Source organism: Apodemus sylvaticus, chromosome 1 (genome assembly GCF_947179515.1).
Source record: "Apodemus sylvaticus chromosome 1, mApoSyl1.1, whole genome shotgun sequence".
Classification (NCBI taxonomy): Eukaryota; Metazoa; Chordata; class Mammalia; order Rodentia; family Muridae; genus Apodemus; species Apodemus sylvaticus.
In genome coordinates, this window is record NC_067472.1 from 206334376 (window position 1) to 206406464 (window position 72089).

Consider the following 72089-nt stretch of genomic DNA (forward strand, 5'->3'; position numbering starts at 1 on the left):
CATATGATCTCCATATGACAGCATTGTTTCTAATATCCAATATTTAAAGACAATACCTGAGAGAATTATTTCTCTGAAGAGCACAATTTGGTATGATGGGAGAAAAGATTCTGAAGCTCTTTGAAATCAAGGACTCTCTGAGCAGAGAGAGCCCTGTGTTAGAAGTAGGTTCTATTAAAGTGGAGGATGAAGAAAAACAGGGTTATTTTACCTTCCAGATTAGTGACAGTGGCATATCAGATAATATTATTTCCTATCTAGCATGTGAAATTCTGCAAAACTTCTCCAGAGAGAGGTGCCTTAGTTCTGAAATCAAATCTTAATGCCCATTTTGTTTTTACTTCCTGAACAAGATGTTCCCTTAAGCTATGGATGACAAAGATGAACATCAGCTCATCCCTGCTCCGCAAGCAGCCAAGAAAGCCTCGAGGGTGGAGACAGTAGACGTGTGAGTATGAGTGCACACAGATGACTCATGCCTCATGTCTGCTTCCATGGTTTCCGTGAGCCAATGCAGACAGACACAGATGTGGGGAGAGAGAGACAGAGACAGAGACAGAGACAGAGACAGAGACAGAGACAGAGAGAGAGACCTGTATCAGACTCAGGATTTATTAGAAGGGATACACAAAGCCCTCTCCTTGACATTCCAGGAGAAGTGACAGAGGCACTCTAGAAAATATGATTTCACCTGTAGAACATAGGAAGTCCTAGAATTCTGCAAAAATTAGAAAAGACTTCTTCATATCACTGTCTGAGATACTCATGGTTAGTGAATTTTACAATATCTAAAGGTTGAAATATGAACAACACCTAACCTGGTGACAAGACATCTGTACAGATGAGCAGCATCTGTTCTTATTTGCCTGAAGGAGAGACCGCACTAGCCTTAATCCCTGATGACACTGAGATGTCAGGAGGATCTATGTCCTCTGATCCTCCCCTTGGTAGACCTTATTATTCTTGGAAGTCTCTTAAGTACATAAGAACAGTTTCCTGATGAACTGGGCACCTGTGCAGCTATGATCTCTGTGCAGATCAGAAGAAGATCCCCAGTGAGTGATGGAGACTAACTCTGTCTCTCACAGCAGTGCACAGGCTGTTATCATGAGCTAGGAGGCTCAGAATGGTAATAAGTAAGTCAGCTCCATTAGCTCTAAGAGGTCATGTTCCAAGCCTGCCCTGACTCTCCCAATGTGACTTGAAGTCAAAGGTCTGGAAAACTTACCTACAGCCAGAATTTCCTAGTGTTCTCCCTTCTAATAATATTTGATTGTTCCCTTAGACAGAGCATACCTGAAGCACAAATACCTTTCGTAGAGCTAAATTTTTTAATATTTTTATTTTCTAGAATCTTTGTTTACATTCCAAATGATTTCCCCTTTCCCGGATCCCCCCTCCCCATATGTCCCACAAACCTTCTTCTCTCCATCCATTCTCCAATCACCTCCCTCCTTTTTTCTCTGTCTTTATATTCCCCTCCAACGCTAGATCAATCCTTTCCAGGATCAGGACCTTCTCCATACTTCTTCATGGGAGTCATTTGTTATGCAATTTGTGCCTTGGGTATTCAGGGCTTCTGGGCTAATTAATATCCACTTATCAGAGATTGCATTCCATGTGTATTCTTTTGTGACTGGGTCACCTCACTTAGGATGATATTTTCCAAATCAAATCATTTGCCTAAAAATTTTGTGAATTCATTGTTTCTAATTGCTGAGTAGTATTCCATTGTGTAAATATACCACATTTTCTGTATCCATTCCTCCTTTGAGGGGCATCTGGGTTCTTTCCAGCTTCGGGCTATTATAAATAAGGCTGATATGAACATAATGGAGCATGTGTCTTTATTGCATGCCAGGGAATCCTTTGGGTATATGCCCAGGAGAGGTATAGCAGGGTCCTCTGGAAGTGTCATGTACAGTTTTCTGAGGAACTGCCAGACTGATTTCCAAAGTGGTTGTACCATCTTACAGCCCCACCAGCAGTGGAGGAGTGTTCCTCTTTCTCCACATCTCACCAACACCTGCTGTCTCCTGAGTTTTTGACCTTAGCCATTCTGACTGGTGTAAGGTGAAATCTCAGGGTTGTTTTGTTCTGCACTTCCCTAATGACTAATGATGTTGAGCACTTCTTAAGGTGCCTCTCAGCCATCCGAATTTCTTCAGGTAAATATTCTTTGTTTAGATCTGTACCCCATTTTTAATAGGGTTATTTGGTTCCCTGGGTCTAACTTCTTGAGTTCTTTGTATATATTGGATATTAGCCCTCTATCAGAGGTACGGTTGGTAAATATCCTTTCCCAATTTAATGGTTGCCTTTTTGTCATTTTAACAGTGTGCTTTGCCTTACAGAAACTTTGTAATTTTATGAGGTCCCATTTGTCAATTCTTGATCTTAGAGCATAAGCTATTGGTACAGGAAGTTTTCCCCCGTGCCCATGTCCTCACGGGTCTTCACCAGTTTCTTTTCTATTAGTTTCAGTGTGTCTGGTTTTACATGGAGGTTCTTGATCCACTTGGAGTAAAGTTTAGTACAGGGAGATAAGAATGGATCAATTTGCATTCTTCTGCATGCTGACCTCCAATTGAACCAGCACCATTTGTTGAAAAGGCTATCTTTTTTCCACTGGATGTTTTTGGCTCCTTTGTCGAAGATCAAGTGACCATAGGTGTGTGGGTTCATTTCTGGAACTTCAATTCTATTCCATTGGTCAACTTGTCTGTCACTGTGCCAATACCATGCAGTTTTTAACACTATTGCTCTGTAGTATTGCCTGAAGTCAGGGATAGTGATTCCCCCAGAATTTCTTTTGTTGTTGAGAATAGTTTTAGCTATCCTGGGTTTTTTGTTATTCCAGATGAATTTGAGAATTTCTTTTTCTAACTCTGTGAAGAACTGAGTTGGGATTTTGGTGGGGATTGCATTGGATCTGTAGATTGCTTTTGGCAAGATGGCCATTTTAACTATATTAATCCTGCCGATCCATGAGCATGGCAGATTTTTCCATTTTCTGAGGTCTTTTTCAATTTCCTTCTTTAGAGACCTGAAGTTCTTGTCATATAGATCTTTCACTTGTTTGGTTAGAGTCACACCAAGATACTTTATATTGTTTGTGGCTATTGTGAAGGGTGTCATTTCTCTAACTTCTTTCTCAGCCTGCTTATCCTTTGAGTATAGGAAGGCAACTGATTTGCTTGAGTTGATTTTATAACCAGCCACTTTGCTGAAGTTGTTTATCAACTGTAAGAGTTCTCTGGTAGAGGTTTTTGGGTCACTTAAGTAGACTATCATGTCATGTGCAAATAGTGATAATTTGACTTCTTCCTTTCCAATTTGTGTCGCCTTGACCTCCTTATGTTGTCTAATTGCTCTAGCTAGAACTTCAAGTACTATATTGAAAAGATATGGAGAGAGAGGACAGCCTTGTCTAGTCCCTGATTTTAGTGGGATTGCTTCAAGTTTCTCTCTGTTTAGTTTGATGTTGGCTACCAGTTTGCTGTATATTGCTTTAATGATGTTTAGGTATGGGCCTTGAATTCCTGTTCTTTCCAAGACTTTTAGCATAAAAGGATGCTGGATTTTGTAAAATGCTTTTTCTGTATCTAATGAGATGATCATATGGTTTTTTTTCTTTGAGTTTGTTTATGTAGTGGATAGCATTGATGGATTTCCTTATATTGAACCATCCCTGCATCCCTGGGATGAATCCTACTTGATCATGGTGGATGATCGTTTTGATGTGTTCTTGGATTCGGTTGGCAAGAATTTTATTAAGTATTTTTGCATCAATATTCATAAGAGAAATTGGCCTGAAGTTCCCTTTCTTTGTTGGATCTTTGTGTGGTTTTGGTATCAGCGTAATTGTGGCTTCATAGAACGAGTTGGGTAGAGTTCCTTCTGTTTCTATTTTGTGGAATAGTTTGAAGAGGATTGGTGTTAGGTCTTCTATGAAGGTCTGATAGAATTCTGCACTGAAGCCATCTGGTCCCGTGCTTTTTTTTGGTTGGGAGACTTTCTATCACCCTTTTTATTTCTTCAGGTGTTATGGGTCTGTTTATTTGATCTATTTGACCCTGATTTAATTTTGGTGTCGGATATCTGTCTAGGAAACTGTCCATTTCCTCAAGATTCTCTAGTTGTGTTGAGTATAGGCTTTTGTAGTAGGATCTAATGATTTTTTGAATTTCCTAAGTTTCTGATGCTATATCTCTCTTTTCCTTTCTAAGTTTGTTAATCTGGATACTGTCTCTGTGCCCTTTGGTTAGTCTGGCTAAGGGTTTATCTATCTTGTTGATTTTCTTAAAGAATACAAGGAGGGAAACGTCACCCTGGAAAAAGCAAGATAGTAACCTTCTCTCATCAAACCCAAAAGAAGTTAACCAATCAAATTTAAAAAATAACATCAAAAATGACAGGAAGTAACAATCACTATTCCTTAATATCTCTTAACATCAATGGACTCAATGCCCCAATAAAAAGACATAGACTAACTGACTGGATACGTAAACAGGACCCTACATTTTGCTGCATACAGGAAACACACCTCAGGGTCAAAGACAAATACTACCTTAGAGTAAAAGGCTGGAAGACAATTTTACAAGCAAATGGTCTCAGGAAACAAGCTGGAGTAGCCATTCTAATATCAGATAAAATTGACTTTCAACCCAAAGTAATCAAAAGAGACTCTGAGGGACACTTCTTGCTGGTTAAAGGAAAAATACAACAAGAAGCACTCTCAATCCTGAACATCTATGCTCCAAATGCAAGGGCACCCTCATTCATAAAAGAAACTTTATTAAAGTTCAAAGCACACATTGCACCTAACACAATAATTGTGGGTGACTTCAACACTGCACTTTCCTCAATGGACCGATCAGGAAAACAGAAACTGAACAGGGACACAATGAAACTAATTGAAGTTTTGGATGAATTAGATTTAACAGATATATATAGAACATTCTATCCTAAAGCAAAAGAATATACCTTTTTCTCAGCACCTCATGGTACCTTCTCCAAAATCGAACATATACTTGGTCACAAGACAGACCTCAACAAATATAAGAAGATCGAACCAATCCCATGCCTCCTATCAGATCACTATGGAGTAAAAGTGGTATTCAATAGCAACAAAAACAACAGAAAACCCACATACACGTGGAAACTAAACAATATTCCACTCAATGATACCTTGGTCAAGGAAGAAATAAAGAAAGAAATTAAAGACTTTTTAGAACTTAATGAAAATGAATACACAACATATCCAAATCTATGAGACACAATGAAAGCAGTGCTAAGAGGAAAACTCCTAGCCGTGAGTGCCTCCAAAAAGAAAATGGAGAGAGCATACACCAACAGCTTAATGACACACCTGAAAGTCCTGGAACAAATAGAAGCTATTTAATCCAGGAGGAGTAGAAGGCAGGAAATCATCAAACTCAGGGCAGAAATCAATCAAGTAGAAACAAAGAGAACCATACAAAGAATCAACAAAACCAGGAGCTGGTTCTTTGAGAAAATCAACAAGATAGATAAACCCTTAGCCAGACTAACCAAAGGGCACAGGGACAGTATCCAGATTAACAAACTTAGAAATGAAAAGGGAGATATAACAACAGAAACTGAGGAAATTCAAAAATCATTAGATCCTACTACAAAAGCCTATACTCAACAAAACTGGAGAATCTGGAGGAAATGGACAGTTTCCTAGACAGATATCCGACACCAAAACTAAATCAGGATCAAATAGATCATCTAAGCAGTCCTATAACACCTGAAGAAATAAAAAAGGGTGATAGAGAGTCTCCCAACCAAAAAAAAGCACGGGACCAGATGGCTTCAGTGCAGAATTCTATCAGACCTTCATAGAAGACCTAACACCAATCCTCTTCAAACTATTCCACAAAATAGAAACAGAAGGAACTCTACCCAACTCGTTCTATGAAGCCACAATTACACTGATACCAAAACCACACAAAGATCCAACAAAGAAAAGGAACTTCAGGCCAATTTCTCTTATGAATATTGATGCAAAAATACTTAATAAAATTCTTGCCAACCGAATCCAAGAACACATCAAAACGATCATCCACCATGATCAAGTAGGATTCATCCCAGGGATGCAGGGATGGTTCAATATAAGGAAATCCATCAATGCTATCCACTACATAAACAAACTCAAAGAAAAAAACCATATGATCATCTCATTAGATGCAGAAAAAGCATTTTACAAAATCCAGCATCCTTTCATGCTAAAAGTCTTGGAAAGAACAGGAATTCAAGGCCCATACCTAAACATCATTAAAGCAATATACAGCAAACTGGTAGCCAACATCAAACTAAACAGAGAGAAACTTGAAGCAATCCCACTAAAATCAGGGACTAGACAAGGCTGTCCTCTCTCTCCATATCTTTTCAATATAGTACTTGAAGTTCTAGCTAGAGCAATTAGACAACATAAGAAGGTCAATTGGATACAAATAGGAATGGAAGAAGTGAAATTATCTCTATTTGCAGATGACATGATAGTCTACTTAAGTGACCTGAAAACCTCCACCAGAGAACTCCTACAGCTGATAAACAACTTCAGCAAAGTGGCTGGTTATAAAATCAACTCAAGCAAATAAGTTGCCTTCCTATACTCAAAGGATAAGCAGGCTGAGAAAGAAGTTAGGGAAATGACACCCTTCACAATAGCCATAAACAATATAAAGTATCTTGGTGTGACTCTAACCAAACAAGTGAAAGATCTATATGACAAGAACTTCAGGTCTCTAAAGAATAAAATCGAAGAAGACCTCAGAAAATGGAAAAATCTGCCATGCTCATGGATCGGCAGGATTAATATAGTTAAAATGGCCATCTTGCCAAAAGCAATCTACAGATCCAATGCAATCCCCACCAAAATCCCAACTCAGTTCTTCACAGAGTTAGAAAAAGAAATTCTCGGGAGGAGGCGGCGGCGGCGGCGGCGGCGGCGGCGGTAGCAGTGGCTGCTCCAGCTGAAGGGCCATCAGCGGTGGAACCAAGGCGACACAGGGTCCAGTTAGGCCCTGCGCCCACGACCACTGACCTTCGCTGACCAGCCGGGCGGCAAGCAACTGCGGTTCTGCGGAGCCTTTCGCTGCACGGAAGCCACTTCAGAACTCGGCTGCCCGCCAGTCAGGAGAGACTCACCGCCATCTTGATCCCGGGCTCCAGAGATCGGTCAGACCGAGGTACACAAACATAATCCTAGGCCCAACACTGCAGGGGTCGGAGCCAGACGGGCGTTGGCCTGCACCCAGGCCCTGGGCTGTTCGAGTGGCCATCGGGGCGCCAACCCAGCCAGGAGTTTTTTTTTTGCCCCGGCCGGTGCACGCGCCGCCACTTTGCCTACAGGAGCCAGAGTGCTCGGGAGGGCAGAGACTGCTAACAAGCGTAGCCTGAGGCTAACAAAACGGGGGTCTAGGCCCCAAAAGGCACAGGACTGACCCCAAGAACTGGGCGGCTTGGTGGGCCATCTGTGTGTCAACCAGCCCAGGAGGTTATTAGCACAACAGACTCTCCCGGTGCTTTCGCGGAGCGCGGACGCGCACGCCCGCCATCCGGGTCACCTGGCGGACCCAAATAACAGACATAGCCCTAGGGGAACTTTGCTCGGACCTTGGCCTCCCAGGCGTTTGCCTGGACTCAGGGCCCAGGCGACAAGGCTAACCTAGTGTGCGCCAGCCCGGTTGGGGAAATCGGCTGCCCAGCGGAGTGAGCGGAGCACAGGGGAGGTCACAGCAACATTCACCTTCGGAGCTCCCTGGGGGTGCACACGGGTTCCACCTGGTCCACAGACACAATCTGGGGCAAGGCCTCAGGCAGAAGCCCCCAGCCCAACTCTCTCCGCTTCAGATCAGCCTGGGTGGCCGCCACATCTCCAGGTCCCTCAAGAGGCTAGTGGGGGCTTCCGGGCGGCCAGCTGGGAGAAGTCGGTGTGCTCCAATAAATCCTGCGGGCCCCAGCGGGAGCCTTCAGGTGCCTGCTTCGGGATCTGAACAGCCTGGACAACAGCACCCTGTCTATAGGCAGTGCAGAGTGTAAGCTGTGCACCAGAGGCCAACGGGGAAGGGGCAGCTTGCACTGGTGAGTCCAGCACTGACAAGACCAAGTAACACCAGTGAGAGCTAGATGGCAAAAGGCAAACGCAGAAACGTCACTAACAGAAATCAAGGCAATATGGCAACATCTGAACCAAATTCTCCTCTACCAGCAAGTCCTGGATACCCCATCACACCAGTAAAACAAGATTTGGATTTAAAATCACTGGTCATGATGCTGGTACAGGAACACATGAAGGCCATTGAGGAGAAAATGGATCAAAAGTTAGAAGCCCTTGCAAGGGAAACACAAAAATCATTGAAAGAAATCCAGGAGAATACAAAAGCCAACAAGGAGGAAATGCAAAAAACACTTAAAGAAATACAGGAGAACTTTGCTCAACAGGCTGAGGTCATGAAAGACGAAACACAAAAATCTCTTAAAGAAATACAGGAGAACTTTGGTCAACAGGCTGAGCTCATGAAAGAGGAAACACAAAAATCTCTTAAAGAATTACAGGAAAACACAAACATGCAAGGGAAGGAGCTAAGCAAAACCATCCAGGATCTAAAATCAGAAGTAGAAACAACTAAGAAAACTCAAAGGGAGACAACTTTGGAGATAGAAAGCCTTGGGAAGAAATCAGGGGACAGAGATGCAAATATCAACAACAGAATACAAGAGATAGAAGAAAGAATCTCAGATGCTGAAGATTCCATAGAAACCATGGACTCAACAGTTAAAGAAAATGCAAAGTGCAAAAAGCTTGTAACCCAAAATATCCAGGAAATCCAGGACACAATGAGAAGACCAAACCTAAGGATTATAGGCATAGATGAGAGTGAAGATTTACAACTTAAAGGGCCAGCAAATATCTTCAATAAAATTATGGAAGAAAACTTCCCTAACCTAAAGAGAGAGATGCCCATGAATATACAAGAAGCCTACAGAACTCCAAACAGACTGGACCAGAACAGAAATACTTCCCGTCACATAATAATCAAAACACCAAATGTTCTAAACAAAGAAAGAATACTAAAGGCAGTAAGAGAAAAAGGCCAAGTAACATATAAAGGAAGACCTATCAGAATCACAGCAGACTTTTCACCTGAGACTATGAAGGCTAGAAGGTCCTGGGCAGATCTCATGCAGACTCTAAGAGAACACAAATGCCAACCAAAACTACTATATCCAGCAAAACTCTCAATCACCATAGATGGAGAAACTAAGATATTTCACGACAAAACCAAGTTCACCCAATATCTATCCACAAACCCAGCCCTAAAAAGGATAATAGGAGGACAACACCAATACAAGGAGGGAAACTCCACCCTGAAAAAAGCAAGATAGTAACCTTTCATCAAACCCAAAAGAAGTTAAGCAATCAAATTTAAAAAATAACGTCAAAAATGATAGGAAGTAACAATCACTATTCCTTAATATCTCTTAACATCAATGGACTCAATGCCCCAATAAAAAGACACAGACTAACTGACTGGATACGTAAACAGGACCCTACATTTTGCTGCTTACAGGAAACACACCTCAGGGTCAAAGACAAACACTACCTTAGAGTAAAAGGCTGGAAGACAATTTTACAAGCAAATGGTCTCAGGAAACAAGCTGGAGTAGCCATTTTAATATCAGATAAAATTGACTTTCAACCCAAAGTCATCAAAAGAGACTCTGAGGGACACTTCTTGCTGGTCAAAGGAAAAATACAACAAGAAGAACTCTCAATCCTGAACATCTATGCTCCAAATGCAAGGGCACCCTCTTTCATAAAAGAAACTCTATTAAAACTCAAAGCACACATTACACCTAACACAATAATTGTGGGTGACTTCAACACTGCACTTTCCTCAATGGACCGATCAGGAAAACAGAAACTAAACAAGGACACAATGAAACTAATTGAAGCTTTGGACCAATTAGACTTAACTGATATATATAGAACATTCTATCCTAAAACAAAAGAATATACCTTTTTTTCAGCACCTCATGGTACCTTCTCCAAAATCGACCATATAATTGGTCACAAGACAGACCTCAACAAATATAAAAAGATAGAACTAATCCCATGCCTCCTATCTGATCACTATGGAATAAAAGTGGTCTTCAATAGCAACAGAAACAACAGAAAACCCACATACACGTGGAAATTGAACAATATTCTACTCAATGACACCTTGGTCAAGGAAGAAATAAAGAAAGAAATTAAAGACTTTTTAGAACACAATGAAAATGAAAACACAACATACCCAAATCTATGGGACACAATGAAAGCAGTGCTAAGAGGAAAACTCATAGCCCTGAGTGCCTCCAAAAAGAAAATGGAGAGAGCATACATTACCAACTTAATGACACACCTGAAAGCCCTAGAACAAAAAGAAGCTATTTCACCCAGGAGGAGTAGAAGGCAGGAAATCATCAAACTCAGGGCCGAAATCAATCAAGTAGAAACAAAGAGAACCATACAAAAAATCAACAAAACTAGGAGCTGGTTCTTTGAGAAAATCAACAAGATAGATAAACCCTTAGCCAGACTGACCAAAGGGCACAGAGAAAGTATCCAAATTAACAAACTTAGAAATGAAAAGGGAGACATAACAACGGAAACTGAGGAAATCCAAAAAATCATCAGATCCTACTACAAGAGCCTGTACTCAACACAACTGGAGAATCTGGAGGAAATGGACAATTTCCTTGACAGATACCAAATACCAAAATTAAATCAGGACCAACTAGACCATCTAAACAGTCCCATAAAGCCTAAAGAAATAGAAGGAGTCATAGAAAGTCTTCCAACCAAAAAAAGCACAGGACCAGATGGTTTCAGTGCAGAATTCTACCAGACCTTCAAAGAAGAGTTAACACCAATACTCTTCAAACTATTCCACAAAATAGAAACAGAAGGAACACTACCCAATTCCTTCTACGAAGCCACAATTACGCTGATACCAAAGCCACACAAAGATCCAACAAAGAAAGAGAACTTCAGACCAATTTCCCTTATGAACATCGATGCAAAAATACTCAACAAAATTCTTGCCAACCGAATCCAAGAACACATCAAAACGATCATCCACCATGATCAAGTAGGCTTTATCCCGGGAATGCAGGGTTGGTTCAATATACGGAAATCCATCAATACAATCCACTACATAAACAAACTCAAAGAACAAAACCACATGGTCATTTCATTGGATGCTGAAAAAGCATTTGACAAAATTCAGCATCCTTTCATGCTTAAAGTCTTGGAGAGAACAGGAATTCAAGGCCCATACCTAAACATAGTAAAAGCAATATACAGCAAACCGGTAGCCAGCATCAAACTAAATGGAGAGAAACTTGAAGCAATCCCACTGAAATCAGGGACCAGACAAGGCTGCCCCCTTTCTCCTTATCTTTTCAATATTGTACTTGAGGTACTAGCTCGGGCAATTCGACAACATAAGGAGGTCAAAGGGATACAAATTGGAAAGGAGGAAGTCAAACTATCATTATTTGCAGACGACATGATCGTCTACCTAAGTGACCCAAAGAACTCCACTAGAGAGCTCCTACAGCTGATAAACAACTTCAGCAAAGTGGCAGGTTACAAAATCAACTCAAGCAAATCAGTGGCCTTCCTATACTCAAAGGATAAACAGGCTGAGAAAGAAATTAGGGAAATGACCCCCTTCACAATAGCCACAAACAGTATAAAGTATCTTGGGGTGACTCTTACCAAACATGCGAAAGATCTGTATGGCAAGAACTTCAAGACTCTGAAGAAGGAAATGGAAGAAGACCTCAAAAAATGGGAAAACCTCCCATGCTCATGGATCGGTAGAATCAATATAGTTAAAATGGCCATTTTGCCTAAAGCACTATACAGATTCAATGCAATACCCATCAAAATCCCAACTCAATTCTTCACAGAGTTAGAAAGAGCAATTATCAAATTCATCTGGAACAACAAAAAACCCAGGATAGCTAAAACTATTCTCAGCAACAAAAGAAAATCTGGGGGAATCAGTATCCCTGACCTCAAGCAATACTACAGAGCAATAGTGTTAAAAACTGCATGGTATTGGTACAGTGACAGGCAGGAGGATCAATGGAACAGGATTGAAGATCCAGAAATGAACCCACACACCTATGGCCACTTGATCCTCGACAAAGAGGCTGAAAACATCCAATGGAAAAAAGATAGCCTTTTCAACAAATGGTGCTGGTTCAACTGGAGGTCAGCATGCAGAAGAATGCGAATTGATCCATCCTTGTCTCCTTGTACTAAGCTCAAATCCAAATGGATCAAGGACCTCCACATAAAGCCAGACACTCTGAAGCTAATAGAAAAGAAACTGGGGAAGACCCTTGAGGACATCGGTACAGGGAGAAAGTTTCTGAACAGAACACCAATAGCGTATGCTCTAAGAGCAAGAATTGACAAATGGGACCTCATAAGGTTACAGAGTTTCTGTAAGGCAAAGGACACCATCAAGAGGACAGATCGGCAACCAACAAATTGGGAAAAGATCTTCACCAATCCTTCATCAGATAGAGGGCTAATATCCAATATATATAAAGAACTCAAGAAGTTAGACTCCAGAAAACCGAACAACCCTATTAAAAAATGGGGTACAGAGTTAAACAAAGAATTCTCACCTGAAGAACTTCGGATGGCGGAGAAGCATCTTAAAAAATGCTCCACTTCATTAGTCATTAGGGAAATGCAAATCAAAACAACCCTAAGATTTCATCTTACACCAGTCAGAATGGCTAAGATTAAAAATTCAGGAGACAGCAGGTGTTGGAGAGGGTGCGGAGAAAGAGGAACACTCCTCCACTGCTGGTGGGGTTGCAAATTGGTACAACCACTCTGGAAAGCAGTCTGGCGGTTCCTCCGAAAACTGGGCACCTCACTTCCAGAAGATCCTGCTATACCACTCCTGGGCATATACCCAGAGGATTCCCCACCATGTAATAAGGATACATGCTCTACTATGTTCATAGCAGCCCTATTTATAATTGCCAGATGCTGGAAAGAACCCAGGTATCCCTCAACAGAAGAGTGGATACAAAAAATGTGGTATATCTACACAATGGAGTACTATTCAGCCATTAGAAACAATGAATTCATGAAATTCTTAGGCAAATGGATGGAGCTAGAGAACATCATACTAAGTGAGGTAACCCAGACTCAAAAGGTGAATCATGGTATGCACTCACTAATAAGTGGTTATTAACCTAGAAAACTGGAATACCCAAAACATAATCCACACATCAAATGAGATACAAGAAGAAAGCAGGAGTGGTCCCTGGTTCTGGAAAGACTCAGTGAAACAGTATTTGGCAAAACCAGAACGGGGAACTGGGAAGGGGTGGGAGGGAGGACAGGGGAAGAGAAGGGGGCTTACGGGACTTTCGGGGAGTGGGGGGGGGCTAGAAAAGGGGAAATCATTTGAAATGTAAATAAATTATATCAAATAAAATAAAATAAAAAAAAAAAAAAAAAAAAAAAAAAAGAAAAAGAAATTCTCAAATTCATCTGGAATAACAAAAAACCCAGGATAGCTAAAACTATTCTCAACAACAAAAGAAATTCTGGGGGAATCACTATCCCTGACTTCAAGCAATACTACAGAGCAATAGTGTTAAAAACTGCATGGTATGGGTACAGTGACAGACCAGTGGACCAATGGAATAGAATTGAAGATCCAGAAATGAACTCACACACCTATGGTCACTTGATCTTCGACAAAGGAACCAAAAACATCCAGTGGAAAAAAGATAGCCTTTTCAACAAATGGTGCTGGTTCAATTGGAGGTCAGTATGCAGAAGAATGCAAATTGATCCATTCTTATCTCCATGTACTAAACTTTACTCCAAGTGGATCAAGGACCTCCATGTAAAACCAGACACACTGAAACTAATAGAAAAGAAACTGGGGAAGACCCTAGAGGACATGGGCACGGGGGGGGGGGGGGAGTTCCTGAACAGATCACCAATAGCTTATGCTCTAAGATCAAGAATTGACAAATGGGACCTCATAAAATTACAAAGTTTCTGTAAGGCAAAGGACACTGACAAAAGGACAAAACGGCAACCATCAAATTGGGAAAGGATATTCGCCAACCCTACATCTGATAGAGGGCTAATATCCAATATATACAAAGAACTCTAGAAGTTAGACCCCAGGGAACCAAATAACCCTATTAAAAATTGGGGTACAGATCTAAACAAAGAATTTTCACCTTAAGAAGTGCTCAACATCATTAGTCATTAGGGAAATGCAAATCAAAACAACCCTGAGATTTCACCTTACACCAGTCAGAATGGCTAAGGTCAAAAACTCAGGAGACAGCAGGTGTTGGCGAAGATGTGGAGAAAGAGGAACACTCCTCCACTGCTGGTGGGGCTGTAAGATTGTACAACCACTTTGGAAATCAGTCTGGTGGTTCCTCAGAAAACTGGACATGACACTTCCAGAGGACCCTGCTATACCTCTCCTGGGCATATACCCAAAGGATTCCCCAGCATGCAATAAAGACACATGCTCCATTATGTTCATAGCAGCCTTATTTATAATAGCCCGAAACTGGAAAGAACCCAGATGCCCCTCAAAGGAGGAATGGATTCAGAAAATGTAGTATATTTACACAATGGAATACTACTCAGCAATTAGAAACAATGAATTCACAAAATTTTTAGGCAAATGGTTTGATCTGGAAAATATCATCCTCAGTGAAGTGACCCAGTCACAAAAGAATACACATGGAATGCAATCTCTGATAAGTGGATATTAATTAGCCCAGAAGCCCTGAATACCCAAGGCACAAATCGCATAACAAATGACTCCCATGAAGAAGTATGAGAAGGTCCTGATCCTGGAAAGGATTGATCTAGCATTGGAGGGGAATATAAGGACAGAGAAAAAAAGGAGGGAGGTGATTGGAGAATGGATGGAGAAAAGAAGGTTTGTGGGACATATGGGGAGGGGGGATCCGGGAAAGGGGAAATCATTTGGAATGTAAACAAAGAATATAAAAAATAAAAATTAAAAAAAAAAAGAAACCTAACTTTATCCAGGGAAATGGCCTGAGAGAGTGGATTTATACCTTCCACTTTGTAAAAGTGCAATAGTATCTGCGAAGAGCAGGCCCTCACTAGACCTTGAATCTGCTCTCAATTTGACCTTGAACTTCTCAGCCTCAAATACATTTTAGAAGAAAAAAAAACATACTGGAGATAGACATTTTGGAGAGTTTGGATGTGGCTCCCTTTTGATAAGGGAAGAATAGTTGCAAGTAAGCTAGAAGCTTCATAGGAAATGGTGTTCCTTATGATGGTTTCAATGAGAAATGTCCCTCGGTGGTCTTAAGCTGTTTGGTTTGTTTTCAGAACCTCAACCTCTGCAGTCAGATCATCCTTGGGGCAAGTTTTGAGACTAGTAAGCCCTGAACCATTGCCTCTTCTATCTCTTAGATTTGTGCTTGTGGTTCAAGATGTTAGTTCTCAGTTTCTTGCTCCTGCCACAATACTGGAATATCAATGTCACACTTCACTACCATGAAGGACCATAAACCCAAATAAATTGTTTTCTCTATAAGTTGTGATAGTTGTGGTGTTTTATTACAGCAACAAAGAAGGAACTAAACATTGTCCAGATGAGGATTGGAAGCTGTGGTTTCCCAGCCTTTAGAAGGGCACAGTTGTTCTGAGAGTCACGTGGGCCTCCACTAATTACTACCTAATTGAAACTAGAAGTAAACTGAGTTAGTAAGGTACCTGTGTACCAAACCCAATGCCAGCATATCATATGTTGTGAAAACTTCTAAGTAAACTCACATGTGTTAACTGAGCCTGAGTCTGAGATGACATTCATCTCAGACTTCATCACAAGTATTATAGATTGTAGACATACCTGAGAGAAGGAGAAGGCCCTCTATGCCATTCTTGGCTCCCAGCTGTGTCTGACAAGGTATGCTGGGGCTAACATAGGAAAATATGGCCAACCTGTATGTTTTGACATGTGGTTCTATGTTGTAAACCAAAAGGAACTAAGTAGTCTTTCTCTGGACATTATGGAATACAAGTTACTCACATGTAACACTCAGATTGGCTGTATCACATTGTTTTTCCCTCACAAGGTTCCATATTCTACATTAAATTGATCCTGTGTGAACTCTCATAACACTGATTAAGGGAGATTCCTGTTCCTTTCACACAACCTCAGCCTGACACTTTCTGAAAAGCTCTAAGCTAACCACTTATCCCCCATAGAGTAGATTATATCCTGAGTCTTGGGTTGATGCTTTAAAGCTACAAATCCTCACCCACTACAGACCTGGATTTATTGCCTCTGGTTGTATGTAACAGAGCTGTGCAGACAACACAAAGGGTGTTTCCCTATGTTGAACCTTTGATCCTTGCAAGTGACTTTCCACTAGTGTTGGCATCTCACCTCCATGTTGACCAGACTTCAAGGGGAATGGCTAAGAGGATGAAACTCTGGCAGATGCAGGAGCATCTGAATGGCCAGAGGTGATGTGGCCTCCTGTGCTATGTCAAAAAACAGAAGCCTTATATGTGAGTAGAGCTACAGGCCATGATTGTAGACATACCTAGGGTGGCCATGCTGCCCCAAAGTTCTGTGTTTCTCTAGATGTACTGACCTCTTCTGCTCAGCATGGGCCAGTTCCCTCCAAGGTTTTGCTGTCTAAGGCCACCCTATAGATAGGTGGTGATGCAAGTTCCAATTGTGCTTCTCCAAGAAGACTCATAGATGGTCCTCAAGATTCAATGTATGGACAGAAACAGAAACACATGGAACCATGGCTCAGTGGTCCAGTTAAACCACAACTTGAGCATTGTGCTTAGATGGTTCATGATAAACCACTGGATACCTAAGGATGAAGCATGAATCTTAGAACAAAGTAGCAAACTGACAGGCTTTGCAACACACACATGCACATGTGTGTGTGTGTGTGTGTGTGTGTGTGTGTGTGTGTGTGTGTGTGTTTATGTACCATATATATAATATATGTAAGATGTGAGATATGAGATGATATATGATTGATATATGTGATACAGAATGTGTGATATGTGATATGATATATAATACATAATATGTAATATAATCCCATACATCTCAAAACATATATAAACAGGAAAACGTATCATTATGAGATCTGAGAGTGAAAGTCAGTCTCAGGATAGAAACAGTGAGTGAAGCATTACACCAAGGATTTTATATCTGGACATCAAACAGTTTGTGGGTCGAAACTATTTGGAAACCACTGATATGCACAGTGAGCCATGAGCAGTCCCTTCTGGTAGAACTGTCTTTAGATGAAACTATTTGAGCATATGAGGGGATGTTTGTCTCCGTGAAAACAGTGAACAATTTAAAAGGGGAATCAGAACATTTGGAAACTCGAGGCTCCTAAAATTAGTCTTCATGGGTTCCAAAAAAAGCTATATATCTGATTCACAACCTATTATATTAGTGTCTTTATTTTGCTTTGGAAAACAGGTTTCACATTAAAACATGGCCTGCCCTTTTACACATGGTTATATGAGGGCTACAGGTATGAATAACCATGAAAGCAGTCCATGATTGGAAACTGACCATTTTTACCACATGACTCATCTCCATTTTGCGTCCCATCAATAAGGAAAAGACCCCACTCTGCTGTAGGAAGAATGGAGAGAGGTCACTCTTCCATCACAGCCAGGCTGACTGGACGACTGCTCTTTGAACTGACTGCGTTGGAGACCTCACACTGATACTCTCCAGCATCCTCACTCCAGACAGGATCTATGCTGAGTTGGCACTTTGATGGGGAAAGTGTCATCCTCTCTGTGAGCTGCACACTCTGCTTATTGAAGAGCCAACGGATGGAGATTCCAGGGTCAGCTGAGAAACAAGTGAAGACCACTGAGCTCTGTACTCTGACTGTGGTGTTACTCACTCTCATGAAGGGCCAGGAAACAGGGTCTGTAAAGAAACAAAGGAGGGAACAAAATGAGAGCAGTTCTTCAGAGAACTCGATAATTCCCGCTATAGTTCACACTTAATAAAGCTCCCAGGAGGAGAAATTGGAGATGATACTATAGACATATCTTGTGTTGTGAATTTATCGTCCAGGGGCTGTGTGCCCCTGATTTACCCACTGGGCTTACTGTGTCTTGGTTTCTCTATAATATGACACATGGTACATGATCATTGATGGGTCTATGAGTTAATATTAGTAATGATCAGACTATACTAGGACTAGATCTAGGTATGAGGTAACTGCTCAAATCAGAAATATATACCTGCAGAAGAATATTCCCTTTGTGCAACCCCTGAGGCTAAGTAGTAGGGTGGAATAACTGTCCCCATTGCTTCTCCCCTTGGGGACACTGACCTTCCTGTCAAGTCTCATAAACCCAAAACAGTAGTTGGTTAATGCTCCAGAAACATGTGCAGTGTGATTCAGAAGGTGATGGCCCAGATGACCTACAGAACTTCAGTTTTCATGGCACTGTAGAACTGGTTCTACAGTCTATAGGACTTGCGCAATCTTTATAAACATGTAAACTCTAACAGAAAAGCAAACAAAGAATTGACAAAAGGGTCCTCAGTGCACATGGAGATGACGCACAAACAGAGTTTGGAGCCAGAGCATCCTGGTGGGCTTTGTGAGGAGTTTGTGTGTCTGTCTTGGAGCCAGGTATATGGTGAGAACCCTACAAGCCTATGTGTGTCTTATGTGCTAGTACTGAGTAATCCAGCACATGTTCTCCTCTCTGCAGGGAGATACTGGTGAGGGACTCTGACCTACCGCAGGTTGTCTAAGGAATGTGTTCCCTGCAGTAAGGGCCCAGATCCCACTGTGGGGAGAAAATGTTATGGAAGAGTGAATAGGTCCAGACAGTGCAGCAGATAAAGCGGGATGAGGCACACGAAGCAGCAAGAGGCCAATGAGAGTCACTTACTATTTACATGGACTTGCACATATGTTCTCTCAGCTTTGAAGTCCTCATGCAAAATTTCTAACATATACAGGCCTGCATCATTCTCAGTGACATTCTGTATCAGCAGGGATCCATTTGTGTGCATCATCTCTCTTCCGCTGTGTGCAAGTCCCCAGATAGTGTATTCCTTGGCTCTGCTATATTCTGCAATTTTAAAAATATCTGCCCTGTACACCGATTTGTACCAGAAAAATGTCTGAATGTCTTCTGGCACATTAAAAACACGGAGAAGAACACTTTTCCCTACAGCAACATTCCAAGGCACTGGTTCAATCCTGAGTTGGTCAGAGGTGAGGTTACAGCACATAGAGGCTACAAGAAAAGAGAAAAAGTTATCAATTGAGGAATATTGGGTTGGAGGTAAAGGTAGAGAGTTTTGTCTGGAGCAGATGAATTGATCCTACAGACTAAACATGAAGGCATAGGTGTGTCTCTCCTACCTGATGGGGTTGAGCAATATAATATCAATTCTCTCAGGGGCGCTGAATGTATCATTTCCTATAAAAGGATCTCTCTGTCTCTGTCTCTCCCTGTCTGTCTCTCTGACTCTCTGTCTCTCTATCTTTGTGTGTGTGTATGTGTATGTGTGTGTGTGTGTGTATGTGTCTGTGTGTGTCTGTGTGTGTGTCTGTGTGTGTCTGTGTGTGTGTCTATGTGTGTCTGTGTGTGTGTGTCTGTGTGTGTCTGTGTGTGTGTGTGTGTGTGTGTGTGTGTGTGTGTGTGTGTGTGTGTGTCATTCTCTCTCTTGTTTTATCCATGGCTGCCTCCTCACTGCATGCAGTCAGACACTGGGCACACTCATGACCCATGAAATTTGAAATGATGTCTCCCCTGAACTCTTTGTAACATTTGTTCCAATCTGCTTTATTGCTAAAGCCACTGAATTTCCCTACTACACATGCTTGCTGCTGTGTCCTGCAGCCCATGGAACTGGGGCTGAATGAGGGCCAGGAGAAGTCCGATTTTCTTGGCAGGCTGAGGTATTAGAAAAGGCTCAGAGACTAGAGTGGCTGGCTTTATATCAACTTGAAACAACCTAGAGTCTTTTGGAAAATGGAAGCCCCAATTTAATATGCCACAATGGGATGGGCTGTAGGAAAGCCTGCAATACATAATGTTTAAATAGGATATTGATAGTGCTAGTGCAGGGTCCAGATGACTGCAAGACAATCAGTTCTGGGGAACAGAAAGAAACTGAACAAGTCGTAAGGAGTAATCCAGTAAGCATCTCAATTCCTTTTATCTTCATGAGATCCTAGATTATATTTACAGACTTCTGATGCTTGGAGCAAATAAATACCCTCATTTGACATGATTGGTCTAAAACCCTGGTTCACTGGTTCAGAGTGGACCCTGGTTCACTGAGAAAGGTAAGGGTAAGGTTATGGCACAGGATCCTCAGGGTCTGTGGCTAAGCCTGGGTCAGATGCTTTCTATAAAGGCTTCCTGGTACTCAATTCCCTGTGAGAATGCAATGGTTTACTCCTATGCATGGCTACAACTCTGATTCTTGGCAGACTCAGACACCTTAAGATGAGTTGCTTTCCTTCAATGACTTCTTTGGTACAGGGCAGAGTGAGACAATATGGCTGCTTGGCTCTACCCTGTGTGCCCTACACTACAAAGTACTCAGGCCCCAACATGGGGACACAGTGCAGTGAGGGAAGAAGGCACAGGACAGGCATGACAATCCTGCGCGTCGAAGCCCCATCCATCAATGAACAATCATAGAGAACTACTTACTGTCCAGTTGGAGCTGCACATGTGCTTCTTCCTCTTGCAAATCTGTACTGATAGTTCTTAGAGTATAGAATCCAGTATCATTCTTTCTGAATTTCTGGAGCAGCAGGGATCCATTGCTGTACACTGTTTCTTGACCACTGTGTGCAGGCCCTGGCACACTTGAACTTGTGCCTATTATGTGTTGGACGAGCTCAGATTTCTTATCTACAATCACCCCTTTGTACCAGTAAAGGGACAGAAGATTTTGGGGGAGATTGTGAACCAGTAGAAGAACACTTTCCCCTTCAGTAATGCTGCGTGGCACTGATTCTATACTGAGCCCTGCAGTAGAGAAAGAGTCCTTGGCGTTTGAAGCAAAGCCTAAAGGCAAAGAGAGAGAATTGTATTAATTGTGACCATTGGGTTTGTATGAGATGTGGCCTTGTGTCCTGAGGAGTGCTCTGTGGAGGGAGTGTCTCCCTGTTCTACTTTGTGCCCCTCGACTTGTGATAGTCTCTGCCTGGTGCTCCCTACTCGGGTGCCAACATGGTTCTGTCTCCCTGTCCTCAGATTCCTGATATCATTCAGCATAGAGTGGAGTTGGGGTGATGCACCCCTAATCTTTGTCCCTACACAGCCTGCATCTTAACTCCCTGACTCTTTGTTATTGTTTTCCTTGTTGTTGTTATTGTTGTTGTTATTGTCCTTTTCTGTACTTGTTGGGTTTCCAATCTCCTGAATTCAGGAGATGAAACAATGAATGAATGAAATTCCTCTCTCTGCATGTATACATATATAAATGTTGATACATATGTAAACAGAGGTCAGAAGCTGTGCTGGAACTGAAGTTTCACAAAAGGTGGACACCCTTGTATTCTGGAAGCACAGCAGCTTCACGAAAGGCTGACGCCTACTATGCCCCAGATTTGGTCTGTCAGCACCAAAGAGAGGGCTTCTGTACTTCCTGTCTGAAGCACAAACTCAGCTACTGACACCATCTACCCCCTGGTCTCAAAGTTCTAGAAAGCTGGAATTTTAATCTCAGATAGAAGTAGACAGAGATACTTGTGAGTTCTCCAAATGGGACGACCTGAGTGATGCACGAGGAAAGGGGCAGAACTCTTCTGAGTTCGGCCACCAGGCAGCATTCAGACACAAGACAAAGGACCAGGAGCAGATTTATGGAGTTTTACACCTTGGGTTTGTGAGTGTGGGTCACCTGAGTCCTGGAAAGGCAGGTTGGACTCCATTGTTCCTTGAAGAGCTTCAAGATAATGCTCCTAGCTCTGCTCGATGAGTTGTGTGCCGGGGCTGCCTGTGTGCTCCATGGGCTCTCTGGCATTCCCTGGCTGGCTTTAAGTTGTCATTATCTTCTGTCTAGATAATGTCCCTCAGATGTAATATCTTTCCCAAAGAAAAGGTATAAAAGAGGTGAATGAACATGATTCACCTGCAGTGTAGCATACATGGGAACCATTCCTTAGGTTTAAAGGCTGTGTTCTTGACTTCCTGATCTGTAGGGGAAGAAGTAGAAGCCAGGCTAAAAGGTAAGTTCCTGGTTCAGACAAACACTATTCTGAATAGGGATTCTGTGTCACTATAGTGCACAAATTGACAGCTGGGGGAACTGCAGCTCATGCCTGAGGAAATATCCAGATGAGCATAGCCTGCTTCCATGTGCCTAGAGAAAAGAATCTCTGAGCTAGACCCAAGAGAACAAGCATTTCTTAGAAGGACTAATGTTCTTTTCCCTCTCCCTGGCAACTAAGGCTTTCCTATAAGTCCCATAAGACCATCAGGACAGTTAGTTAATAGGCTGGGATCATGTCCAGCTATGCTATCCTTGCTCAGTATCTAGGGAGTATCCCATTATTTTCTCAACCTGGTGCTCTCTTTGTCTCTCAGGAGCTTTCTCAAGGACACGCTCCAGGACAGAATCCCAAGAGTGTGACAGGGACGTGATATCCTTAGGATATCATCTTGATATCCTTAGGATGAGTTAGCCACCATGAATTAAGGTACCTGCATGGTAAAGTCTAATGAAGCATTCTGATCAATTGTAGTTATTCTGTACCATGTGAGTCCTGTACTAAATGCCCAAGCACCAATATAAAGAAACAACAAAGATGGAATTTGGCTACTCAATGTGTATCCTGAAGTAAGTGTAAAAACACCAACATGAAGAAAAAATGCAATGGGAGATTTGGTAGGTGCATCTCCTTCTAGACAGTTCAGTGTATAAAGTAGGATAGGCCATGTACAGCACCTGCAGGCCATCAAAGTCACTTACTATTTACATGGAGTTGAACGTGAAATGCTTCTATTTTGAAGCCTTTGCTTAAAATTTCTAGCATGAAAAACCCTGCATCATTCTCAGTGACATCAAGTATCGCCATGGATCCATTGGTGTATATCAACTCTCTTCCACTGTATGCAGCCCCCATGATGGTGACATCCATGGACCTTCTGTATTCTGCAATTTTGAATGCATCTCTTCTATATGCTGATTTGTACCAGAAAAATTCTTGAAAGTCTTCTGGCAAATTATGAACTAGGAGAAGAACACTTTTCCCCACAGCAATATTCTGAGGAACTGATTCAATCTTGACTTGCAAAAGGTGACAGCAACTAGAAAAGGAGGCTAGACAAAAAGAGAAAGAAAAATTATCATTGTGAATATTGGGTTGTTAAGAAGGTGCTGATATTTGTCATGTGCAAATAGATTTATCATTCAGCCATATAGATGCAGGTGTGAGTATGCCTATCCTACTTGGTCACAGTCAGCAGCTTAACTTCCATTCTCCCATGGATACTGAGGGTATCCTCTCTCTCTCTCTCTCTCTCTCTCTCTCTCTCTCTCTCTCTCTCTCTCTCTCTCTCTCTCTCTCTCTTCTCTCTCTCTCTCTTTGTCTCTCTCTCACACTATCTCTCTCACTCTCTCTCACTGTATCTCTCTCTCACTCTCTCACTGTCTCTCTCTCACTCTCTCTCTCTCTCTCTCTCTCTCTCTCTCTCTCTCTCTCTCTCTCTCTCTCTCTCTCTCTCTCTCCTGCCTCCTCACTGCCCTCAGTCAGATACTGTGCACTCTCAAGCCCACTGAAGTTTGAGAAGATGCCTCCCCTGAAAAAAATCATTATGACTTTTGTTCCAATTTCATTTCTAGCCAGAGCCAACCACTAACTCCACCTAACAGATGTGCTTGCTGCTCTGCCCTACAGTCTTCATGATTGGGGCAAATGAGGGCAAGGAGATGTCTGATATTTTCAGGCTCAGGTATTAGAAAAAGTTCAGACAATAGAATGGCTGGCTTTAAGTTAACATGACACATGCTAGATCCTTTATAAAATGGAGGCCTCGGTTTAATATGCCACTACAAGATTAATCTCTAGTATATAATGTTTAATAGGATATTGATATTGCAGGGTCCAGACCACTGCAGGACAATCCACCCCTGGGTGGACAATAAAAGGCAACAGAGCACACCGAGTAAGCCATAAGGGGCGAGCCAGTATGCAGCACAACTCATTTTATCTGCATGAGATTGTAGATTATATCACAGATTTCTGGTGCTCCGAGGTAATAAATACCCCAGTTTGACACGATTCCCTGGTTCCCTCTAAGCACTGAGAAAGGTAAGGGTAATGTCACAGCAAATGATCCCCAGGGTCATCTGTGGTTAAGCCTGTGTCAGAAGACTATGGTCAGGGCTTCCTAGTACCCTCTTCCTGTGAGAAAGCAATAGTTTCCTCCTATACATGGCTAAAACTCTGATTCTTGCAGACTCCGACATCGTAAGCTAAGTTGCCTCCCACCAATGACTTTTTTGGTATAGGGATGAGTCAGACAATAACATCTAACTGCGGCTGTTTGGCTCAAGCATGTGTGTCTTTCACTAAGTGCTTAAAGCCCAACATGGGGACACAGTGCAGTGGGGGAAGGAGGCACAGGACAGGCGTGACAACCCTGTGTGTTTAAGTCTCACCCTTCACTAAACAATCACAGAGAACTACTTACTTTCCACATACAGTTGCACGTGTGCTACTTCGTCTTTCAGATCTGTACTCATAGTTCGTAGAGTATAGAATCCAGTATCATTCTGTGTGACTTGCTGGAGCAGCAGGGATCCATTGCTGTATACTGTCTCTCGGCCAGTGTGCGCAGGCCCAGGGACACTTGAATTTGTGGCTTTGATGTATTTGGCAACCTCAAATTTCTTCACTGCAATCACTCCTTTGTACCAGTAAAGGGATAGAAGATTTTTGGGGAGATTTTGAACCAGTAGAAGAACACTTCCCCCTTCAGCAATGCTGGGTGGCACTGATTCAATGGTGAGCTTGGCATAGGGAGAAGGGTGCTCACATATCCAAAGAGAAGCTAGAAGCAAAGAGATCCATGTAATTTAGAATGCTTTTTGGTAATATGAGGCCCTGTATCCTGTACAGGTGCATTCTTTGTTAAGTTTAACTATGTGGATGAATGTCACTCTGTCCTACTTTGTGTTCCTGCACTTCTAGTTTCCTCTGCATGGCACTCCCTGCTCGGGTGTCAGCATGGCTCTGACTCACTGCCCTTGATGTACCTGGCATTGGGTTGATGCCTGCCATAACTTTCTCCCTACACACCCTGTAGCTTAACTCTTTGTTGTTATTATTCTCTTTCCTCTTCTGGTTCCAGGCAATACCTGACTTCAACTTCAAGCTTTTCTTTTTAATCTGCCAGTCTTCTAGTGAACTAGGGCAGTGGGCATCATGAGAACTGTGATTAGTCTTATAATTTTTAAGAAAATGCATCCTGGAAAACAAACAGATACCTATGGATGAATCTGTTTTGTTATAGGACTCTGTCTACCCCTAGATTTAAAATAGTAGTAAATTTGGGCATGCCATGCTACATTTCTTCAGTTTTTTTTTTTACATTTTACACTTCTTTACAAATTACATTGTGTGAGTTCATGTGCAAAGGTGTGTCACAGTGTGTGTAGGTAGGTGTAGGACATAATACCTATGTTGAGGTCAGAGGACACTTTGAGTTCATTGGTTCTCACCTTATCAGGCAATGATGCAAATGCCCATGTCCACTGAACTATGACACTGATCCATACCTGATTCAACCAGCAGTTAATGGAAACAAATGTGTAGATCTACAGCCAAACATCAGGCAGTGCTCAGAGAGTTGTGTAGAAGAGTTGGGGATAGAATTGGGGGAGGCAGAAGGGTCAAGGACTCTACAAAAGACATGCAGAGTCAACTAACTTGGGCCCATGGAAGCTTACAGAGACTGAGCTACCAACCAAAGAGTTGTACCTAAGACCCTACACATTTGTAGATGTGCAGCATGGTCTTCGTATGGATAACCTAACAATTGGATTAGGGGATGTCTCTGACTCTGCTGTCTATCATTGGATCCCCTTCCTCTAGCTAGACCTCCTGGTTGGGCCTCAATGGAAGAGGATGCATTTATTCCTGCATGGACTGGATGTCCCAGAGTAGAGTTGGACCCAAGTGGGGATTCCCCTCTCAGAGAAGAAGGAAAGGGGATAATGAGGAGATGGATATGTAAGGGTGACACTGAGAGGAGAGAAGGGACAAGGCCAAACATCAGGATATGAAGTAAAAGAATGGATAAGGAATGGAATGGAATGGAATGGAATGGAATGGAATGGAATGGAATGGAATGGAATGGAATGGAATGGAATGGAATGGAATGGAATGGAATGGAATGGAATGGAATAGAATAGAATAGAATAGAATAGAATAGAATAGAATAGAATAGAATAGAATAGAATAGAATAGAATAGAATAGAATAGAATAGAATAGAATAGAATAGAATAGAATAGAATTAAATAGGAGTATGTCTCTCTTGTCAGCCTTTGGACCACTTCCCCCTTACTGAGCTGTTTTATCTAACATCAATAAAAGAAAATGCACCTATTCCTACACTAATTTGATATGCCAAGGTGGTTGTTGATATCCATAGGTGCCCCCCTTCTCTGAGGAGAAAGGGAGGTGTGGGGGAAGACAGGGGAAAGGAATGGGCTGGGAGGAGAAAAAAGAGAAGGTGTGATCATGTTAAAAAGTAAGTTAACTAATTAATGGTTAAGGGGCTAAGTAATTTATTTAAAATCTTACAAAGTGATAAGGACTTAAATATTCCAAGAAAATTATCAGCTAAGACTGAGAGGGAATTGGTTCTGGTAGAAAAGAAATCGCAGGATATACACCTTGGTAGTTTGGATCTGAAGCAGAATAGTATTTTCGTTATTTTACTTCTACTCATCTCCCACAGGAATTCTTATGCAGAGAGAAGATAATATCTTAGAATGAATACTTTTAGCACACAAAATGTAATAACTTAAAGACCTATATAGAAAAGATTTCTGAATTAATTCTGAAAGGAAAAATAAAACTTCATCAATTAGCAGAAATAGACCCAGCAGTACCTTCTACTACAGCTGAAATCACCTCACTGTGGGCAGAAAATGAACATTGGCAAAGATCTTGCAGAGGTAACAAATTACCCAAAAGCAAAAGACATCACTTTATAAATAGTACAATTTGGATTCTCCCTCATGTAGTAAAACGAACACCAATTTTTATGCCTCTACATTCTACACAGATGCAAATAAATCAGGAAAGGCAGGTTATAAGTCAAGAAAAATGAGTAAAGTGGATCAGAGGTCTTGTTATCAGTTAAAAAGTCAAAGCTATATGCTTATGGTATTTTTAGATTTTCCTGACTCTCTTAATATATGTATTGACTCAATATGCAGAGTTGCCTTACAAATTAAGCTCCCTGAACTTGTTCCAGTTGATTCAGTATGTCCAACTATTTATCCAACTACAAGTAATCAGAAATAGAATTCATCCATTGTATATAACACATCAGATCCCATATGGGTCTACCAGGCCCACTTAGCACAAAATAATGATGGAATTAAGCAGATATTAATAGGAAATGTGCTAGAACCTTAATAATTCCATAAGTGTGGTAAATTAAAGTCTATATACCATACCATAGATACATACTCAAGATTTCAATGGGAAATGATTCAAGTTCCAAAAAGTCTGATTCAGTCATTACACATTTATTTGAACATATGGCTATTATGAAATATCTGTACAAATTTATACTAACAATATTCCAGCATCTAGTAAAATGAAACATTTTTGCATGTTATGGTATAAAATATATTACAGCTATACCACATAACTTTGCAGGACAGGCAGTTGTAGAGAGATCTAAATGTACTTTGAAAGAGATGCTTAACAAACAGAAAGGAATAATAAAGACCACCAAAATAGATTACACTGTGCTTAACAGACAGTGGTCCTCAAAACTTTCTGAGATCTGCTGAATATTCCATTTAAAATATTTAAGTTTTCTACCATTCCTACCAGTAACTTTGGAGGTCTGAGAGAAGATGGTGGCACCCTTCACTGATGAATGCACCTAGATTGTGGGAACACTAGCCACTGGACAAAACTGCCCCCATGCATCTTCTACCAGCAGGTTCTTCACAAACAGGTGACACCTTTGGGTTGCCTGCTATGTCCTGCCTAGCTAAGATTGACACAAAGTTGACAATCATCCAAAGATCAGCTTTGGACTAAAAACAGCTCAGGACATTTAAATTGCTGATATCATAGGAGACTGACAAGAAAATTTTACAGAAGTTTGAACTGAAAAATACTTCATCCTAAAACTATTAAATACAACAAAGCTGGACATTATGGAAAGCTTGGGGAAAAAATACTTCGTTACTGTAAATTTTGAGGCCTGCTCCTTTTAACATAACTGTAGTCATTTTGGATTCAGTCTCCATTTTCCTCATAAGCTGAAATTAAGTTCAGATTCTCAGACTCTAATTCCCAAAATAAGTATCCATAGCTGGCACTAAAGAATGCTACTAATAAGCCAAAAAGTTATGGTTGAATCACTTGTACCCTGTTGTCGCTATGCTCTGAAATTCTCCTGTTGACAACCTGTCTTCCATCCTTCTTACCTCACTCAGGACTAAAGGTTAAAGTTTACCTCACTCAGTTTAAAGGTTAGCTGATATTACTTTGCCTAGTTAGCCAAAAATGCTGTACCACTTCACTGCTTGCCTTCAAACTTTTGAACCTGGTTTTTCATATTAAAAAAAAAAAACTACCTTGAGGACAGACTGGTGCCACAATTATGTTTTTCCTTCTTGTGGTCCTGGACAACTAGTATGCTATGCATTCCGTAAGCTATTCTTGTTTAACAGAGATTGGTGTATGTGTGATTCGTGTGGCAAATCCCAGGCCACCACAGTGAATAATTTTACTGTACTAGAGCTAAAATCTTTTCTTTTTAGTTAGAGAAAAGGGGAGAAATGTTGGAGGATTTTTAATCACACTGTGAATCCTGAGTTTGTGTTATTTACTCAAAAACCTGTTTCTAGTTGTGGTCTGGCTCAGACACAGCACATACCTTTAATCCACGAGATTTCTGTTTACTGTAAACAGGATTTTTAAAAGTCAACCATAGGCCAAAAGACAGAGCAAGCAAGCACCTCACTTCCAGAAGATCCCGCTATACCACTCCTGAGCATATATCCAGAGGATTCCCCACCATGTAATAAGGATACATGCTCTACTATGTTCATAGCAGCCCTATTTATAATTGCCAGATGCTGGAAAGAACCCAGGTATCCCTCAACAGAAGAGTGGATGCAAAAAATGTGGTATATCTACACAATGGAGTACTATTCAGCCATTAGAAACAATGAATTCATGAAATTCTTAGGCAAATGGATGGAGCTAGAGAACATCATACTAAGTGAGGTAACCCAGACTCAAAAGGTGAATCATGGTATGCACTCACTAATAAGTGGTTATTAACCTAGAAAACTTGAATACCCAAAACATAATCCACACATCAAATGAGATACAAGAAGAAAGGAGGAGTGGCCCCTGGTTCTGGAAAGACTCAGTGAAACAGTATTCGGCAAAACCAGAACGGGGAAGTGGGAAGGGGTGGGAGGGAGGACAGGGGAAGAGAAGGGGGCTTACGGGACTTTCGGGGAGTGGGGGGGGGGCTAGAAAAGGGGAAATCATTTGAAATGTAAATAAATTATATCGAATAAAAAAAAAAAAAGTCAACCATAGGCCAAAAGGCAGAGCAAGCAGGCAACCAGTTCACAGGGGCGGAACATAGGAAAAAACAGAAAGTAAAGGGAGTCTAGATGGATAAAGAGATGCACAGGGAGGGACATTCAGTTTATGGGGTTTCTGAGATGATGTAGAGAAGGAGATGTTTCTTCTGGGATATTGACTGTCCAGGAAGGTAAGCTGGATGCTTTCTCTGCCTCTCTGAGCTAGCAGAGTTTTATCCCAGGATCTGGTTCCTGCGTTATATTGAATGTTTGAGATTTTGCTTAAAACAGAAAGAAAGAAAGAAGAAGGAAAGAAAGAAAGAAAGAAAGAAAGAAAGAAAGAAAGAAAGAAAGAAAGAAAGAAAGAAAGGAAGGAAGGAAGGAAGGAAGGAAGGAAGGAAGGAAGGAAGGAAGGAAGGAAGGAAGGAAGGAAGGAAGGAAGAAAGAAAGAAAGAAAGAAAGAAAGAAAGAAAGAAAGAAAGAAAGAAAGAAAGAAAGAAAGAAAGAAAGAAAGAAAGAAAGAAAGAAAGAAAGTGAAGCCGTTGCAAAGGCATACAACGTGTCTCCCTCGTCTCTGAGGCCTGATCAGTCCTTTTACTGTGAAACTTCTGCTACATAACATCTCCCAAGCTCTGTTGTCCTTCCTCCCTTCAGGGCTGAGCCTCCTCAGATGTCTCAGAGTCTCATGAGCTATGAGTGGGTCTGCGTTCAAAACACTGCTCAGCCTGTTCCACTCTCGGTACTGCCTGGTGTCTCTCTCATCTTTCTCTCTTTAAATTTTAGTTCTCCAACTACAGTGCAATCGAAAAGACTTAGAAGCATTCCTGTGTCCTGATAAGACATCAGATTATCTCAACTTTTGCTGTGACCTGGATTTGGTCTGTCCACACCAAAGAAAGTCTCTGTCCTTCCTGTCTGAAGCACACACTTAATGGCACACAGACAGCTTACGCTGTGATCTCAACGTTCTTTAAAGATGGAATTTCTTTCAGCTGGAAGGGAACAGAGATTCCTGAAAAGGCCCTAAAGGGACAAGCTGAGTATATAAGGAAAGAGACAGATCTATTCTCAATGGAGTATTCTGACCCAAGACAAAGGGCCAGGACCAGATTTATGGAGTTTCACACTTTCGGTTTATGGGAGTAAGTAACCTGATTCCTGGAAACAGGGGATGGGCTCCACCCTCCCATGAAGAGTTTCAAGATGATGCTCCCATTGCCTCTGTTTGGTGATCTGTGTGATGGGTCTGCCCTAGGCTTTTGTGGATGGTGTGGGCATTTGTCTAGGTGATTCCCTTGGCTACCATATTGTTCTTAAATAAACCACATAAGGGGAAGAATTGAATATGATCTGTGGCAATGTAGGTTTTTTTTCTCTGATGCTCATCTTTTTCAGGGGCCCCCTTTGCTTTCTTAACCAGGCTGAATCCTTGTCCCTTTGGGTTTTTCTCAAGGACATATTCCTGCTGGGAAGCCTAGGAATTCCTCAAACAGACCCAACATTTTTTGATTAGGGGATTTTTCTCAACTATACTTTCTTGAAGAGATGATGATATCCTTGGCTGATTTAACCACCATGTGCTTACCTGTCTGTAATAGGAAGTCAAATGAATGACTCTGATCTATTGCCTTTATTCTATACCATGTGTGTCCTGCAATAAACGTTGCAAGCCCAACATAAAAATACAATGAAGAAGAAGGCTGACACAGGCAGGCCTGATATTCTTTTGAGTGTCTAGTGAAATGAACCCCACCCAGAACCCAGAGTCTGCAAAGAGTTACTTACAGTACACGTTGAGGTATATGGATGTTATTGACACAATTTCTTCTTGTCTATTTATCATTCGTAGGCTGTAGTATCCTGTATCCTCCTGGGTGACATTGTAGATCTGCAGGGATCCATCGCTGTACAAAATCTCTCTACCACTGTGACCAGGCCCCAGCACAGTAGCATCAGTGGCCAATGTATATTGTCCAATTTGAGGGCTCTTAATCCTCATTCCTCTGAACCAGGCTAAGGTCATGAGATTCTCTGGCAGATTGTTGATACGTATGAGAACATTTTCTCCCTCAATCACTTGGGGTGGCACTAATTCAATGGTTATTTGGGCAGTGGTAGGGAGGTGCCAACAGGTTAAAAAGGAGGCTAGACAGGAATAGAGGAAAACAATTAAGATTGAACAGGTGTATTTATCACTTAGCTTAGGTGTGTGGGTAGAGATGTGCCCATCCTCCTTGCTGAAGGTCAACAACATAACCTTTACTCCCTCAGATCATCTATGTTCTTTCCTCTCTATGGGACTGATTGCTCCAAAGTGGTGCCTGATTCAGTGCTTAGTAGCCCCACATCCCTCCTCATTACAAGAGTATTTTGTGTAGGGGTAAATGCTTCTCTCACCTACTCCTCTAGAGGGCCCTCACCTTCTGACCTTTTTTCTATGTTCCCATTGTGGTTCTGAGGAAACTGTGACCTCATCTCTAAGACAGTCTGATTTCTGATCCACTATATACAGAGTTTTGTGAGGAGCTGCATTGATCTATTAGTCTGATATCTTTGGAAGCTTCCGTGCATATAAAAGACTCAAACAAAAGTCAAGAACCAAATAAAGGGAGGGAGAAAGGGATGGAAGGAAAAAAAGGAAGGAAGGGTATGAGGGAGGACTGGATGGTGGGAGGGAGAAAAATCTAAGTAAGAAAGGAGGGAAGGAAGGAAGCAAGGAGGGGGAAGGAAGGAACTGCCCGTGGGTTTATCTACATAGTTCCCAATTTTGCTATTATCAAAAATAATTTTATTATACTTTGATTTGATTTTCTTATTTTCTTATGTTTTGTATATGTGTTTTGTGATGGTACCTGTCTTACTGTGCACATGTGCCAGTTTATGTAACAGTACTATGTGGAAGAACATTTCACATGGTAGGAGCATGTATGGGAACATTAGTCAGTTTTGAGGAGTGTGTTCTTTCCATTTACCATGTAGGAGTTAAGGAATAAACTCAGATTGTCCATGTAATAAGGACACATGCTCCCCTATGTTCATAGCATCCTTATTTATAATATCTAGAAACTGGAAAGAACGCGAATGTACCTCAACAGAGGAATGGATGCAGAAAATGGGGTACATTTACACAATGGAGTACTACTCAGCTATTAAAAACAATGAATTCATGAAATTTGTAAGCAAATAGATGGAACTATAAAATATCATCCTGAGTGAGGTAACTAATCACAAAAGAACACACATGATATGCACTCACTAATAAATGGATAATAGCTCAGAAGCTCGGAATACCCAAAATATAATTCACAGACCACATAAAACTCAAGAAGAAGGAAGAACAAAGTGTGGATACTTTGGAACTTCTTAGAAGAGAGAGCAAAACACTGATGGGAGGAGATACAAAGTATGGAGCAGAGACTGAAGGAAAGGCCATCCAGAGACTGCCCCCACGTGGGGATCCTTCCCATATACAGTCACCAAATGCAAAAACTATTGTGGATGCCAAAAAGTGCTTCCTGAAAGGACCTTAATATAACTGTCACCTGAGAGGTTCTGTCAGTGCCTGACAAATTCAGAGGTGGTTGCTCTCAACCAACCATGGAACTGAGCACAGGGTCCTCAGTGGAGGGGCTAGAGAAAAGCCCAAGGAGCTGAAGGGGCTTGCAGCCTCATAGGAGGAACAACAATATCAATCAATCAATAACCACAGAGCTTGCAGGGATTTAACCACCAACCAAAGAGTACACATGAAGGGACCCATGGCTCCAGCCACATGTGTAGAAGAGGATGGCCTTGTCAGACATCAATGAGAAGAGAGTCCCTAGGACCTAGAAGGCTCCTTGCCTCACTGTAGGGGAATGCCAGGACAGGGAAGCAGGAGTGGGTGGGTTAGTGAGCAGGGGGACTGGGAGGGGATAGGAAGGTTTTAGAGGGACAAGGAGGATGGGGATAACATTTGAAATGTAAATAAAGAAAATATCTAATAAAAATTCAGGTTGTCACAGATAAAGACACTGAGCCATCTCATTGCCCCATCCTTTTTTATTTCTATTTACAGAGTCCCACTGTCATGATGGGGAACATCAGTCTTCAGAATATGGCAGCCATTATGACTGACTTGTGACTTATGAATACTGGGTGCTTGGGGCTTTTTGCTTTCCTCATCACCTCCTGTCTCCTGAGAGCTTCTGACTGCTGAGCCTCTGTCCCTCGCTCTATCTTCTACCCATTGGCTGCAAACAAAAGAACCTGAGTCTCACCTTGGGCTCCTGCTCTCTTTAAGAGATCCCAGATGGCTTCTGAGTTTCTCTACCCCCACACTAAGAGAGTGGGTACACTTACCTGTGAGCAGAAGCCCCTGCAAGTGGATACACCACTTGCATGGAAGAACAGAGGATGCTTCCATCTCTCTTCTAGCTATGCCGTCCTCCCTCTGTGGAGAAGAGCTTCTGCTCCAACACGGGATTCGGGTTCTTCTGTCTTTCGTTCTTCTTATCTCAGTGTCTCCCAAAAAGAGGACCACTTCCCAGAATCCAATTGGCTATGGGTGGTGGGAGGGTCTGTGCCCAAGGCACTGCTCTGTTCCTTCCACCCTCAGTGCTGTCTTGAATCTGTCTCAACTTTTCTCTCTTTATGTTTCACCTCCAAGAAATGCAGTGAGCAACAATGCTGATAACCATCCCCGTGCCCTCAGAGAATAACAGTTCATCCCAGGGCGAGCATCTGTTGAATCCTGACCTTGAGTCTTCAGCATCAAAGAGGGAGTCTCGATCCTACCTAGGTGTCCTTTGGACACAAGGACTCAGCTGAGCACCCAGTCTGCCCTGTGTCCTCAGTTCTCTAGGAAGGTGAGATTCACTCCCAGCAGGAAGGTGACAAAGACATCTCTGAGGTCCAGAAAGGGACCAGCTGAGTGGTGACTGAGAATGAATAGCAATCATTTATCACCAGTCAAATTCTCGATCCAGGAGAAATGTCCTACAGCAGTTGTGTGGGGAGTTTCATGTCTTCAGTGCTGGAGAAGAGGTGACGCATGTCCTAGAAAGAACTTTTTCCTACAGAGGGTTTCAATGAAACATTCCAGCCTCATGTGCTGTATGAGCTGTGTGTTGGATGAACTCATGTCCTCTCTGATCTTCTTTGGTCACCTATGCCTGTTGCCTAGGCGATTTCTCAGTAATGATAATGTTATTAGAGATGCCAGGATGAAGAGATATTCTAGGTTACTCAGATAGAGAGATGTTCTCAGATACAGGAAGCAGCCTGTAGGTCAGAGCAGGGTCTAGAATGGGATCTGGGGATTAGTAGACTTAAGGATGAAAACCAGTCTACAAAGGAAAGATGTGACTGAAGCACTGTTCTGAGTATTGATTATGTGTCCTGATATTTTCCCCTGGAGATCACTGGGAAAACTGCAATCTCATGTCTAGGTATATATCAGGCATGGTCAACAAATGAAATGTGACCTGCCCTGATCCTTTCAGCACAGGTAGGATACAGGGCCTCTCATTCTGCTCTGCAGATCTTCTAATTCCATCTAGCATAGGGCATGACTAGATCAGCTTCCATAACCCTGGAAAGATCTGGACTAAAGTTGAAAGTAGTGGTGCTCCAAAGGATAGGCATTCTCTCAAGGAGAGGTTTGTCTGCAAATTTTCAAAGGTAAATCCTTAGACATTTTTCTTGGTATTCAAAGAAAAAGAAATAGGTGTAGGGGCTCCCCTGCATTTTCTGGCCCTTGTCTGCTGTTTAAATTCTTCTCTTTTTGCCCAGAGGGTGCAGAGTGTTCTGTTGCTGAGTGCAGAGAGCACTATATGTGTTCAAATGCATGTATCATGCACTCTTGCCTATACAGAGTTCCAGGTCTCCTTCTCTTGCTGTTTAGACAACAGTGGGGCTTCTGAAAAGGCCTCTTTGAACCAGTATTGGCTTCTCTAATCCTCATCTCCAATCCATGTTCTTAGAAGTCCAGGAATAAGATGACTCACAGGCAGATATAGGAGGACCTGAGTAGTCAGAGTTCATGGGTCTCCTGTGCTTTGTAAGAGCATCAGTCTTTGTCATACGGGAGTTGAGATGCATAGCTTTAAGGTTCAGACCAAGAACCTGGAGTCAAAGACCCATTCTTTATTCTGGTTCTTGCAACCCTCTGCCTACCTGGCAATATGGAGTTCTGTGCCCCTACAGATTCACTGATCTCTAGTTCTAAGCCAGGTTTAGTACCTTCCAAGGCTTTGCTGTTCAAGAATATTCACTGCATAAGACATGAATGTTTCACATTGAATAATCACCCACAATATGTCCTCAGGATTTGACTTTTATACAGAAATTTCACACATGCTACCAAGAGCAGACTTGTCATTAAACTAAATACTCAAGCTAGATAATGACCTGGACCAACCTTCCTAGGTGTTTTAGGGTGACTGATATGAGGCACAGAACACCAAATAGTAAAGGATCAGTTTCATAATAATCTAGAAAAGTGAAGGTATGGTTCAGGGGACCATTGAATTTGCTTTGCCTACCTGGTTTGAGAAGTATGCATCATAGGATTTTAAGAATAGAGTCCGTGACTTGTGGGGCACTGTGTGCCTTTCAGTTATTTAGAAACCTAGTCACTCCCTCAGAAAGTGAATCATTCAATACACTTTGTTTCTCTATGTTCCCTTAAAAGAAAAGGAAGCACAGAATTTGATAAAGGAATTGGTCTTAAACATTAATCTTGTGTATCCAGCATGGTTTGGAGATACCGTTGTATCCTGGCAACCACAACTTCATTGATTATAGAAACTGCCACTATATTCTGTTTCTGATAAGGTTATACAAAAGTCTGATTGTTCTCAATAAAATTGTGACAACCTCAGTCTTACTTTGGTTCCTCCATCCTGAGCCTGATTATTTCCTTGACCAGCCATAACAGGCAAACTTAAAATTGTAAACATGGGTGCTTATAGTATGGAGAAAGGCAGACTTGAAGCAGGATCGTTGCTTTGTCACTTGCCTCTAATAGCATGTCTCACAATGATACACTTCAAGCAGAGATATTTTGTGAACTGCAGGTGGCTGTTTTCTTTCGTTTAGTTTTTTGTATGTGTATACTTATTTTGGCTGCATGTATATCTGTGAAACAAAAGCATGTCTGGTTCCCAAAGAGGCAAGAAGAAGACATTGGACTCCATGTAACTAGAGTTATAAGATGGTTATAAGGTGCCATATATGTGCTGGGAACTGAACTTGGATCCTTTATAAGAGCATCCAGTCAGTCCTCTTAGCCACTCAGATATCCTTCCAGCTTTTCTAGGTGGATATTTTCAGAAGCAGAACTGACAGGTAGAAGTTGGAGAGCAAGAACTTTCTAGAACTCTGGCTAGAAGAATGAGGTATGTTTGGCAGACCTGGGATAAGAATACAGAACACTACTTTTCTCTGTATAAGACCATTGTTATTAATACCCGTGATCTAAGGCCAAGTCCTGGAATGATTATTTCTTTAATAAGCATAATGAAGTAAGACAAGAGGCAGATGCTATTGTTTGAACATAACAAGGTAAAATAAGAGGCGGATGATATAAAACAGTGACTCTCTGAGCAGTCAGAGCCATGTATTTGATACAGGATCTACTGGGAGAAACAAAGCAAAGCCCTGTTCATTATGTTACAGGAAGAGTGGCAGTGGCATGCCAGATAATCCATGATTTCTTGTCCAGTAAGTGGGTGGGAGTCCTGGAAGAAATTCAACATAGGCCAGTGACTTAGTTAGTCAACCTTAACTGTACGTTTGTTTTCAGTTCCTGGATTAGACGTTCTCTCAAGCTGCCAAAGGCTGAAATTAATATCTCTCAAAAACAGCTCCACCCTTCTAAACAGTCATCAGAGATGGCTTCCAGGTTGTAGACACTGAATACATGGCTAAGACGGATAGCTTGTGCTTCAGATCTGCCTGTGTGAGCCTGATGTGGCCATTGTGTCTCTCAGTTTCCCTGTGATGGGACACATGGTTAATGAATATTGCAAGGTCTATAAAGCAGTGTCAAATGTGAACAGGGACACAACATTTGAACAGTTCATCTGTCTAGACCAGCAGTGTCTGTTACTATTTGCCCGTAGGAAAGACTTTTATGGACTTATTCCCTGAGGATGTGGAGTCATAAGACCTCTGTTCTTCTCATCAGGACCCAGACCCAGAAGTCTTGTAAGTCTGCCAGAACCGTTGGCTAATTTGTGCAACTGTGCCCTTGTGCAGATACTCAGGAGAAAGAGATGCCCAGTGACCAATCCTACCCATGGTTCTATAAACTATGAGAATCAGACAACTAATAAATCATTCTTCTCTATTACTCTAAAAGGGATGTTCCAACCCTACCGATACTTCTCCAGCTCACCTAAAGCCAGGAGACAAGGGACGATGAACTGGAACCAGAACTTTCTAGTGGTCCTCCTTTTAACAAGACTTCACAGTTTCCTCAGCCAGACACTTCCTAAAGCCCAAAGATCTTTCTAAGGCGAAATTTATATTGACTTCTGTAGTAAAAACTTTGATTTTTCTTTAAAAACAAAGACATTTTATAGGAACATATTTTTATTTTAATCCCAGGTATAGGATATGGGGCTGCTTCAGATTGTCCACAGCAGGTTCATACTCTAGCCGGTGTATGATTTTGCCAGCTCCAGCGAGTTTTGGTAAGTGTATGACGTTTGAAATTCAAGAGACTTTTCAGAGAATATACAAATACTAGAGGACTGATAGAAGGACTGGATGGCTGGATGGTGGGTGGGTGTGATTTTTAGTAGTTTATGAAGTGGTCATGTTCAAAGAAATAATAAGAAGAAATTGTATAAACTGACAGTCAACATCAAAATTGCCCCCAAGAATTTTGACACCCATAATATATAAAAAGTAGTCTAACAGTATCAATACTCTCGTTCCCCTCTAGCCATCATTTTTCTCTCCTGCCTATTGCTGAGGGGTTGAAAGGGATAAGACCAAAGAAGAAATAAAGTAGCCAAAAGTTGAGTACCAATGGCTTATCCTAATCCTTTGGTTGAGTCACCCTATGCAAGTCCTCCTCTCAGCAGGGTGAATTCAGATAAAAGATTCTGATATTGTAGTTTGTCTACACTCCGTGTGCCCTATGCTAAATGCTAAAACCTAATTTAGGTACAAATTAGGTACAGGGAGTAGGCACAGTCCAAATGTGATGCATTTGTTTGTGCAAAGTAGAAACAGCACACTGAGCACACAGAACTATAGAATCACCGTGGACTGTTTATATGATGATTCACGTGTGTTTCTTCCATTTCAACCTCAACATTTCAGATTTGTAGAGTAAAAACCCTGTGTCCATCTGGATGGTGTTCTGAAACAAAAGAGATTCATTGATGTACACTTTGCCTCTGACACTGTGTTGAATACCAAGCACAGTTTTATTTCTGGCAATTACAATTTGTGTGAGCCTGTGGCTGTCAACCACACTTACCCCTTTGTATCAGTAAAAGGTTTGAACATTCACTGGCACACTGAGAACAAATAGAACATTCCCCATTAATCTACTTTGTACAACAGTGATCCAGTAGTGAGTTGAGCAGTATGTGGAGGGTACCATTGAAAATGAGGCTAGGAGCTGGAGGGAGAGCTTAGTGGTTGAGAGCACTGGTTGCTCTTTTAGAGGACTTGGGTTCAATTTGCACCACACGCAGGACAGCTTACCACTGAATATAACTCCAGTTTGAGGAATCTGAGCCCTCTTCCAGGCTCTGCTGGCAACATATATAGTTAGTACACAAAAAGATATGCATACAAACTTGAATATAAATAAATGAATGAATGAATGAATAAATAAATAAATAAATAAATAAATAAATAAATAAATAAATAAATAAATAAATAAAAACTACTTAAATGCTCCTTAAAATTAAATTTAAAGTGAAGCTACAAGAAAGAGAGGGGCTCGCTTCTCGGCCTTTTGGCTAAGATCAAGTAAAGAAAGAGAGGGGAGCACTGGGACCTGTTTATTTGGTGAATGGCTGTGCCCTGTGTTCTACAAAGCAGCTGTGTTCATCCCTCAGTCTCCATGTGTGTATCTGGGCATGTCTGCAAAACTTGATGGTCAGAAGCTAGGTGAGATGGCTTGCTTTCAATCAGTGCTCTTGGGTCTCCTTTGCCCTTTACAGAACTCTCTTCTGAAGTTTCTGAGTGGATCACACCTGACTGCCAATAGATTTCTGCTTACCCTAAAGAGCATTTGCGTGGTAGGGAATTCCTTCCTTAACCTCTTCCTCTAGATTCTTTGTGTTGCATTCTTTATCATTTTATTTTTCTAAGATGTGTGGGAAGCACACACAGACATGGTTCTGTACCATGTGAGCTCAAGAGCACTCTGAGGCTAGGGGTTTGTGTGGAATCCCCTGGATTTCAAGATAGGTGAGTTTGTGGAGTCTTGTAAGATGGTTTCTAGGAACTGAACGAGAGGCAGGGTCAGCAGTTGTCGGTCATTTAGGGAGGTTGGCTGTGGTTTGTTAGTAGCAGTGGTCAAAGCAAAAACAAAAAGAGAGAAATCAAATTCAGGGATTTTTCTAATTCCTATTTCACCTCTATCCTTGTTTCTCTCTTATCTACTGTTAAGGGTGAGCCTGGGGAGATAAAGGGTGGGGGGAAAAGAACCCACAAAGTAACAAAGGATGACTTAAGGAGTCTTGTGAGATTTCCCCATGTAAACCCCACTGTGTAAACCCCATATGGTTGGGAACCCCATATCCTTCGCATGTGTAGAATATACAAACTCATACTAAGAATCATGTTTCTTTAACTTTTACAGTCTTTCTACCTCCTCTTCCGAGATGACCCCTGAGCTTCAAACATGGAAAAAATGAGCTGATAGTTCAAGAGGGACCAAAAACCCTGTGGTGTATGTTGTTCTATACATTTTCAAAAGTTTTGAATTTATTAGTAGTCACCATCTGTGCAAATGAAAGATTCTTTTATAACATTGAGTACTACACTTATCTATGGATACAAAGATGTGTATATGGAATGAGTGGAAATTCTACTGGTTTAGGAAATTGCCAATTATAGGTTATTTTCTGGAATCTGTGACCTTACTAATCTTATATAGTTGTCTAAAATTCTAATATCAGATATGAGACTTAGTATAAGTACTTAGTATGAGACTAGGTATGACTAGTTAATCCAATTGTGTGTATTAACCAATTTGTATCTCCCAACAAAATTTGAAAACCATTAAGTATTCTTAATTGTTCTCTCCTGATTTGTACTTTCTGTGGCAGACTCTTTTATAGACCTATTTTACATGCGTACTAGATAATTAATAGAATCTCCTACTAGTCTTCTTTTAGGAGCAATTTGTATTCTTCAGCAAAGCAAAATTCTCTTTACTTCATCAATATTTTCCGAAGGTATCTCCATCTAAATTAACCAGCAAAATATCCATATAATGATACGTTATAGGCCGAGGAAACTTCTTATAAATTATTTCTAATGGTTGTTGTATAAAACATTGATAAGACCCTTTAATGGTATGCTTTAACAGGTTAAAAGTTATTATGAAGCATTAAGAAAGCAAAGCAGCCCCAATCATGCACATTCAAAGGGATTGTGAAAAGTTAATTTTCGTCATAGGCCATTGTTCTGCCCAAACAGGTTTTTAAGCTTGTCACTTTAGTGCTAGGGCAGTTAGTGCTCTACCTGAGGTACTCCCATATAAAGTTGAAAAGTCAGCCTCTGCTGTATCCTGCTTCTGAACAGCTGCTATAATCTGTAGCAGTCTTTGATAGTATTTTTTAAATTCCTTCAGTAGGTAGTTCTCCTTTACAAACCATGTCTAAAGCTGGAGGAATACTAATCTGTGCTTGTCACTGTCACAATAAATCTCTACCCCCATATATTTATGACTGTATTAGCCAGATATGGCCTTAACTTTCCTATTTGACCTTCTGATCCTATGCATTTAATACATTTTTGATTTCTTTTTACCTGACACAATGACCCAATATATATCTATGCTTCGAATTGGCCAAGCTGGATCCCAGGAATCTTGTGAAATTATTGTTACTTCTGCTCCTGTAGCCACTAATCCTTCTATCTCAATTCCATCTAACTATAATTTTAACTTTGGTCTCTTACCATTTTTAGTAGTTTGCTAAAATATCTAGAATTTCTCTGGTATCTGTAGAATCTTTTGTTTTATCCATAGAAACTGTTATTTCTCTGTTAAATGGTTTATTTAAATTTTGAGCAGATTTTTCTCATCATTTCTTAGAAAATTCTTTCTTCGGTGGATGGAAAACAAATGTCTCACATTTTTTTAAATTTGGCCATGAGTGAGACCCGTTAGTCAAATTTTTTAACATTAAAGGATTACCTTGAATATCTTTAGATGACCTACTTTCATAAATCCTGTGTCCATTCTTTGCACATCTATAGATGACAGGAAGCTTTCTCCCTGAATTGTTATTAGAAAAAAACCCATCCTTAGAAACTGTTTGTCTACAGTCCTTTAGGGAATGAACTGATCTTTCACAACCACAGCAATGGGCATTTTGCATTTTTATATCTTCTTTTTAATTTTTTATTGAATATATCCTTCATTTACATTTCAAATGCTAAAACCTTTCCCAGTTCCCCTCCCCCAAAACCCCAGCCCCTCCTCCCACCCCCTGCCTCCAAGTATATGGCTCTCCACCCAACCCCCTCGATTTCCCTTTGTTGGGGCATCTATTGAGCCTTCACAGCATCAAGGAACTCTCCTCCCACTAATGCCTGACAAGGCATTCCTCTGCCACTCTTTTGGCTGGAACCATGTGTACCCCTTGATTGAAGGTTTACTCCCTGGGAGTTCTGGGGTATCTGGGTGGCTGGCATCATTGTTCTTCCCATGGGGCTGTAAATCCCTTCAGCTCCTCCAGACCGCCCTCCAGCTCCTCCATTGGGGACCCCATGCCCAGACCAATGGTTGGCTGCTAGAATCTTCCTCTGTATGTGTAAGGCTCTGGCAGGGCCCCTCCAGAGACAACCATGACAGGCTCCTTTCGGTATGCACTCCTTGTCGTGAATAATAGTGTCAGGGTTTGGTGACTGTTTATAGGATGAATCCCCAGGTAGGGCAGTCTCTGGGTGGCCTTTTCTTCAGTCTCTGCTCCACACTTTTTCTCCATAATTGCTCCTGTGAGCATTTTGTTCCCTTTCTCAGAGGACACAAATGCTAAGGCCGGAGAGAGAGAATTCGGAGTGAACAGGTTTTTATATCTTCTATAAATATTTGTCCAAACACAACTGAATTGTGAGTATTAAATTCTATATCTAATCCAGAGTACCTTCATTCCATTCATAAAAAAGATATGGATGTGTCCCTTAAATGTCTAATAGCCTTTTTGAAATCATCATTAGACATTTCAAAAGGTGAAGATTCAACTAAAATTTCTCTAGCAGTTGGATCTGATATAGCTCTATTAGAGCTGTAGCAATTCTTTGTAAAAAGTCAGTGAAACTTTTATTTGAGCACTGGGTTATCTGTGTAAATGATTTAGTTTGCCCCTATTGTTCAACCTTGTTCCAATCATTTAAGGCTATTGTGTGACATTGTTCTTGGAAAGCATCATTAAGGGTAATCTGTACTCTTAATTCGGAATATGGACCCCCACATAGTAACTGATACTTGACAAAATCAATGCCCTAGCACTATCTCATTGCGCCACAACTGAAGCCTCATATTTCTAGCATGTTAGTCATTGTAGCTGAGGGCTAGGCTCTGCGATGACTGTCATCAAATCTCTCCAGTCTTTTAGATTTTACAATTTTACATGACCCAAGTATTATCTGGTTCACATATGGTGAATGTAATCGATAGTTCATTGCTGCTTCCTTAAATCTTTGTCCCTATAGGTTGCCACCCAAATTCTTGATAATCCTGTGAATTTCTCATTTCTATCTTATTCCCTTATCAAGACTTGAAAAGTTACTTTTGGTTTTTTAACACATACAGACTGCATTTTAGAGTCTTGTTACAAGGTGGTTCTCATTAGTGGCTTCTTAATAAATATGTTACAGTTTTCCTCTTATGCAGATGGTTCATAAATAATTGAGACTGGACTGATATATGAATTTAATAAGCTTTAATGACACAATAACTGAGTATTATTACTTTATTTTAATCCTTTATTTTAATAGGACTACCTGCCAGTCAAAATCCCTGAGATGATTTCATTTTATGGCTATTTTGCTCCATGTGTTTCTCTCTTTTCCCTATCAATATAATTAATTTATTTATTCATTCATTTTACATCCTTATCATACTACCCCTCTCTCTTCTCTTCTCCTTCCCACCCTTATAAATCCCTCCCCATATTACTGCTTTCCCTTCAGAGAGGTTACCCAATCACAAAAGAATACACATGGAATGCAGTCACTGATAAGTGGATATTAATTAGCCCAGAAACTCTGAGTACTCAAGACACAATTAAGATAGCAAATAATTTCCAAAAAGAAGGAAGGAGAGGGCCCTGGTCCTGGAAAGGCTTGATCCAGCATTGTAGGGAAGTACCAGAACAGAGAAATGGGAGGGGAGTGATTGGGGAATGGGGCAGAGGGAAGAGGTCTTATGGGACTTATGGGGAGAGGGGAACAGGAAAGGGGAAAGCATTTGGAATGTAAACAAAGAATATAAAAAAAATTGGGCTATACCCCAGCTGTAACCTTAACTGCAGAGGGTCTGTACTGCTGGCTCCAGGAATGCAAATCATGCCTTTGTTTCAAAAAATTGTTTATAACCCTCTTGAAACCCTACCTTTGCTTCAAATGGTTATATGACCACCTATGAATATTTTGTATGATTACCTGTTGTTATGCCCACCTGGCAATCCTGTATTTGTTTCAGGAGAGTGTCAGATTTAAATTGGTATGCTTATGATTCTGCCCTTCTAACCCAACCCAGTTTGCCTTCTACCTCCTCCCCATTTGGACAACCCCTACCATGGAGCTATAAAACTCTCATCTTCCTCATATACAATGATGACCTCTCAAACTCTGCCTAAGGAGAAGAAACCTGTGGACATGAATTCAAAAAGTTTGCTTTAATTAATTTAGCCATGATGAATTGAGTCGGTGGTATTTTTTTCTTCCATCTATAGAATTAACAAAACATCCAGAAGGACAACTACTTCTGTCTGATAATTATAACTGTTGTGTAATATTTTAAAAGGAAGATTTTTTAAAAATCTCAGGTATGAATGTGTTATAGCCAAATTTTTATGAATATTGATCTTAACTCTTATAAGCTTTAATACTAAGTATACATTCTTTAAATCTTATCCTATATACACCTTAAATAACTTATTCAGGCATTCATAATTTATAAAGGCCTTTTAGCTATGTATTTTGTAAATATATATCCTTGTCAATCTTCATACACAACACTTTATTTATTAAAATTATTTGCATCTTTTTATGTATAATTATTATTTATTAAAATAATTTTCTTTTATTATTCTAGAATTCATTATTCAGTATCTTTAATGCAATATATTTCATATTTATTACATTCTTGATTTTTATTTTTTATTGTTTTTTAATTTTTTTATTTATTTTCTATATTCTTTGTTTACATTCTAGAAGCCTTCCCCTTTCCCAGTCCACCCCCCATATGTTCCAGAAGTCCTCTTCTCTCCAGACATTTTCCTATCTTCCCCCTCCATTTTTTCTGTCCTGGTACTCCCCTACAATGCTGGATCAAGCCTTTCCAGGATTAGGGCCCTCTTCTTCCTTCTTCATGGGAATCATTTGATATGCTAATTGTATCTTCAGTATTCAGAGCTTCAGGGCTAATTAATATCCACTTATAAATGACTGCATTCCATGTGTATTCTTTTGTGATTGCATTACCTCGCTTAAAATGATATTTTCCAGTTCCATCCATTTGCCTAAAAAATTCATGAATTCATTGTTTTTGATTGCTGAACAGTACTCCATTGTGTAAATATACCACATTTTCTGTATCCATTCCTCCATTGAGGGATATCTGGGTTCTTTCCAGCTTCTGACTATTATAAATAAGATTGCTACGAACATAGTAGAGCATGTGTCCTTATTGCATGCTGGGGAATCCTCTGGGTATATGCCCAGGAGAGGTATAGCAGGGTCCTCCAGAAGTGTCATATCCAGCTTTCTGGATATGCCAAACTGATTTCCAGAGTGGTTGTACAATCCCACCAGCATTGAAGGAGTGTTCCTCTTTCTCCACATCCTCGCCAACACCTGCTGTCTCCTGAGTTTTTAACCTTAGCCATTCTGACTGGTGTGAGGTGAAATCTCAGGGTTGTTTTGATCTGCATTTCCCTAATGATGTTGAGCATTTCTTAAGGTGCTTCTTGGCCATCCGAATTTCTTCAGGAGAAAATTCTTTGTTTAGGTCTGTACCCCATTTTTTAATAGGGTTATTTGGTTCCCTGAGGTCTAACTTCTTGAGTTCTTTATATATATTGGATATTAGTCCTCTATCAGATGTAGGGTTGGTGAAGATCTTTTCCCAATTTATTGGTTGCCGTTTTGTCCTTTTGTCAGTGTCCTTTGCCTTACAGAAACTTTGTAATTTTATGAGATCCCATTTGTCAACGTTCAGGAACTTTTCCTCTGTGCCCATGTCCTCAAGGGTCTTCCCCAGTTTCTTTTCTATTAATTTCAGTGTGTCTGGGTTTATGTGGAGGTCTTTGATTCACTTAGAGTTGAGCTTAGTACAAGGAGATAAGAATGGATCAATTCACATTCTTCTGCATGCTGACTTTCAGTTGAACCAGCACCATTTGTTAAAAAGGCTATCTTTTTTCCACTAGATGTTTTCAGCTCCTTTGTCAAAGATCAAGAGACCATAGGTGTGTGGATTCATTTCTGGGTCTTCAATTCTATTCCATTGGTCCACTTGCCTGTCCCTGTGCCAATACCATGCAGTTTTTAACACTATTGTTCTGTAGTATTGCTTGAGGTGTGGGATACTAATACCCCCAGAAGTTCTTTTACTGTTGAGAATAGTTTTAGCTATCCTGGGTTTTTTGTTATTCCAGATAAATTTGAGAATTGCTTTTTCCAACTCTGTGAAGAACTGAGTTGAGATTTTGAAGGGGATTGCATTGAATCTGTATATTGCTTTTGGCAAGATGGCCATTTTAACTATATTAATCCTGCCAATCCACCAGCATGGCAGATTTTTCCATTTTCTGAGGTCTTTTTCGATTTCCTTCTTGAAAGACCTGAAGTTCTTGTCGTAAAGATCTTTCACTTGTTTGGTTAGAGTCACACCAAGATACTTTATATTGTTTATGTCTATTGTGAAGGGTGTCATTTCCCTAACTTCTTTCTCAGCCTGCTTATCCTTTGAGTACAGGAGGGCAACTGATTTGCTTGAGTTGAATTTAGAACCTGCCACTTTACTGAAGTTGTTTATTAGCTGTAGGAGTTCTCTGGTGGAGTTTTTGGGGCACTTAAGTATACTATCATGTCATCTGCAAATAGTGATAATTTTAATTCTTCCTTTCCAATTAGTATCCGTTTGACCTCTTTATGTTGTCTAATTGCTCTAGCTAGGACTTAAGTACTATATTGAAAAGATATGGAGAGAGAGGGCAGCCTTGTCTAGTCCCTGATTTTAGTGGGATTGCTTCAAGTTTCTCTCCATTTAGTTTGATGTTGGCTAACGGTTTGCTGTATATTGCTTTAATTATGTTTAGGTATGGGCCTTGAATTCCTGTTCTTTCTAAGACTTTTAGCATGAAAGGATGCTGAATTTTGTCAAATGCCTTTTCAGCATCTAATGAAATGATCAAACGGTTTTTTTCCTTTGAGTTTGTTTATGTAGTAGACTGCATTGATGGATTTCCGTATATTGAACCATTCCTGCAACCCTGGGATGAAGCCCACTTGATCGTGGTGGTTGATCATTTTGATGTGTTCTTGGATTCGGTTGGCAAGAATTTTATTGAATATTTTTGCATCAATATTCATAAGGGAAATTGGCCTGAAGTTCTCTTTCTTTGTTGGATCTTTGTGTGGTTTTTGTATCAGTGTAACTGTGGCTTCATAGAACGAGTTGGGTAGTGTTCCTTCTGTTTCTATTTTGTGGAACAGTTTGAAGAGTATTGGTGTTAGGTCTTCTTTGAAGGTCTGATAGAATTCTGCAATGAAGCCATCTGGTCCCGTGCTTTTTTTGGTTGGGAGACTTTCTATGATCCCTTTTATTTCTTTAGGGGTTATGGGACTGTTTAGATGATCTATTTGATCCTGACTTAATTTTGGTGTTTAGTATCTGTCTAGGAAATTGTCCATTTCCTCCAGATTCTCCAGTTGTGTTGAGTATAGGCTTTGGTAGTAAGATCTGATGATTTTTTGAATTTCCTCAGTTTTTGCTGTTATATCTCCCTTTTCATTTCTAATTTTGTTAATCTGGATACTGTCTCTGTGCCCTTTGGTTAGTCTGGCTAAGGGTTTATCTATCTTGTTGATTTTCTCAAAGAACAAGCTCCTGGTTTTGTTGATTCTTTGTATGGTTCTTGTAGTTTCTACTTGATTTCAGCCCTGAGTTTGATGATTTCCTGCCTTCTACTCCTCCTGGGGGAATTGGCTTCTTTATGTTCCAGGGCTTTCAGGTGTGTCATTAAGCTGCTAGTGTATGCTCTCTCCATTTTCTTTTTGGAGGCACTCAGGGCTATGAGTTTTCCTCTTAGCACTGCTTTCATTGTGTTCCATAGATTTGGGTAGGTTGTGTCTTCATTTTCATTAAATTCTAAAAAGTCTTTGATTTCTTTCTTTATTTCTTCCTTGGCCAAGGTATCATTGAGTAGCATGTTGTTCAGTTTCCATGTGTACATGGGCTTTCTGTTGTTTTTGTTGCTATTGAAGACCACTTTTACTCCATAGTGATCTTATAGGAGGAATGGGATTATTTCTATCTTCTTATATTTGTTGAGGTCTGTCTTGTGACCAATTATATGGTTGATTTTGGAGAAGGTACCATGAGGTGCTGAGAAAAAGGTATATTCTTTTGCTTTAGGGTGAAATTATATATATATATATATATATATATATATATATATATATATATATATATATATATTAACTCTAATTGGTCCAAAGATTCAATTAGTTTCACTGTGTCACTGTTTAGTTTCTGTTTTCCTGATCGGTCCATTGAGGAAAGTGCAATGTTGAAGTCACCCACAATTATTGTATTAGGTGCAATGTGTGCTTTGAGCTTTAGTAAAGTTTCTTTTATGAATGAGGGTGCCTTTGTATTTGGAGCATAGATGTTCAGGATTGAGAGTTCTTCTTGGTGTGTTTTTCCTTTGACCAGCAAGAAGTGTCCCTCAGTGTCTCTTTTGATGACTTTAGGCTGAAAGTCAATTTTATCTGATATTAGAATGGCTACTCTGGCTTGTTTCCTGAGACCATTTCCTTGTAAAATTGTCTTCCAGTCTTTTACTCTAAGGTAGTGTTTGTCTTTAACACTAAAGTGTGTTTCCTGTATGCAGCAAAATGTGGATCCTTTTTACGTAGCCAGTCTGTTAGTCTATGTCTTTTTATTGGGGAATTGAGTCCATTGATGTTAAGAGATATTAAGGAATAGTGATTATTACTTCCTGTCATTTTTGATGTTATCTTTTATATTTGATTGGTTATCTTCTTTTGGGTTTGATGAAAGAAGGTTACTATCTTGCATTTTCCAGGGTGAAGTTTCCCTCCCTTTATTGGTGTTTTCCTCCTATTGTCCTTTGTAGGGCTGGGTTTGTGGTAAGATATTGGGTGAACTTGGTTTTGTCATGGAATATCTTGGTTTCCCCAACTATGGTGACTGAGAGTTTTGCTGGGTATAGAAGTTTTGGCTGGCATTTGTGTTCTCTTAGAGTCTGCATGAGATCTGCCCAGGATCTTCTAGCTTTCATAGTCTCTGGTGAGAAGTCTGGTGTGATTCTGATAGGTCTTCCTTTATATGTTACTTGGCCTCTTTCTCTTATTATGTGACGGGATGTATTTCTGTTCTGGTCCAGTCTGTTTTGAGTTCTGAAGGCTTCTTGTATATTTATGGGCATCTCTCTCTTTAGGTTAGGGAAGTTTTCTTCCATAATTTTATTGAAGATATTTGCTGGCCCTTTAAGTTGTAAATCTTCGCTCTCATCTATACCTATAATCCTTAGGTTTGGTCTTCTCAATGTGTCCTGGATTTCTGGGATATTTTGGGTTACAAGCTTTTTGCATTTTGCATTTTCATTGACTGTTGAGTCCATGGTTTCTATGGTATCTTCGGCATCTGAGATTCTTTCTTCTATCTCTTGTATTCTGTTGTTGATATTTGCGTCTATGGTCCCTGATTTCTTCCCAAGGTTTTCTATCTCCAAAGTTGTCTCCCTTTGCGATTTCCTAGTTGTTTCTACTTCTGTTTTTAGATCCTAGATGTTTTTTCTCAGTTCCTTCACTTGCTTGTTTGTGTTTTCCTGTAATTCTTTGAGAGATTTTTGTGTTTCTTCTTTCATGACTTCTGCCTGTTGATCAAATTTCTCCTGTACTTTTTTAAGTTATTTTTGCATTTCCTCCTTATTGGATACTATCGTTTGACCCATATTCTCCTGAATTTCTTTAAGTGATTTTTGTGTTTCCCTTGTAAGGGCTTCTAGCTTTTGATCATTTTTCTCCTGAATTTCTTTAAGAGATTTATTTATGTCTTTCATGTGTTCTTGTAACAGCATCACGACCAGTGATTTTACATCCAAATTTTGCTTTTCTGGTGTGTTGGGGTATCCAGGACTTGCTATTAAAGGAGAATTAGGTTCAGATGATGCCATATTGCCTTGATTTCTGTTAGTAACGTTCCTATATTTGCCTTTTGCCATCTAGATCTCACTGGTGTTAGTTGGTCTTGTTGTCAATGCAGGACTCACCCTTGCAAGATGCCTCTCTGCAGCCGGCCTCCAGATGCACCACTGGCCCTCTGCACTGCTTGGGGATGGGGTGCGTGGCCCAGACTGCTTCCGATCCAGAAGTGGCAACCGAAGACTCCCGACAGAGGCCTCCGGATGGATCCTCTGCTTTGCCGGGTCAGACGGACTCACCCGAGCAAGGTGCCTCCCAGTGGCTGGCTTCCAGATGCACCCTTGGCCCTCTGCACTGCTTGGGGATGGAGCGGGTGGCCCAGGCTGCTTCCGATCCAGAGGTGGCGACAGGAAGGCTCCATTCTTGATTTTTAATACCACTTGATAATGGAATCATGTAACTAGTCCCTCCCTTTTTATTTTTAAAATAAAATTGGCTAGAATTTGCTGTTCATCTCCTTTTATTGTGAAAGAATATTAACATTTAACAATATTTTTGTGGTATTTTCATTGATTATTGGAAGTTTCACATTGAGAACCCTAAGCACACTTATTTCCCAATCCTCCCAGGTCTACACCCCATTTATGACCCTCACCTCTACCCCCACAAGAAAAAGAATAAAAATAAAACGAGTCCAATTTTTGATGACCATTTCCTTTTTGGAGCATAGTCAAACTCCCTGTGGCAAACCCTCAGAGAAACCTGAATCATTTCCCATCCAGTGCCCATACCTGAACCTATCTGTTGTGGGAATATACATGTCAGCATCATTATCACAAAGTTTAAGGTTTCTTTTTTATTTCTTTAATAAGCTGTTACTTTTTGATAGGTGGAGTGGGAATAGGGGTTGTTGCAGAAGCTTTCTATGTTCCTCTTTCTCAACTGTGATTCTGAAGTCATCAATACAATGGTTAAAGAAGCTTCCTTGTCCTTTACAGTCAGCAGAAACATGGTTTGTGGACTTACACATGGTCTCTGATGTCATCATATGCCTCAGACCTCAGCATGGTCTCCAGGGCAGTACAGGCCATGAACATCTTCATGGCCCTTTGCCGCTGCAGGGGCTGCAGACACCATCATGGAATTCAGCATCAATTACCGGCCAAGGACTTCAACATGGCTTCAGGCTACAGCACTTATCACAAATATGCACTTGCCTTTAAGTGGTAACACAAAACATTGTCATCAACACAGACCCCAGCTGCAGTAGGTAGGACCATGGACACAGACATGGCCCTCTGTGACATCAAAGGTCACTGACATCAATATGACCTCGAGTAGCAGTATGGCACATGGACATCAACTTGGCTTCAGGTAGCAGTGCAGACCCATGAACATCTGCATGGGCTTTGGGGGTAACATGGACCACAGACATCTACATGATCCTTGGTTGCTGAAGGACCGTGGAGCCAGACATGATCCTTGGCATTAGCACAGCCCATGATTTAATCCTTTTAGGCTAGTACAGTTGAAGATAGGAAAAGGGCAGTTATTAACTTAGAAGATAAGACAGAAGCCCTGTATTGGATCTTTAAAAACCTATTTGATTATTACTTTGTATTTAAATAGACTGTATACATTAAAAATATCTTTAAAATTCTTTAAGGAGTGTGGTGTGTATGTGTGTGTGTGTGTGTGTGTGTGTGTGTGTGTGTGTGTGTGTGTGTGTTTAAAGGCATGGTATATTATTCTCATCTACTAGTTTCAGGCAATCATTTATAGAGACAGGAAAATAAGCAAGGGGTTCCTAGCCTGCACACATTTGATTGCCTTTAACATAATTGGTTGGTGCTTAGAGCCAAACCATAAGCCTCTGCTTTTCTCCTGATTGGTAGCTGTTAGGAAGTGAAGTGTCAGGGGTAGACTTGTAAACTGGAGGAGCAGATTTGTTGGAGAATAACAGGGAAACGAGCTAGACTCAGATTTTGTGGGGGAGCAACCTGGAAACTAGTGTTAGGTTCTGACTTGTTAGTTAACTCATGTTCCACCTTAGGTCAGGTTCTCTAAGATGGAGTCTGAACCCAAAAGACCTTGTCACTCAGTTCACATAGAGGACAAAAATTTTAAGGCCATATAATCTTGGCATGTCAATCTATACTATAGGTATCCATTTATCCACTTAGGGAGTTTCCTATTGGTCTAGTTGATTCTTCTGTTGAGGATAAGTGATGGTGTATTCCTTTTGTGTCCACTTCTCATCTGAAATTAGGATGCTGTAGTCAGGGTGTAGGAAGGCTAGAATGTGAGTCAATTGCTGGAAGAAAATTTGGGCAGTAGGGCATTTATTGAAAACCTTTGTTTTGCTGGCACAGCTGAAGAGACGGGAGGCAATCACATCCCTCAGCTCCCTCAGAACTTACTCCGTCTCTATAAGTGTCGCAATGTCATGGTGTTAAAGGCAGCTCCTTTTGTCCTTCTGAGCCCCCATCACATGGAGAGGGATGCCTCCCTTTTGTGATTGATAATCTATATTTTCTGATTCAATCAAATTTCAAGTTATATTTCATGTGACTAATATCTACAAGGCTCTCTTGGGATACCTATTCCCTACGCCAAAGGCCACTCTCTTGAACCTATTCTGAATTTCCTAAAAATATCAATGTGGATGAACAATGATCCATAAGATAAGCCAAGATGGCCATGGTGCACACAGCTTGTATGATGGGCTAACAGTTAAAGTGAAGTGTCTTACATACACAGGTACGCTGAGGGCCCTGCACCAGGCTGCATCTGATGACATTTATTTCCATATTAATCTCTGTGCATGGATGAGAGAGTACTGCTGAGTCTGTACCTGTTCAAACTCTCACTAAAGCCACCATGCAGCAGCCAGAGCTGCTGCCCCTGCAACTGGAACTCAAGCACAAGCTGAAGCAGACCCCTGTAACTAGAAATACAGAGAAGAATACCAGAGAGAATGACTGAATCTGTTGTAAAAGTAACCTGTAATTTCCATTATTGGAACATTTTTTAAAGTATAATTAAATGTTTTACAAATATTTTTGATGTATTTTTGGATTTGATTGGCAAGAATTTTATTGAGTATTTTTGCATCGATATTCATAAGGGAAATTGGCCTGTAAGTCTCCTTCTTTGTTGAATCTTTGTGTGATTTTGGTATCAGCGTAATTGTGGCTTCGTAGAATGAGTTAGGTAGTGTTCCTTCTGTTTCTATTTTATGAAATAATTTGAAGAGTATTGGTGTTAAGTCTTCTTTGAAGGTCTGATAGAATTCTGCACTGAAACCATCTGGTCCTGTGCTTTGGGGGGTGTTAGAAGACTTTCTATGACCCCTTCTATTTCTTTAGTGGTTATGGGACTGTTTAGATGATCTATTTTATCCTGATTTAATTTTGTTACTTGGTATCTGTCTAGGAAATTATCCATTTCCTCCAGATTTTCCAGTTTTGTTGAGTATAGGCTTTTGTAGTAGGATCTGATGATTTTTTAATTTCCTCAGTTTCTGTTGTTATATCTCTCATTTCATTTCTAATTTTCTTAATTTGGATACAGTCTCTGTGCCCTTTGGTTAGTCTGGCTAAGGGTTTATCTATCTTGTTGATTTTCTCAAAGATGTGGTATATTTACACAATGGAATATTACTCAGCAATTAAAAAACAATGAATTCATGAAACTCCTAGGCAAATGATTGGATCTGGAAAATATCATCCTAAGTGAGGTAACCCAATCACAAAAGAAGACACATGGAATGCAGTCACTGATAAGTAGATATTAGCTCAGAAGCTCTGAATACCCAAGACAAAATTCACATATCAAATCATTCTCAAGAAGATGAAAGGAGAGGGCCCTGGTCCTGGAAAGGCTTGATGCAGCATTGTAGGGGATTGCCAAGATGGAGAAGTAGGAGGGGATTGATTAGAGAATGGGCAGAGAGAAGGGGGCTTATGGGACATATGGGGAGGGGGGAACCAGGAAAGGGAAAATCACTTGGAATGTAAACAAAGAATATAGACAATTTTTAAAAAAAAAAAGAAATTTTTAAACTATTTAAATAAAAGCATTTAATATTAAATGTATTTAAAAAAAAAAAAAACAAAGGAAGCACTGTCCCTGAATGCACTGCCCAGACACACAGTCACCCTGACTCTGAATCACAGCAGGATGTCTGAGATGAAAAATGGTTTATTTTCTGGATTGGGCCTCTTTGAAAAGCTTCCATCATTCATGCTGCCTCTGAAAGCCATGATACTCTAAGCAATTCATGCTACAGCCAGAGAGTATACTAGTGTGCTACTGCTGTAGCCTTTGCTGATGCTGGTGCACTGTGTTACTATCAGATGCCATATGGATATCTGAGGATTGTACTACCACCAGGGCCCATTGATGTTCATGGCCCTTGTCCCATTGGAATCCATATTGAGTTGATGTCCATAGCATGTGTTACCCCCTGAATCCCTAAAGATAGGGGCTCTGCTGATCATTAGACTCATGGTATTAGCAGGATTCCCTTGAGTTTTCAGAACAGCCTGTCTCTGTTCTTTAAATCTATGGGAGGGGTTACAGGCACGTACAGCCATGTTCAGCTTTTTATGTAGGTGCTGGAACTCAAGTCCTCATGTTTGCAGAGTGAGCATTATTACTCACTAAGCCAGTTCCTTATCCCCAGGTTGCTTGATTTTGATGTTTTTTTCTATGTCTGCTTTCATAAGATTACTTTTATTTTAAGATATAGTAGACATTCCCCCATTAAAGTGCTGTACGGACTATACCTGGAGAACTGGGTAAACTCATCCTTTTTACGCAGATTCCGTGCTGCAATAATATAAGCTTTAAAAGTATATTTGAGCTGTATCTAAAAATATTTCTGTCTAATGTGCTCCAAATCCTGTCATGAGTTCTAAGTTTCAATGATATACAGTTATCCAATAAAATTCTCATCTTATATACTATTATACAATATATAACAGGTTTTTTGTTTGAGCTACAGACCGCTGACTGACATAAACTTCGTGGGCCTGTGAGATGGCTCAGTAGATAAAGCACTTACTAGAATAGCCTTACTACCCTAGTTCAACCCCTAGAACCTCTGTCAAGATGAAAGAAGACCATAGCGTTCACTTTTAAGACTTTCTTTTATTTTTATTTCTGTAAATGTGTAAATGTAACATACACATGATAAATGTGTAAAGATGCCCGTGGAAGCCAGGAGGGTGTGCCGGACTCCCTGGAGCTGAAGTTAGAGGTGATTGTAAGATACCTGATGTAGGTGCTGGGAACCAAACTCTTTTTTTTTTTATTTGATATAATTTTTTATTTACATTTCAAATGATTTCCCCTTTTCTAGCCCCCCACTCCCCGAAAGTCCCATAAGCCCCTTTCTCTTCCCCTGTCCTCCCACCAACCCCTTCCCACTTCCCCATTCTGGTTTTGCCGAATACTGCTTCACTGAGCCTTTCCAGAACAAGGGGCCACTCCTCCTTTCTTCTTGTACCTCATTTGATGTGTGGATTATGTTTTGGGTATTCCGGTTTTCTAGGTTAATATCCACTTATTAGTGAGTGCATACCATGATTCACCTTTTGAGTCTGGGTTACCTCACTTAGTATGATGTTCTCTAGTTCCATCCATTTGCCTAAGAATTTCATGAATTCATTGTTTCTAATGGCTGAATAGTACTCCATTGTGTAGATATACCACATTTTTTGCATCCACTCTTCTGTTGAGGGATACCTGTGTTCTTTCCAGCATCTGGCAATTATAAATAGGGCTGCTATGAACATAGTAGAACATGTATCCTTATTACATGGTGGGGAATCCTCTGGGTATATGCCCAGGAGTGGTATAGCAGGATCTTCTGGAAGTGAGGTGCCCAGTTTTCAGAGGAACCGCCAGACTGATTTCCAGAGTGGTTGTACCAATTTGCAACCCCACCAGCAGTGGAGGAGTGTTCCTCTTTCTCCACATCCTCTCCAACACCTGCTGTCTCCTGAATTTTTAATCTTAGCCATTCTGACTGGTGTAAGGTGAAATCTCAGGGTTGTTTTGATTTGCATTTCCCTAATGACTAATGAAGTTGAGCATTTTTTAAGATGCTTCTCTGCCATCCAAAGTTCTTCAGGTGAGAATTCTTTGTTTAACTCTGTACCCCATTTTTTAATAGGGGAACCAAACTCTTACCTTCTGCGAGAGCAGCAAGCTCTCTGAATATCTGAGATGTCTCTCCATTTCTCCATAACCCTCTTGATTACCGACCATGCAGTAACATCCATGGATATGGCAACAGGCTGATACTTCAGCCCAGACACTGCATGAAACACATTTAGCCTCAGCGGTGTTCTGCACCATGGGTTTGCTCACATCTTCTGTTTAGCGCTGATCATGTGACACTCATGATGGAGTGTCAGTACAAAGCTGATCATATGACACTCACGATGGAGATGTGTCATCACTGAAGTCCCCTCTGCAAAGATTCAGTGTGACCTGATGGATATCTGTCATTCCTGTGTTGATTTCTGTGGACATTCACACTGTCCCTCTTTTCCCTGTGTAAATTTTAAATAAATTTTTGCTCTCTCTTTCCCTTTCCCTTCTATTACTCTTTCATACTAAAGCAAAACAAAACATTCCTTGGCTTCTTATACTCACACAAGAGCACAGAACAATCTTAGTTCAATCTCTCAAGGAATAACTGTCAAAGCCATCAGCTATTCAAGAGGGTATCCCCTCTCCTCATCCCCCAGGAACCCATAACTCTTGTACTATGAACTAATATATTTGTCCCTATAGGGGTCTTTGTGTGGAGGGTTCCTGGCCCTAAGACATCTTGATGGTGAGTTCTTTCTGTGCTATGATGGAGACAGAGTCCTGGGCCCAGGATCAAAGAGCATGTTGGAGGTGAGACGTGGAAAAGAGAGACTAGTAACTGCAGTGAACAAGGAACAACTGAGGGGAATGCGAGCAAGGTTCATGAATCAGAAGGGCCAGCATGTGGGCGAGTAGAGAGAAACAAAAGCACAGGATCTGAGTCTCTCCCTGAATCCAGGGTGGGGCTGGACACAGCTAGGCTGACTGAATAAACCAGAGATGTTTCTCATAAGTCTCTGCTTGACAAAGCTAGGCACTCATACCCTTCAGGCAACTTTGGACTAGGATATCCAAGGAGACAATATCCAAGGCTTCTGGCTCTTCGGCTGTCTTAGGCAAGAGTTCCTTACCCTGGTAGGAAGGTCCTCACATGGAAAACCATCTGTGCCCTCAACCTGTTCAGCCAAGACATTCTGGGAGAAGCCTGGCCACAGGGTGGGTCAAATTAAGACTCTCCTGTATAATAAATATCCTGACTCTTTCCAGATATATTTTGCTTCCATGCAGAATAAAATGTTACATGCTGGTATTGGCTATTGGTGGGTGGATCCATTCACCATGTCTTATAAGGTGTTGGGGTCTCATTAAATTACAGAAGTGTCCCACTGTTTAAGTTAATACTCAGAGTATGAGGCATCTCCTCCTAAGTCAATGTTATCCACCTCCAGTGAGGAAACGTAGACATGTAAGTCCCAAAACATCAGGAAGGTGAGATTTCTTTTCATCAGCCCCACTGTCTGAAATGTATGCTATGAAGAGTCAAGAAAACTGTGTGTGGTGTCCTGTATCTATGATAGTGTCATTATTGTTGGGCATTGAGGTAGAAGACTTCTGCACTTGGAGCTGTATTACAACCTATTCTGTGTCAGTGGCCAAGGGCATCAGCTATTGTTCTGACCTTAGTTTAAAAATTACAAATTCAATGCCTCTGCTTTTTCCTCTTCCTCTCCTTCCCCCTTCTTCCTCTTCCTCTTCCTCCTTCTTTTTTTCTTCATTAAGTCTCTCACAAACCACAGAGAGTTCTAGTAGGAATGTATGCTCTTCTGCTTACAAATAATCACTAGGGAAACCAGGAATATTGAGAACACAGTGTTGTATCTTCAAGAGTGTGGTGTGTAACCCATTTTCTGCCCAGAAATCTAGGAGCAGAGGGACATGTTTAATAGCTTAGTGATTACTGTGTTATCTCTATGACCAAGCTACATTGGTTCCTCCAGACCTTTTGTGTGAATTTGTTTACTAGAGATGCTTTCGCAGTTAATTTGTAAAACTTATCTTCATGGAAGATGTCACTTGTCCTTTACATGGATTGTTGATATGGTCAAATATTCTGCTTTGTGATGAACACAAGATTAAGTTAATTATCACCACGGAACTTTATTTGAAATTGTGCTGTTTAAATATGCCTAAAATAAAGTATTCATGGTAACACTCTTAAAGTTTAAACCAACACTAGTTAGCAAGTGGTAATGAACCAGATTTCCTTCTTGCCTGTCATGGATTGACCCGCTGCTGGCTGTGGTGATTGCAGAGACAACACACAGATTGTCCTCAGAGAACAGTGTGGTGATGTGAGAGTCAGCATGAAAGGGTCACTTATTGCCTAGAGGTTTCAAGAGTAAGAAGTCGGAGCCTCAGACAAATAAACAGGCCAGCAGCCAGGCCAAATAAGTCAGGTCCCTGCCTTAGGATGGTGCCTCTCTGTGCCTTAAGAGAATGCAGAACTGGCTTACTATTTTATGGAATAAAGAACTACATCTCACTGTGTTCATGAGTACAGCCCCTGTACACCAAGGAAGCTCTTTCTTCCATCAGGGCCTCCAAATATATATATAATAGGTTGGGTCTTCTGACAGTGAGATGTTCATGTCCCCTTAAATTTTCTAGTGCTTTCCACAGTCCTTCAGTTCTTATGAGGTACTGGGATCTCACTAAATAACACCCACAGATTATCAGTAGCCAATTGAGCTGTATGCAAATCTCACACAGTCACCTTACCACAAGAGTACTGGCTTCCAGAGAGACAAGTCAGGAAGCAAACGTCCACAGGATAACAAATCATAACTGTTTTTTTCTTCCCTTAAATTCCCAGCAGGCAATGACTCCAGAGTTGTCACTCTCACTTGGTTCTGCTTTCCATTTTTCAAGATCTCCAAGTGGTGACCGTGACCCAATATATCTACAGTGGGGTTTCAGAATTTGGCTTACTCTGTTTTTAACATGTATCTTTGCAATCCCACCATGACCTTACTTTGGGATAGAGAACTTTTTCAGAAGACTACCTTTTGGCCCAGGCACCACCATCGAAGTGGAGATTGATCCTACCAGGCCCAGATGTCAACAGAGATCCAGGCTGAAGAAGAGCCAAGGTTTACCTGTCTTATACATAAGTATAATCAGAACACCATGATCCCTGCAGGCATTAATATGGAAATGTGGGGACCTTGAGCACTGGGGGGATGGAAGAGTGCATGGGACAGAGTTGCAACTCATTTTATGGGGCCCTTTAGGTCAAGTAGCCAGGAACATTGGTGGTGCATACAATGCCAAAATTCAAATAGATGTTCCTGATTTTTGATAAGTCTTGTTTCCCTGTCATGACTGCTGGTTCGTGTCTATATCACGAACATGGAGTAAGGAGAGATACCAAGTGAGAGCTCTATTGGGAGAAGAATGACACAGGACACAAACATGTGTTTCTTCTGGTAATTATTAGATGTCACTTTTGATAATTTTCTTCTTTCTAGGAAGAGTCAGAGTAGAGTAGACAAACCTTTTCCTGCTTGCTGGATCAATCAATTCTTGGACAAAAAAAAAATTGACAAAAGAAGAGGGAGAGATGGAAGCATTTGTACTGTCTTGTCCAATAACAGCTAGGATATAATTAGCTGAAAAGAGGGAAAAACATTTCTTTGTGCAAGTATTTCTTACACATTTAGAAGGAATTTCATGGGAACCAGAACAAAACAAACAGGTAGGAATGTGTTTCATTAAATATTTTTCCAAAACCTGCTTCAAAAATTACAAATGAGAGAAAACTCCCCTACTGTGAAACCTCTGTTTATGAACTGCAGTCACCCGACCAGCCTGTAGCCCTGAGCACCGACATTGGAGTGTCTGCCTAGGCCTGGACATTGAGCAGTGAGGAATGCCTCTTAGATTTCTGAGGGCCTTAAAGAGAGGGAACTCAGAAAAGTAGGTGTCTGACCTTAGACCTGTGGGACCATTTTTATTGGCCTGTATGTAGAAGGAGAATAAATAAGTCCAAAGATGGCTGGAAAAGATTGCAACATGTATGTATCTTACATTTCCATCCTGTCATAGATTCCTTGCCGGGCTAAAAAAAGAAGCTGGGAAGTGTAGCCTATCAACAAGAAACTGTCCCAGTCCTCACGTCATGGCAGAGACTGCATACATGGAAACTCCACACACGGTCATTTATGTTAACCAACACAGAGAGTGCACCAGCCAGTCAGGATGTACTTTAACATTCAAGAAATGACATGTCACAAAACTGCAAAGAAACTCATGCTACTAAAGGAATGTCTCCAAAATAGAAACACCCACTCCCTATCTATTCTGCCACACACCCCCAGACACACATCTAGGTGAACACTTTACCACTGAATCACATCTTTATCCCATCACTGGAGGATTCTATCAGAGGCTCTACCACTGAGTCACACTCCCAGACCCTCACTGGGGGATTCAAGGCAGGAAGTCTACTCCAAAGCCCATCAGTCTCTGATGAGTGGATTCTTCAGGAGAGATGAGATTGTTCAAAATCTTATTTATTTATATCAACCATGTCATTTGTATTTCTTAGGGAAAATGACAATTTACACAGTATCATCAAATGTAATATTAGTATAATTTCAAAATATTAATGTCTCCACCTTTTCTATATTCTCTGCTTTACCTCTTGATACCATATTTTAGCTTCTCATTGTCACTCATTAATGCTGAATATTGACGAAATTTAATATTTCAATGGAAGTTTAGTATTTGATTCTTGGTTTGTTCATTTTCTTTTATATTTTAATGAGTTCTTGTGTTTTTTAGTCATTCTCTTCTTCCTCATTATCAGGAACATCCCATCAATGTGATGTAGACCAATAGACATCTTTTTTACTGGTTGGATATGAGAAAATGAGAAACTGTTGCCTCAGAAATGAGGCTGTAAAACTCATATACCTCAAAAAACGGCATTGCCGTAGGTCCTGACTTTCTCCCTATATGCATCCCAAGTGGCCAATGTCTGCTCCTCATGAGCATCCTGACCATCACAGGAGGTGAAGGAGGAGCCAAAGAGACACAGACAGACAGACAGACAGACAGACAGACACACACACACACACACACACACACACACACTTATTTAAATATAATCACAGCCCTATGACTTCCTGCCTGGAATCTCTGCTGAAAGTCAAAGGGTGATGTCTGACTCCTGTACTGGAGAAGTTCAGATTGAATAACTTTGTTTGTTTTTTCCAACATAATATTTTTATTGATTCTTTGAGGATCATACACCTAATCACATTCACTTCCCAGTCCTTCCCTCAAATTTGTTAGCTCCCCAACCCCAGAGAAAAATTCAAATTTGTTTTATCTATATATACACTGGAGCATGGTCAAACTTTCTGTGGCCTGCCCCCTAAATGAAGCCTACTCCTTCCCTCCCTTGTCCTTGAGCAATTCTCTACTATGGAGGGTAACATCTCACCATTCTATTACAGCTTTTAAAAGTAATCTCCAATGGCTTTCTGATTAGTCTGGTACTGGTTTTAGTGGGGTTGTGGGGTCTGTAGTTAGGGTTGGTCACAGAACTATTGCATGTCCCTATTTCTCACATCAGTATCACTATGAAAGAGGCTTATTTGCTCTTTACAAACCAAAGTAGCATGGCTTCCACCCGGTTTCTGGTCAGCACAGATTGACAATAGGGCTCCTAGTTGCAGTAGGACCACAGACCCAGAGAAGGCCCTTTTTTGCATCTGAGATCACAGACATGAACATGGCTTTTGGCTGCAGCATAAACCACAGGTATCTGCCTGGGATTTAGTAGCAACACAGGCCGTAGACATCAACTTAGACCCGGCCACCATAAGAGCATGAACCCAGGCATGGCTCTCTGATACAGCACACAGACATCATAATGGCATGGGTAGCAGTGCAGGGCACTAAGATGAGGCGATTCCCCCAGTAGTAGCATGGCTTGCAGACCATGGACATCCAAGTGGCCATTGTGTGTAGTACAGGGCAGGACATAGCCCTGGCTGGAAAGACCACAGACACAAACATGGCCCTCAGTAGCAGCACTGGCCTGAACATCACCACGGAGCCAGATGGCAGATTAGGCTACCCATATCAATGTGGCCTCCAGTGGCAGCATTGCCTACACACATCAAAATGGCTTTCAGCTAAAGCATAGACCATGGATATCCATGTAGCCTTTGGTGGCTACATGGACATGGCACAGGCCATGAACATAAATATGAACCTGACCATAGTAAGACCACAGGCTCAGACATGGCCCATTGATATAGCACAGACCTGGACATCTCCATGGTCCCAGGTGGCAATGTAAGCCATCCACATCTATGTGGCTGCCTGTGCAGCATTGCCCTGGATATCAACACAGTTTCAAGCTGCAGCACAGGCCATGTAAATTTATAGTTGTATGTTCTTTTGTGGTAGCTCAGGCCATGATCATCACATCAACACAGACCCAGCCACATTATGACCATAGACAGAGATATGGCCCTTGGCAGGAGCCCAGACCTGGTCACCACTATGGTCTCAGATGACAGTGTAAGCCACACACATGAGTGGGGTCTCCAGAGGCAACATGGCTCTTAGATATCAACCTCAGCCTCATCAGGGCCACTGACACACACATGACACTCAGTAGCATCATGGGACACAGTGGTCCTTAGAGGTAGTTTAATCTGAAGAATAGACCATCCTCATTCCAGGACTCATTCATTGCCAAGACCCTGGGTGATCTCTCATCCAGCCTGTTCAGGGGCTGAGTGGACAGGGGCTGCACATCATTCAGTCAACTCCACTGGGCAACTGCATGACCCGTCATGGACCTCGGGCTTTTTTCTCACACGCCTCACTGCTGTCTCATCACCAGCTCTACCTCTCTCTATAGCACACACACACACACACACACACACACACCGCTCTAATCCTCCATCACTACCATCTCACTGTTATCTGTTTGCTCTTCACAGTGAGGCCCCACCAGGGCAAGCCAACCCCACCCCATGGGTGGGTAGCATTTGTGCCTACCCCAGCCAGCCAGCTTCTGTTCTGCTATGTACAATTTTATGTTAAACCAATAAGCCTCCTTTCCATCATACCCCCCAAGTTTGGCCTCATCATTTTAAATCTACGAGTTTAATTAGTGAGGGGAGGGCGTTGTGCATGTGTGTGTGTTTGTGCATGCATAGTTGTGTGTGTGTGTGTGTGTGTGTGTGTGTGTGTGTGTTGTCTGGGCTAGGGGGGGAGACCATTAAAGGCAGTGTGGTTTCTGGTTGATCTAGGTTTTAAACCCCAGGAATCCAGCAGGTGGTCCTGCAAGGAATGATAGGCATTTTGCCATGCTCCTAAACACCAGGCTCCTGACACAAGGCCTCAACTCTCCGTAATTCTGTGGCCACCAGTCATATAAGCTCAGTGCCCCCAAGACCCTCCACAGGTAGAGGACATGACCACAGATTACATAGCCTCAAGACAGATCTCTATTTTAATGAGGTACCTAAAGGTCTGAAGGGCTTAGCCAATTAAGCTCCCCTTCCAAGACACTCCCCCCTGTAAAAGGTATTTAACCTCAGTCTCTTTCTGAGAAAGTGGGGTGTGGTTTCACTCATCACAACTCTCTGCCATGACAACAAATGCTTCAAAACCGTGCACTCCCTCTTCTCGTCAGGACCCCCACGGGGAACAGTGGAACAGGTCTTCCTCTTAAGAGATTCTTCTAATCTCCCTCAGGAGTCCTCTCTGTGTTCCAACTCACAACTTCCACCAAGCCAAGCCACCCGCCAAACAAGCCAATGACTTTCTTGTACCAGTGGGACTCAGCCAGAACTCTCCTCCCACCCTTTTTCTTTTGGCCCCGGACTAGACTCAGGCCTCAGTCCTGACTTCCTGCTCAGCTCTTCAGCAGCATCCAACGGCATCTGTGGTGCCAGAGAGTTTGAGAACCTTTCATCCTCAGCGACCTTGTGGTGCCAGGACCCCTGAGCCAACCTTGGCAGGTCTCCCGGGTCCTCAGACTGTACTTCCCCAACCCCAGAGCGGGGTCCTGTGGCTTCCCACAGCCTGACACTTGCCCGGTGTTGGCACGGGGTGCATGTAGTAAAAATTTCCCGCATCCCACCTCCAAGAGCTGCCCTAGACCTGTGGCAGACTGGATGTGGGACACCGTTTTAACCCACATGTGTTCATGTGTTTGCTTCTCAAAGGGACCTGATTAATGAAAAGGCATTTTATTTTATATATTTTATATATATTTTATATATAGACACATATGACCTTATAAAAACACATATAGAAACCTTACAGATTGGACAGGGGGGAATGAGAGTATTACAAGTAAGCACAATTTTGTGACCATAGCCAAGCAACCACCATTAATGGGGTCAGGTTCTGCAACTGTGAGATGTAAGGCAGCCCCTACTGAAATAGTTAATGATGATTCTGGCATGCTCTTTCCTTTTTCTTTTTCACTGTTTGGGTGTTTTGCATTCCTATAGGACTATGCAGTACCTAGGTGCAGTATTCTCAGAGGCAAGAAGATGGCAAAAGGAATCCTGGAACTGTACTTGTTTTACAGACAGATGTCAATCACCATGTAGGTACTTGACATTCAGGCTCCAAACCCTTAGCAGCCCAATGGCCCCAACTTGTGGATGTTGGAAAGAAAAATGAGACATGATGACTCGGAACCCAAGTGACATCAGAAAGAGGAGAGCACAGTGAGAACAGACGCTTGGTGTGCTGCTTCATGAAGACAGGTGATTTTAATGGGGAAAACACAGGCTTTTGCAAAGTGTGAGTGTACAGCTATCAGGGTGAGTGTACACCATTGGCTGGGATCCAGGTGCTGGGGATGTTTCATTTGTGTAAAGAGGAATTCCAGATGCCCGCTGGATATGACTCAGGAGACAGCAGGTGTTGGCGAGGATGTAGAGAAAGAGGAACACTCCTTCACTGCTGGTGGGATTGTGAGATGGTACAACCACTATGGAAATCAGTCTGGCGGTTCCTCAGAAAACTGGACATGACACTTCCAGAGGATCCTGCTATACCTCTCCTGGGATTCCCTAGCATGCAATAAGGACACATGCTCCACTATGTTTATAGCAGCCTTATTTATAATAGCCAGAAGCTGGAAAGAACCCAGATGTCCCTCAATAGAGGAATGGATACAGAAAGTGTGGTATATTTACACAACGGAATACTATTCAGCAATTAAAAACAATGAATTCATGATTTTTTTAGGCAAATGGTTGGATCTGGAAAATATCATCCTAAGCGAGGTAACACAATCACAAAAGAATACACATGGAATGCAATCATTGATAAGTGGATATTAATTAGCCCTGAAGCTCTGAATACTGAGGATATGACCTTATTAAGAAGGAGGAAGTTTAACCTGTCTATCTGACTTCATGACTGCCTATTGGGGGCTCATCAGGTTGAGATTTCCAAAGAATTGGACATTCTTCAACCCTGGTCTTGCTCCCCACAGCTCCAAAGCTACATCTTCCTCCTTTTCTTTTATAAAGCAGAAGTATCATTATCATCTTCAGCATCTAAGTTGAGAATGATTTGAAACTGAAACAAAACTGATTGGTATTGACTTTGACAATGTTGATCACTTACTGTTTTACAAACTGGATGAAATATGGAGCCAGGAGGAAGAGGTCCTAATCCCAGTATGGGGTCAAAGATGGGAGGAAGACAAGTCACCAGATGGTTTGAGTACCCAGGGCACAGCAGGATTGAAGATATCACCAGAGATCCTTAAGTACCTGTATATTTTCTTTTACCAGCCCAGATTCATTAACACAGAAAGGGCATTCCTCCCTGAGGACAAAACAAGTCCCTCCCTGCTCAGCTTTTAACAGGTAAAGGGCTCTCCTGCTTTGTAAAGCAGCCCCTTCAAGGGAGGTTATCTGCCATTGGAGTGATTCAAGGCTATCTGAGGTGGGACCATAGCCTTGTCAAGCTTGTCCTGGATTTTGTCAGCCAGGTATTGTGTGTCCAGAGCAGCCCCAGTAGCCCATGTTGCTACTGTTGATTTCTCCAAGCAAAAGTTTAACAAGGGAGGGAGCAAATTATGAGTGATTTCCACTGAATATGAGGGAAAGAAAAAATGGTCCCAAGGATATTAAGCTCCTTTTCTAAGATTTGCAGGGCTCTGTCCTTGCTGTTTCTAATCATAATAGCGAGTTCATCAACCTCAGTGAGAATTCTAGGTGCACCAACTACCAGGGTGTGGAGCTATTCCAGGACTTTTTGTTGCTTGGCATAGTGCCACCATGAACATAGGGGAAGGAGTTAAAAATAAGAAGCAGTACAGGCATTGTTAGATCACACCTAACAAGTGTTGTATTTTACAGCTGCATTAATGATGCCTAAAGCCTCAACTATCCTACAAGAAAGAGTCTGAGGAGAGAAAGGGTTTTATGTCCCTTTAGGAGATCAAAAAGAGGCTTAAGATACAGGTGGGAAGGGAAAGCTATGGTCAAAGCCAATTAAGATTTGGTAAACAATTTGGCAAGGGTTAGAAGATGTGGCCTTGGACAAATTTGTCGTTAGAGGTGGGCTTCAAAGTTTCAGAATACTTGTGCTATTCCCAGTGTGTTCTCTGCCCTCTTCTTACAGTTTGTTTGTTATTTTATTCCATATATTTTTAATTTACATTTCAAATGATTTCCCCTTTTCTGGTCCCCCACTCCCCCAAAAGTCACATAAGCCCCCTTCCCTCCCCCTGTTCTCCCACTCACCCCTTCCCACTTCCCCGTTCTGGTTTTGCCCTATACTGCTACACTGAGTCTTTCCAGAACAAGTGGCAACTCCTCCATTCTTCTTGTACCTCATTTGATGTGTGGATTATGTTTTGGGTATTCCAGTTTTCCAGGCTAATATCTACTTATTAGTGAGTGCATACCATGATTCATCTTTTGAGACTGGGTTACCTCACTTAGTATGATGTTCTCCAGCTCCATCCATTTGCCTAAGAATTTCATGAATTCATTGTTTCTAATGGCTGAATACTACTCCATTGTGTATATATACCACATTTTTTGCATCCATTTTTCTGTTGAGGGATACCTGGGTTCTTTCCAGCATCTGGCTATTATAAATAGGGCTGCTATGAACATAGTGGAGCATGTATCCTTATTACATGCTGGGGAATCCTCTGGGTATATGCCCAGGAGAGATATAGCAGGATCTTTCGGTAGTGGCGTGCCCAGTTTTCTGAGGAACCGTCAGACTGATTTCCAGAGTGGTTGTACCAATTTGCAACCCCACCAGCACTGGAGGAGCGTTCCTCTTTCTCCACATCCTCGCCAACACCTGCTGTCTCCTGAGTTTTTAATCTTAGCTATTCTGACTGGTGTAAGATGAAATCTCAGGGTTGTTTTGATTTGCATTTCCCTGATGACTAATGAAGTTGAGCATTTTTTAAGATGTTTCTCCACCATCTGAAGTTCTTCAGGTGAGAATTCTTTGTTTAACTCTGTATCCCATTTTTAATAGGGTTATTTGGTTTTCTGGGGTTTAACTTCTTGAGTTCTTTGTATATATTGGATATTAGCCCTTTATCTGATGTAGGGTTAGTGAAGATCTTTTCCCAATTTGTTGGTTGCCGATTTGTCATTTTGATGGTGTCCTTTGCTTTACAGAAACTTTGTCCTTACAGTTTGTTATGTGAGTTTTTCCTGTTGCCATGTTTTCACTCCACCATAATGAACTATAATCCTCAGGAACCCAATTAAAAACTTTACATTCTAAGTTGCCTTTGCCATGGTGTCTTATTGCATAGATAGGAAAGTCACTCATGTAACAACTCATGTCAGAACACTCAAACATGTCATATTGGTTTTAATGAATATGGCTCCCATAGACTCATGTGATTGAGTGCTTGGACCACAGAGAGTGGCATTATTATTATTGAGAGATGTGTTCTTGTTGGAGTAGGTGTGGCCTTGTTGCAGGAAGTATGTCACTGTGAAGGTGGACTTTGAAGTTTTGTATATACTCAAGCTGTGCCCAGTGCAACAGTCTCTCCCTCCTGCTTACCTGTAGAACTCTCAGTTCCTTCTCCAGCACCATGTCTGCCTTCATGTGCCACACATACTTTCATGATGATAATGGACTAAAACTCTGAATCAATAAGCCATCCTCAATTAAATGTATTCCTTTATAAGGCTTACCATGGTCATGGGGTCTCTTCACAGCAATAAAAACCCTAAGAAACATGTTATCTTAGATGCAGATAGTAGAAGACAGCTAAGGTGTTAGATATGAAAACTGATTGATGTATATGGGTGACCCCTCATTTTCAATATATGTTTTAATAAAGTGACTTTTAGTACAAGTACACAGGCACAGTGGGAACAGGCACCCTAGGGCTCATAAGAATCCTGGCTTTTGATATACTGACAACATGAGGTACAAGTCAGGAAATCACTGGATAGAGATCAAGTCATGAAACAGCTTCCTTTTGCTTGCTCCTTCTACTCTTTCTCTTAATCCAGGTTTCACGCCTGTGAAAGGACACTGTGACCATGGCGACTCTTATGGTCAGTGGGACTGGTTTGCAGTTCCAGGGGTTTATGATCATCATGGTTGAAACATGGCAGCACACAGGCAGACATGGTACTGAGAAAGGAACTGAGACGTCTACAGTTGGTGCACAGGCATCAGGAAGAGACAGTCATACTGGGGACAGCTTGAACATATAGGAGACCTCAAACCTGCATCCACAATGACACACTTTCTCCAACAAGGCCATGCCTACTCTAACAAGCCACACCTCCCCAAAAACGCCACCCCCTGTGAGCCATGCATTCAAACACATGAGTCTAGGGAGAACCATATTTATTCAAACCACCACACTCTTATTCAGTCTGAGTCCTTGCCGCATGGGATAATCTCATTCATGGTGTGTCTATCCTCTCCATGAATTACCTACTGAAATGTCCTCACATATACATCAGAGGTGTGCCACAATTTCCTGGGTCTTTGGCCAGCTTGAGCGTGGCAAACATGGCTCTATCAGGGAACACCCATCTCTCCATTTCTCTCTGCCTTACTAAAAACAATTATATTACATTTCTCAAGTTAGCCACTAAAATCTATTCCCTTATTTGGCCACTTCCTCTTCCCAAGGCTGACTACCAAAGACCAGCTATTAAAGTATTGAAGTTGGCCTTCTGGTTTCTGTCTCTGGCTGGGGACCATCCTCTGTCACAGAGCTCCATATCCAAGTGGCACAGGGAGATAGATAACCTCCCAGGAGTGCATAGAGGCCTAAGTGTGCAGGTAGGACCACCCCTGCTGCTCAGAGGAACCTGTCCAGAACCCTCAGGTAGGGGCCTTCTGGGTTCTGTCTCTGTCTGAGGACCATCCTCTGCCACAGAGCACCATATCCAGGTGATGTGTGAAGATAGCTAACCTCCCAGGAGTGCATAGAGACCTGAAAGCTTAGGTAGCACCACCTGTGCTGCTCAGGGAAACCCTCCCAAAACCCTGAGGACACAAGAACCCAGGAGCAGTCTGGGACAGGAGTCTTCCTATTTCTGTCTGAGACCAGAGCTGATCATGGGCCACAGGGTTACAAACACAAATAACACCAGAAGAGAGCTGGTCTCCCAGGAGTGCCTACACACCTGTGTGCACAGGTAAGACCACCACTTCTTTTCAAATTCCTTGCCCAAGAGGGACCTGCACAGAGCCATCATGACAAAGAAACCAAGAATCATATGAGGACAGGATCCTGCTGGTTTCTATCTGCACAACTGAGCTGACCCTGTACCACAGCTCTCCACACCTAAATTCCTCCTAGAGAGAACTGGTCTCCCAGGAATACTGATACACAGGCTTGTGGGATGGAGAAGCCACAGTCAGAGACAGCAAGACCAGCTACCACCAGAAATAACCAGATGGTGAAAGGCAAACTCAAGAATATTACCAACAGAAACCAAGGTGACATGGCATCATCCAAACCCATTTCTCCCACAACAGTGAGCCCTGGTTACCCCAACACACCGGAAAAGCAAGATTTAAATTTAAAACACATCTCATGATGCTAATAGAGGACTTTGAGAAGAACATAAATAACTCCCTTAGAGAAATACAGGAAAACATGGGTAAATAGGTAGAATCCCTTGAAGAGGAAAAACAAAAATCCCTTAAAGAATTATAGGAAAATACAAACAAACAAGTTAAGGAACAGAACAAAACCTTCCAGGATCTAAAAATGAAAGTAGAAACAATTAAGAAATCACAAAGGGAGACAACTCTGGTGATAGAAAACCTAGGAAAGAAATCAGGAGTCATAGATGTAAGTAAGCATCAACAACAGAATACAAGATATAGAAGAGAGAATCTCAGGTGCTGAAGATTCTATAGAAAACATTGACTCAACAGTCAAAGAAAATCATAACCACTGTAAGATCATATGTGCAGTTTCTAGTTTTATCTAGAAAACATTTTGTGATAGTCATCTATCATCTTTACCTCAAATAATCTATCCATTCCCTCTTTGGCAACAATCCCTCAGCCTTGGGAGGAGGGTCATGGTTTTGATGTCCACTTAAGAAGCTAAGTAGGGTCAGATCTGGTTAAAACTTAAATGGGAGGCATACATTGATCCATGGTTGCAATGACAAATCAGTTAGAGTTGGATTAATCCTGTGTTCATTTAGTGTCATAGTACTACATTTTCCCATCAGGCCTATGATCCCTCTAGCCACAAGCTCATGCTCTTAAACATGTATACACATAAAATAAAATGTATGAAGGGCAGACAGGCAGTGGTTAGGAAAGCTTTTAATACAAGTATCTAGGAAGCTGAGTTAGGGAGATCTCTGAGTTCAAGGCCAGCCTGGTCTCAGAGTAAGTTCTAGGACAACCAGGGCTACACAGAGAAACTTTACTTTAACTTCTCCACATTAAACTTTAAAGGATAAAATAAAAAATATGGGAGGTAAGCTGAATCTGCATGCCTGTGAGGCTGAGGTAAAATGAAGATCTAGATAGTGCTGGAAGAGGATTCACCTAGCCCATCACAGAGAAGCAGACATCCTAAAGGTAACAGATCCCCTCGGGGCCTAGGATACGAGTTAACCAAACAAAAATCTCCATGGTAGGTAAGAACAATACTCAAAGCATGATCTTCGATGGACAACCCATGCATCCAGCAACTATGACCTCATACCCCAAAGGATCACAAA

The 72089-nt window shown here is 41.3% G+C and overlaps 1 protein-coding gene across 1 annotated transcript; it reads right to left on the bottom strand.

The window, feature by feature from the left end:
* Positions 1-17772: 17772 nt before the first annotated feature.
* LOC127676279 (carcinoembryonic antigen-related cell adhesion molecule 5-like) lies at positions 17773-34324 on the bottom strand. The gene is made up of 5 exons (XM_052172161.1): positions 34261-34324; positions 31705-32064; positions 24815-25174; positions 19040-19390; positions 17773-18056 (listed from the first exon to the last, which is right to left on the bottom strand). The coding sequence occupies exons 1-5, from the start codon at positions 34322-34324 to the stop codon at positions 17773-17775; spliced, it is 1419 nt and encodes a 472-aa protein (XP_052028121.1).
* Positions 34325-72089: the final 37765 nt, after the last annotated feature.

What these genes read in the sequence shown, in the direction of transcription:
- LOC127676279 (XM_052172161.1), bottom strand. Translation starts at nt 34,324, where the DNA reads ATGGAAGCATCCTCTGTTCTTCCATGCAAGTGGTGTATCCACTTGCAG. An exon ending in CATATACCTCAACGTGTACT is followed by an intron (nt 25,175 to 31,704) that starts GTAAGTAACTCT and finishes CTTTGCTTCTAG; the next exon opens with CTTCTCTTTGGATATGTGAG. An exon ending in CGTGCAACTGTATGTGGAAA is followed by an intron (nt 19,391 to 24,814) that starts GTAAGTAGTTCT and finishes CTTTTCTTGTAG; the next exon opens with CCTCTATGTGCTGTAACCTC.